Below are 72,089 nucleotides of genomic sequence, written 5' to 3' on the forward strand. Positions count from 1 at the left end.
TTCTTGTAAGAAAAATTACTTGTTTGGGAGAAAATCTCTATACCTGCCAGACCAGCGATGTCTAACGTACGGCCTGCAGGCCAGGACTGGCCAGCCAGGGACTCCAGTCCAGCCTCCAAGAGGAAATATGCCCGCTGTGAGAACTTGAACTGCAATATATTCATTTGACCACCAGGGGTGCATACGGGTTTAACTTATTAGGACTGTACGGAAAAAAATGGCAATACAACAAATACAATTTGATATAATATACTCAACTTTCCAGCTTGTGTACAAGAACCACCTCTGAGAGTTCATGTAGCTTTTACATGTTACCTGGACTCTTCTAAACAATATTCTCCTCTGTAATGAAAAGTCTCGATCACTGTAAACAAAATGAACCCAAGTAATTTCATTGACTAGGTTCTTTTAGCTTGTCACAGTGGTTACAATATAAATCTTACTGTTGTGATAGTTTTGTAATTATTTTTTATTTATTTTTTATTATCTCTGTTTAACCCTTCACAGGGTAAATGTAGTAACTTCTGCATTTGTTCTTGTAACGTCAAAATGTTTAAACTGGTCCTGGACATTAAGATAAGTTTAACTTGAACGTGATTTGTAGAACGTGTGAGAATAATGTTTTATACTGTACATAGTAACATGATGTGTTTGCCTTTTTTGGCATCATAATTAATTATAGAGACGTACTTTGTTCAGAAAACTAATAATCGTTCCAGTATTTGCAGATTTGATCAATACAAAAAGCTATAATTAGGTCTATTTTTCGTGCAAACACCTCATGATATCAGTTTGGAAGCTTAATTAATGTAGAGAGAGAAAAAAGAAGTCGATATGCTTTTTTTTTTTAAGAGAGCGTTTTAAGTATAAGACATATATTATGTGCGATTTTGCTCAAGTTTTCATCAGACGCCATATTCTGTAACAGAGTTCAGTCTTCCAGAAGTGGCCTATAAAGAGTTAACGGTGTTTCCTGGTATATTTTCATGTTCCTCTCACAGTGCAAGATGGTTTGATGCGCTTAAAAGCCCTTCTTTTTTTTTTCTCGCATGTAATAGAAAACACTGAATATGAATGACTGGAGCTTCTTTTGCTTTACCATCAGATTGAACTCTTAAGTTGACACTATCGTGACGAAGGACCCTTTGGATGATGCGAAACGGACGTTCCTGACCTCTAATGATTTTTCATTGAGGTGAAAATGTTTGAATCCTCCTGCTCGTACTGCCGCCGTCTGTCACAGCGTGGCATTTATGCTCATGTGACATTATCAAAATGCTCATATGACAGCGCAGCAATTATGAATCCTGACGAGGCGACACCCGGAAACACGGTGCACTTTCACTCTCCCCGACATGACCTTTTACTGTCATCCTACGTCCTTCTCCTCCCCCACCCACCCACCCCCGCCTCTCTGCATCCATCTCCAGGTAGAACCCATCGGGTGGATGTTTTCGTCGTGGAAGCTTGTGAATATTTCCCCCACGCTGTTGTTATTTATTAGCCGCTGACAGGCCCATGAATTCAGGGCCAAAGTGAAACTCATATTGTTATCAAAAGCATAAAATTCCTATCACTTTAGATGTCAGAGCAGAGACAAGAAAATGAAACAGGTACTCATAAAGGCAGCGGGCGCAGTAAATCAGCCGGAGGGCCGCCGTGCGAGGAGACGCTTGATTAAATAAGGAGAATTAGGTATTTTTGCAAAAGCGGGAAATAACATTGATCTATGCCCCTGTCAGTGACGACGCTTGACGCTATTGTGCATTGTTTATTCTGTTGCGTATTTATAGTGTATCAATCTCCCAGAGAAAACCCTGCCTCCTTTGGCTGCCATGTTTCCCCGCTGAAATCCGAGGAAATCCAGGATATCTCCAGTTTGCTTCCCTCCGCAATTGGATCACTGATCATATCCTGTAGCTTTGTTTACCAGGACATATGTGAAATGAACCAATAGGACGCTGTGTTGTTTTTTTTTTTTGTTGTTGTTTTTTTTTTCTTGCAGCGCCATAGGCGTTGAGAGGCAATTTAAGGTCAGTCAGGGGTGAGACTCTTCACTAGTTTATACCGGGGTGCAATCACATTTCATTGCATTTTATGGGAAATAACATTGGGCAAATCATTGCAATTTTTTTTTTTTAGTAGTGGTGCTTGGATATCCATTTAATGAGAAGAAGAGCCTCAGTTTAGGGAGAATGCAATAAATTTTCACACTTTAGCAAACATAAACAATCTGTAAGTTGTGAAAGCTGTTTAATTTCCTCTTTATATACTCTAGTGTTGCACACAGTGGAAGCAGGCTGTAGGACTATGAGGGCGTCAAGGCCTGGTTTTCCGATATCCTGTATAACGAGTGTTAAAACACACTGTTATGTAATATCATGCGCAAACGGAAGTATTCAAGTGAGGATGTTGCATGCGTTAGGCCTTGTATACATGAGAACGAACTGCTGGAGATGGTGCTGTATCTTGTTTATGTTGGCTTACGTTCACCATGGAGAGTATTTGCTCGTCTTCCACATGTGTTTGGACTCTTTATACATGCAAACCTCAGAAGAGCAGGCCCTTAAGGCCTCTTCATACTCCATAAGAACAAGACGAAAGTTCGGCAGTGCGGGGTCCTGTCGAACAAAATGACGTCATTTCCTTCGGCCAGCTCCTTCTGGCCGAACAAATTTGTTTCGGCTGTGCCAACCACCCTGGCCGAACTATGTAGGAGCCGCACTGCCGAAACTTCTGCACTGCCGTGTGCTGCGCATGCGTGTTCTAGTTCGCTCATGACCATCGATAATATTTTCATCATATTTAGCTTGTAACAGCGCTACTGTACGAGCGCCGCAGCTCGTTAAAATGTCGGAGTGTAGGCTGACGTGATGCACCTGAGCGCATCACGAACAGCTGTCAGCTCCTGGAGTTAAAACTGGACTAACATCGCGCTCGGACAAAAACTTTTTTATAACTGAAAAAGTTCAGAGAAATGTATTTCTGAAAGCACTGGAGGCCAGAAATAAACTGTGCAGTTGAAAAGTTTAAACGCCGCTTCACAGACTTGTGCCTGCTGCGAGGGGGCGTGGCCTGCGAGTTCGGCAGCTTCTTATCGGAGTATGAACAGTCCTGCCGAAAAAGCTTTTTTTTTCTGCTGCTGGCTGACGTCACTGCCGAATTTTCTTCTTGTTCTTATGGGTTCAAAAGGGAGTATGCAGGGGCCTTAAGTCTCAAATCAGCAAGACACCGTAAGATTACTGAAGTCCTCCAGCAGTAAACAGGAGTTTTGTGACTCGGAAACAGCTTTTTTGAAATGCTGCTTCTGCGCACTGCTGCCGGAGTGAATAGTTCATTTGCAACAAAGTTGGAAGTTTTATAGTTGACGGTCACCCTGAATAGCAATCCAACTTCATCGTCTGTCCACATGAATATCTGTGCACTTTGTCAGTATTAATAGCGTATTGTTCTCTGCAGGCATGTGTGTGTGTGTGTGTGTGTGTGTGTGTGTGTGTGTGTGTGTGTGTGTGTGGTTTCATTCGAAAAACAACTAACAGCACTCATGGGAATGCGAACTTCACCGTTTTTCAGGTTTTCAGCTAAAACATTGTCGTGGAAACACGGTCTTATTTTACAGTGAACCTAGTGGCAATTAGTGGCATTACATTAGCCACGTCATATGGAATTAAAGGCTTGGGAATGCTAAGTTATGTAACATTCCAAAAAGTAAAAAAACAGAGAAATGTGAGATTTTTCAAACCTCGTGCACAGTAGTTGGAAAAATGACTTTTTCTTTAGTTGGAAAACAACTCCAAGTTTAACTTTATATAAACAGAAATGAAGATTATAATATAAATCATCCTCTGTGAACCGTTGAAGTTATTATAAGCTATCCATAAAATGTATTTCATTGAGAACTTCAATACCTCTATTATGTAAGTACTGTATATGTTATTGTGTATAATTTTCTGTACTTGATTTGATGATACATGTGCCCTATATAATAAGAATTATTATTCTTATTATTAGCCTGTTATCTTCACATATTCTTGTTTATCCTATAAAATCCTTGTAAACCTAATGAATATCCCGCGATGATCTCAACATTGTCTATAATTATTAACTTTTATGAGTGCAGTGCGGGCTGTCTTCTCTGAAGACCTCAGATTAGCCCGTCAAACGTTTCGTACGAAGTTTTCCTTTAGAATCTTCTCGAAGCGTGCATGACAGCCGTTGAAAATCAGGAGTGCGACCCTCTCGGCGTTGACACGTCTCTCTCCGAGGCGCTCGCTGCATGTCGCCTCCTCTGGACGCACGATTTCTGCGAAGTCCCCCCACCGCCACTATGATTTGGAGGTGTCTGCATGGCTGATGGGATCAGTGAACTCTGCAGAGTAGGGTGACGACCTTCCACCTCATCCATCACCCGCTGATGGACATGGGAAGCCAGTCCCTGACAGGTTGGGGAAGGACAGGCGGGGGTTGGAGGCTACAAATGGGGTTAAGCACGGGGCCGTGGAAGGAGCGCGGTTCCCCCCAGCATGGTGGCTGGAGGAACAAGCTGGGAGGTGGTGGTGGTGGTGGTGGTGGGGCGCAGGAGAAGTGTGACCAGGATTGAGGTCAGGGATGTATGACTGGAGCATCAGAGGAGCCTGGTTAAATGTTTGTGCTGGAAGATGAATTATGAACACCCAAACTTGTAGATCATTTTTGTCATTCTCATCGCAAAGGATGGAAGTTGCAGAGCGACTTCTGGTACAGTTCTGGAGCCGACGTCAGCGAGAGAGCGACCCGGCCCCGATACAAATGATGAATCTGGTAATCAGGAGCAGTGTCACTCCATTTTCCAAATCTCGCCGAGGTGTAATGAGTCTCCGAGGGCTACTTGTTCCTTACACCCACTGGAACCGGGACCGACGTCATCAATCTTCACAAGCTGCAGAAGTGAAGTCGACTCCTGTCTGAAGGTGCCTCGCCTCCGTTGGTTTCTGGAGCGAGCGTGGAGGAGAGTTCCCCGTCACATATGTGAGGGGGAGAGCGCGGGGTGCGGCCTCACGCTGGGCCCGACAAATCAGGGGGGAAAAACCTCCAACGGACTCACGCAGAATTGAGTGACACCACGTCGGCACACGGAGAAACGTCAGTGTGGAACCAGTTCAGTGACCTTTGACCCTCCGATGCGCCGTATATTTGTGGATGACTGTGCGATCATATGTTTCCCTCCGCCTGACCTCGATGTCTAGACGCTTCTGCTGCCTCGCATATTGTGCATCTCATGTCAAAAGTTGGCTGCTGCGTGTTTTGGGGAAGTTGAAGGAGACTCCTTCCCGTTCGCCGGTCAGACGGCAGATGGGAGCGTGGCGTAGTGAAACAAGGAACAGGCGACGCCGGTTCACTCTCACTCTCAAATCTTCAGAGTTTCACTGTGGGTTGCTGCGTTTTGAACACACGTGTTGTTGTTGTTGTTGTTTTTCCTTCGGGGCTGATCTCTTTGTGTTCGAAGCAAAACAAGGAGCCTATCATGTCTTAGAGCCCAGATTAGATTAGATCTTACGATGTAAATAACGTGAAAAACAGCAGGGATTGACACAGATACTGTGTAATATAATCTTCAGGAAGATTTACTCTCATTCTTCTTGGAGTTCATCAAAATATTTTTTTGCCCACATATGCCTCTGGATTAACTTCGCGACACACGTGTAAGTGTTGTCGAGTGTGTGTGTGTGTGTGTGTGTGTGTGTGTGAAACAACACGCTGCCCTTGCTTGTCTTCCGGCCGGCCTCAGTGGGACGGACAGTTTGTGAAAATGACAGGACATGCCAACAAATTGCATCACTTCTGCCTCTGTGGCCGAGGACAATGGGCCACCATATGCCGAAGTGGGGGAAATGAATGGAGCTCATTTGTGCTGGCACCCCCGCTCCCCAAACTCCCCCCACCCCTCCACAGATCCCCCCCCCCCCCGCCCCCCCCACGACCCTGCTGGGGCCTCCGTGGCACCGAGGCCGACACAGACAGACGAGCCCGCCCTACGCCACGCCGCTGCTGCTCCCGCTGCTGATCACATGAAGCAAGTGCCAGGAGAGAGGCTGGGTGTGTTTTCTCTTTAGATGAAGTTCAATATGAATCCAGTTAATAGACGTCGGAGAGCGTTTTACATTGCACTGCTGTGACCTGTGAGGAAAGGGAATCTATTGCAGGAAATGTATTTAATGTCAATCATATATTTCGAATACATAAATACATACAGCTGCATTAAAAACACATCAGACTATAACCAGAAAGTACATTTTACCCATAATTTAAATAATTAAACTTCTATATATCTTTCATTTATGACATTCAAAGTGTAATATTTAACAATTATCACTTATAATTCATGAAAATTTGAAGAAAAAAACAATATATTAGATTGTTTCACAAGATTTAACCAGAGGCCAAAACAAATAATCCCTATAAAAATATACCAAATGTATCAAACGTTACATTATGAATGCGTAAATAAGTGACCCCCCCAAAAAATGTTTTTCAATGATATTTGAATTATTTGAGAGGCGCCCATAACTGTGTAAGTTTATATTTATCTGTGTCTTCGTGTGTGTGTGTGTGTGTGTGTGTGTGTGTGTGTGTGTGTGTGTGTGTGTGTGTGTGTGTGTGTGTGTAGTCCTGGGATGATAGCAGATGATTAAGGAGTGGCTGCTCTGTTGACATGAGATACTAATGAGGATGAAATGAGAAGGTCAGGACTCGTCCCCAGAAGTGGGGGGCACACACACACACACACACACACACACACACACACACACACACACACACACACACACACACACACACACACACCCTCCTCCCCCGGCAGCCACCAACAACAACAACCCCTCCCTCCCCCCTTCTTTTCTCCTCGTACCCCCAGTTGCCTCCCTCCTCAGGACGGAAGGATAATCCTCATCTTAATCGACACACACACACACACACACACACACACACACACACACACACACACACACACACACACACACACACACACACACACACACACACACAGAGACAAGCCTCTGATCAGGCCCCTGCATCTTCATAATGGAGGTAATTAGCAGCTCAACAAGGCCAGCTCAGCATTATGATTAGCACCTCTTTCTTTTTGAAAGCACTCAAAATGTGACCGGCTGTCAGTCCCACTGTTCTCCACCGCACACATCAAGAACATCAAGACACAACAGTTTACTGCTGGAGGTAGTACAATATGAGGACACTGAATATTCAAAGCGGGGTTCATTTTAAAACCCAGACTGACGGGAAAGTGGTTTTTAACACATTTTGAATGCTTTGAGTCAAATAATACACTTGAAATCTTTGCTTTTACATATATTTGATGTAATGAGTGTGTTATTTAAAGTGCATGTCGTGTTTACAAAAAGGCACGTTGGTACTGTATGTACTTTTAACTTTAAACTGCAAAAAGAAAGTTTAGTCTTTTTTACCTTTTCATAAAGTAAGTAGCATGATTTATTTAATCACAGTTATTTATTCCAATTTCAGGTGCTCGATTAATTAATTCTGTGATCTTTTTAATAGAATTTCATGTAATTTCAAGTTACTTTAAAGAAGCAGGTCAAAATTTATGACTACAATAGACGTGGTACAAATCCTCTATTAACAGACTGAAAAACATTGCACACAATTATAATTCAGTAGATTTTCAGGATTAGGGGAAAAATACGCACAGCAGAGAGATTACCTCAGTGAATTTTGGTGTGAAAATATACAAAGATAAAACAATTCTGGCTAATAGTGAATACATATAATCACAGTTTATTTCCCTATTCTGTATAACTCGTGTATATATGTATTAGATAATTTTACAACTAGTTCTAAAAAATAATGTTGACATGATTATTATTAAATATGATTTGTTTGAGACTTACAATTTGATTTGTGTTCATCTATTTGGAGTTTTAAATGGATGGAAACAATAGTGAGTTTTCTTTCTTTAACAACATCATAGTATTAGTTTTCAGCTCTGAAGTGAAATACAAGCTGTTAACATCTGAACTGGACTTTCACAAACAGAATATTGGCACATTTTTATTTATTATTTTGACTGTTAATATCATATATAACACATTCTTCCTTGTTTACATTTTGCTGAGTGGTTCGCCTTCATGGAATACATAATCTCTTGAATTTCTCACACAATTTATTTGCAAACTTTATTTTTCCTTCTTTATTCAAAGGACACATTAATAAACATTTAACAACTAGCTGGGATACTTACGGGTTAAAGAGTTTACAGAGTTTATTCTTGAAGAATTTATTCCAAAAGCATAATAATAAGGAGCAGTTTGCGGTCGTTTCAGGCAAAAAGAGGAAAGAAAACCATAATTTTTTCCCCCAAAAGATGACGATTAATCTGGTTTTGCAACGTTTTTAAGAGAAAGAGACGATGACAGGAGCACGAATGGAGCGACGTGACAGGTGAAGTGACGGCTGCAACCTGTGTGAGTGTGTGTGTGTGTGTGTGTGTGGGGGGGGGGGTCCTCATATTAAAGACAGTGTGGGGGTCTCTATCAGCACGGTGAACTGTTGACCCCGGGCAAGAGGAAGGAAGTGCTTGGCCAGCTGCACGCCATTTTTCATCTCTCCGATAGGCCTCAAAAAGAGGTAGCGGTGGGGAGGAGGGAGGGAAAACAGGGCGAGGGTCCAATGATAAAAGACAACAAAAAAAAATTGTTGATCCTGTGAAGTGTGGCGAAGTGTTGGATGGAGGCCTCTTAAGCCGTGACCTCAGTGATTTTTAAAGAGCTTTCAGCTCAACTCGTTAATCAAAGGCTGATGTGTATCACGGTGACCCCTTCCACACACCACCGGCCCACCACCGGCCCACCACCGGCCCACCACTGGCCAGGTGTCATTTGTCATTTTTCACAGTGGGCTCCAGATAAGAATCCTCAGGTTGTCTCAGCTTCTGTCAGGAATGTGCTGGATCTTTTTTAAGCCAACTCAGGGAGGACAGAAGGAAAGATTACACTCTATAGAAACATATTTTTTTTTACAGTACGTCTCCTTAATGGACACCACTCATTATCCACGTTCAAATCCGAGTGATGCTAAATCATTTCCAACAGAAATAGTTTGATTCCGTACAGCCGCCATGATATGAGGCTTACAATCAAGTCTCATGGGGCGGGAATATCACACAGAAATCACACATAGACCTAAAAGCACGTTGTTGGCTTGGCACTTGCATAGTGAGTAATGGCTTTTTCACGACAAATGAACAAAGAAACAAAACAATGCCCGGTTCCATTACCGTGATTTCAAGCATTTACTTTATTTGAAGATATTGTCGGGTTTAGCTCTTGCAATCTTTCCTCAATCTCTTCTCTTGCTCTTTCTTTTTCAGATTCTCTCCTAGAGTGTTCATATTTATTTGCTGTATTGCTCTCACACATTTGATCATTTTCTCCTGTGGATCTTTTCCAATCACTTACATCACGAACTCACGCACCAATGCAAAACTCTCAGTTGAACACTCTTATCATGCAACGTCAGTCATAATGCTATTCTGAGCTGATCTCCTATCAAATGCATGTAAACAGTCTATTTTGGCATGTTTTATAGAGGATCTCAGTGGATGTCTAAAGTAGTCCACGACATGTAGATAAGATGGCTTTGTGGGGTTTTGATTGAATACTGGACTGTGTGACCCAGTCAACTTTCATATATGGGTAAAACATCAATTCTAATGACAGAACTCACATCAATATTGGACTTCAGAAGTCAAAGATTCAAGCTTTTCGTCTCTGGTTGGGGCCTCCGAATTCTTTTCCCCCTGCAAGAAGAAAAAGAAATGGTTGAAAAGGTTGTTTTTTTTTCAGTCTGTAAACATTGTTTGATTTAATCTCGAAATGATAAATGATTTTAGCGACATTCCCCCCCCCCCCCAAAAAAGCAACTTTTTTTGATCCAGCTGTGAAAGAAAAGGTGTTCAGACCCTATAAACATTAAGTCTTCATTCAGTCCAGGGTGATTTGCTCAGAGAGAGAGAGAGAGAGAGAGAGAGAGAGAGAGAGAGAGAGAGAGAGAGGGAGAGGGAGAGGAAAAATGAGCCTGCCAGTGGTTAATTGAGCATACAGATTCCTAATGTGTCAGGCGGTGGCCTCGCAGATGAGGGATGGCACTTTTTCACGATGCATCTTCCTTTGTTTCCTCTTTAAGGCTAATGAAGTCGGCCTTCCAGTCGCCACCTGGGCCGGACGCTCAGCCACCAGAGACACTCTCACATCCCCATTCACAAAGTCGAACAGGCGAGTCATCATCTTCAGCCAGCTTCAAGACACACACACGCACACACACACACACTCACACACACACACGCACGACACACTGACACACAAACCGTCATACGGTGGACGCCAGCGCGTGCAGATAATAACCGGTGGGGTTACTCGCCGGACGTTTTGGGATCAACTCGCACTCCGGCGTCGACGTTCACAGCAAATTCATTATGGAAGCCACAGACCTGTTTATTTTTACTGTCTCAAAACAGCAAGCATCCATTACCCAATGATTTTGTCTTTTTTTTTTTTTTTTTCTCCTACATGCCTTTAGGTCACCCACTAATGAGCTTAACACTGAGGAAAACGTGGAAGCGATTAGACGAGGCTTGGCTGTTTGAACAACGCGGCAATGATATTCTACCTTATGATTACGGGCATTTATATCAACAGAAACAGGAGAAATAAAAAGGCCACAGAGTCTTCACACGGATTTCAACGTGTGCGAGCAACTCGTCACTGCCGGTCGCCGCCTTCTTCTGCCCTTCTTCTCCCCCATTCGCCAGGCTGGGCCCGGACCTCCTTTTAGCACCATTTTTTGCTCTTTTGCAACTCGGGGCCGAGTAGTTCTGGTCACCCCAACATGTTCAAGGTGCTCCGCCACCATATGTCTGCTCGCTGGGGAGCGGAGCAGGGGAAGGTCTGGACTCTATGACCTTCACCCAGGTCGAGCAATGAATACTCCAGGCTTGCCTGACTTGGGTTCATGCCAGGTGAACACGTCCCAGACAAGCAACCGGCGAGGGGGTGGGAAAGGGGTGGGGGTGGGGGGACTAAAGAGGGAAACTCTTTTGTTTTTGTTTATTTGAACCAGGAAGTTGCTTTCTGATCTCTGGAGGACCAAGTTGAACCCATAAAACAGGTATGACAGAACAGCAGCAAAATAATTTGCTGATGACACCTTCTAATTTATTGAAATGTATTAATGTTTTCAGTCAGAGAAGACTCACATTTTACTCTAAATTCAAGAACAATAAGTCAATATATGTCACAATAGAGCTTTTAATTAGAAACAAGTGTCATTCCTTATTCATTTCAACTGTTATACTTACAGGGAGGCACAATCATCACAAAAAGTACCAAACAAATATCAGTAAAATTAGATACACAGTAAACTGGTATGTGCCATACATATATTTATTGTCGTACCAAACATCACAGTCATATATAAGAACAAAACAAACGAATTTGTGCCTCGCCTCAGATTTTAAGATCCCATACAACGTGCCATAGTTTCCTTTATCACAACTTGGAAACACTTTGATTATAACTCACCAATTTCCACTGGAATAGTCCTGTATTTCATTTACGATATTTAGTAAAAATAGGAAGTGAGACGGTCAGTACCCCTGGTTCACTGTAGGAGGCAGTGCTGAGCACACAGATTTCGCTGCTTGTCTTCTTCACAGGGACCTAATTTGTTCTTTTATTAACGGCACGATACAAAATCATAAAGTTCATAAAAATATTGCGAAAGGAAAATATTGTTAGAATATGTGTATCAATTGACTCTTGTATATAATCAAAGAGATAAAATGAATGAACTTTTAGCTGAATGTTGCACATTTAAGTTAAGTATAAGTTAATGAACATTGGAGAAAATGAATGGTTATCTTAGAAATATGACAAAAATGAAGTAGAGACAGCTGGTGTTTCTTAGAGTTGACACAAATTTCGTCGGCTGGATTTGTACCTCGCTCACGTGTGTGGAGAATTCATATTATAAATATGAAACACGATCAGGAGTTAGAGAGCATGCAGGCATTTATTTCTTCATATATTTGTAGATCTGCCTTAATACTCACTACTCACATGGTTAGATATCGGGGCACATTTGTTATCGCCCGTGTATTTATGATATTAATTTGACTTTAACACTCCAAAAAGGCACTTTATACTTTGTCACCATGTTTGTTTTTACTGTAAATGTGACATGGAAGAAGTCCTACTGGGACTCTTTTACATCGACTCCCAATCATCTCTCGCACTGATTTAACTCACACATCTTCAATTAATATTTTACCAGCAGTAGATGACTTTTGCAAGAGAATAAACTCGCCTTAAATACAGAAAACTGGCTGTGATTAGTATCATAATAAACACATTAGATATGGATGTGCTCACTGCTGGATTATAAACGGATGGAAAGCACCTCAGCAGTTTATAAGTATACCTTTTAACAAACGTTTGGTTGTTTAGCGTGAAAAAGTATCTTAAACTTAAAGTTTTTCATGTCAATAAAGAGATAAATTCTAGTTACAGGATGAGAAGTTACTACAATAATCACACGCTCATATATGTGTCATTCCAGAGTTCGACTATTTTAGAGAATCACCTGATGTCTGATGAGTTTCTGAAGGAAATGTAGAACGCCGACTGCAGTAAATGTCATGCAAAGTACACACTGTCTGCTCTGTTTCCTCTCCATCTGAATCCAACTTCCATTTTTTTGTTGTTTCATTATATGATATCAATTCCTTATTTTAAGAAATAACCAACTGATGCAATTTCCAAAAGCCTTGCAGCAGAAATAACAGTTCCCTTTTTGGTTCTGCTGGTTGTAGGTAAAAGTGTTGTGGGTTTATACGCATCGCAATGAAATTAGAAAAAAATATTTATTTTTAGATTTAGAAGAAAACATTTTTAAAAACAAAGTAGATTCACTTTTAAAAGGACCAATATTTGGTTCTTTTGTGGGAAGATTCAGTATTCTCATGACAGAATCACGCTTAATTCAACTGAAGTTTAAATTTTAGTGCAATTTATGTCAAAATGATTAATGTAATAATTCAATAATTCATGAATAAATGACAATGCAGGAAACTTATTTTAGCCACAAGTTCACAGATCAGACACACACACACACACACACACACACACACACACACACACACACTGGCCAACATGTTTGTGTGTACACATAACTGGTGACTGACAGACAGATTGTGAAGATATGTGAAAAAAAGTACTGAAACTTTTTGTAAAATTAAAAGAGCAAAATAACAAATAACAAAATAAAGTCAGAGCAATTAAAAAAACAAACCCACAGAGCCAGTGATGAAATAGTTATCAACACGTCATACATATTATTATTATTGGTGTTATTATTATTATTATTATTATTATTATTATTATTAATAATAATAATAATAATAATAATAATCTGTGTGTTACTTTCAGTGATTTATTCCTTCATCTGTGACTTCAAATATCAAACCACGTGATCATAACTTTAACATGTTGGTTTTTTTTTTATTTCCTTCCATCATTTGAAACAATTCAAAACTGTGTCTTTATCACACTTTGAAATGAAAACTATGTCATAACTTTGTGTTCTCGTCGACATGATTTCTGAGCTCTGTGAGGCCGCGAGGATAAAAAACAGACAAACTGTTCAAATGTCTCAAAGATTAGAGTGGATGATGAAATATCTGGACATGACAAGGCTGCGTGGCACTGAAGTGGTTAACATTCTCAATTTACAGCAAGATTGTAACTTGTACCAAGTCTGCATAAGAGGTGACTCTAAATTACCCGTGTGTGTGTGTGTGTGTGTGTGTGTGTGTGTGTGTGTGTGTGTGTGTGTGTGTGTGTGTGTGTGTGTGTGTGTGTGAGAGCGATGTGTCCCTCACCTGTTTCCACCCTGCTATGACCCAAAAATAGATAAATAAAGACTGATGATGGATTTAATTGGTAGAAAGTTCTGCATTTGTGTGGATTTATTCAAGATGCCCAGGAACATTTAAATATTTACGCTGAAGTGAACATTTATAGAAAAGGTTAACCTTTAATTGGAAAATCTCAGAAGTACATAAATTGAAGAATTTTATTTTTATTTTTGAATTATGTATATCAGGACTTTTTAACTTAAGTGGCTTTGTAAGGTCAGGGGGGGAAATGGATTAAAGTTCTATAAAATGTATATTTGATAAAGAGTCAAGAAGTTATGAAAAATGAATTTTTATGTCATTTAAAGCCGTGTTAATGTACTGTTAACTAAAGTTCGAACAACAAGTTACACTAAACATATAGTAACAATACATATGATCCAAAAGAGTGTCACTGAGGCAAAACTGGATTTTAAGTTTATGTTATTATGAAAAATGTGAAGCGGACGACTACTTAAAGCTTCATCTCAGTTTCCAGTACTACTTACAAATAATCTACATACCAGAGAAAAAGACGTAATCACACTTCTTCATCATCGGCGTATGATCTCAGTTATGTTACAGACGTATTTAAAGGCACATGGTGTAAATGTCCCACCTGCACCTCCGTGTTTAGCTTTAACCTCTTTCAACACCTCCGTCCGCCTGAATTATTCCACCTGCAACAGATCAAACTAAAGATGTCGGCGTGTCCAAGTCAAGGCGGGATCTTTACCGGGGGTGAAGAAGGAAAAGGGGCTGCGGGTATAAAAAAATGCCATTACTCTCCAGATATTTCAAACATGTGTTGGCATTTATCTTGGTGGTCCATGTCCGAACGCTATAATGACAAACTCTTGTTATTAGTGGACTGAACCGCAGCCAAAGGCATGCCCACCCAAAACTTTAATCCCTTAATGTTCCCAACTCTTTAATTTAGTGTTAAGAGGGGGGGGGGGGGGGGGGGGGTTCTTCCAGATTCATTGGTAGTTGATGGAAGACGCCTAACAGAATTAACAAACCAAACAAATATTTCACACATTTATTTTTCTAACTTTCATGAACTCTTTTGTCTTCTACTCACTTTACTTTTAAATTTAAAAAACACAACGGAGCGACGACTGTCACACACACATGAAAAGAGGTATATATGTACACACACACACACACACACACACACACACACACACACACACACACACACACACACACACACACACACACACACACACACACACACACATCATGCTCCCCTGATTTCGGATGGATAGATGGTTAGAGAGAGGGGGAGGAGTTGGGGGGGGGGAAATATATAATCTCCTGAAAAGAATGAGGCCCTCTGGGATTTTGTCAAAGTAGCCCCTCTGTGCACCGGGGGGCTCGGGGAGAGTAGCTGGAAAGAGGCAGGCCCAAAAAAACATGGCCACTCCACTCACTGTAACCTGAGCCAGAAGGAGGAGGGTATGGGTGGGTGTGGGGTGGGGGTGGGTGGGGGGGTTTGTGGGGGGAAAGGGGGCGGGGGGGGTGCAATCTGTCAAATGATTAGCTGTTGCCCGGCACAAAGGTTTTATTTGCAGGAATTTCATCGAGGCAGGATTGAATAATATGTCGGCGCATTGTGCGGGGGTCATGGGAACATCATCTCTTGCTGGTGGGCCGTAAAAGACGGCTAAATGATAATGAGAAAAGGCTCCGGTAATTCAATTCCTCGAGCGTTGGTTTCCATCTTTCTCCTCCTCCTCCTCCTCCTCCTCCTCCTCCTCCTCCTCCTCCTCCTCCCCCCTCTGTCCTTTCTCTGTGCTCAGCTAATTGCGGAACTTCATGTTGATGTTGAAGTGGCCTCATTCAGCGTGCATGAAAACACACACTGTAGTATTTGCTTCTAACGGCCCAAAAAGAACATGTTTATGCACCATTACTGCTTTTTTTTTTTTTTTTTTTTAAACCTATTATTTACCCAGAGAAGTAAGAAAAACGGATCCTATGACAGATTGGATGTGAACGTACTTGATATTTTTGCCCGTGTATTGATTGCCAGAATACAGATGAATAGACCGTCAGCAGTGTGAGCTTCCGACTGTCAAACTCCGCCCTTTTTTTTTGCACGTTGACCTCTGGCCTTTGAGCGCAGCCGAGCAGGAAGTGGATGGTGTTAAAAGGCATTGATTGGTTTGTGGTCTATAGATGATTGTTTATATCATTCCATACCGGAGGTTTGACCTCTGGCGACCCCGCCTCCCACCCCGCCCGCCCCCACCCACAGGCCCACCCACCACCCCACTCCCGTTCGCGGACCAATCCGCTGAGAGCCGCGACCTGCGTCCATTTGCGGCAGCGCTAATTAGCTCTGACGGGTCTGGGTTCGCTGTAAAACGAAGCCCCCGCGGTTCCCTGATTGAAGAAAGACGCGGCGCGGCCACTCCGCTCCTCGCCCCGCACCGTGCCCTCCGCCTACCCCCCCCACCCCCCCGCCGCCGAATGTCAAACACATTAAACTTAATGTACCAGCAAATCTTACTCAATTATTTGTATGTTGTTGAGGTGTGCGCACGTGTGTGTTTATGGCGGGCCTAAATGGCGTTCATATGTCAGTGTATGTTCAGCTGTCTGAGCACACTCAAGCATGCTGGTGTTTACATGTAGTCGAGGGAAGGCGGGAGAGGCGGGCGAGCGAGGCTCGCCTCGCTCTTTTTTTATTTTTTCCGACGAGGCCGCGCTTCCTGCCGCACGGCGTTGCGGAGGGACGAGGGAACTTGCTTTTAAGTAAAATAATTGGATTATTGCATCCTGTGATCTCGCTAATTATAATGAAAGCAAGCTTACAATTTTCCAATTATTATTCTATGCCGATTCTGTTCCTCTCTAATAAAGAGGAGCACTGATGCAAAACAAAATGCCAGGACTCCATTTCCTGCTCGTGCCTTAGAGCTATTCGGAGATGAGGGACATACACACCCTCCAAATATCAAGCCCCGATATCCCACATAAAGCGTCGGACTGCAGAGCTCCAGAGCTCTCAGGCCTGTCAACATCATTACCATGTACAGATAGCATGTGAGGGAGGAAAGATAAATATGTTTTACCGTGTTTTAAATAGTACAATAGTGCACATTTGTTCTGTTTGTGGTAGTATTAGATGGAAACTAATGTCTGATAAAGGCTGATAAATGTGTCCCACTACTATCCCTGAACCTGAGCTGTCTGTTAGCAGTTAGCATGTCTGCTAGCACTGCTCTCACCCTGAAGGCCGAAGGTGTTTGAATCTCTTATTGATAGTAGATTTAGATAAAGTCAAACATTGGCACAATCTGTGGAGGTTCCTCATCCTCAGAGATTTAGTAACTGTAAATACCGATATGAGTGACGTGTGTCTTTGCCCTCGCAATGAGAAACAGTAAATACCTTCTTAAAAATGCAAAAACATAGCTTTTTAGATGTATATATGTGTAACATTATCCAGTTTACCTTAAATATGCCCCAATCTGCCTTTTTAGTGTTTATATCTGTACTTTTGCTTCATACTTGTTCTAACTTTTATTCACCATTTAACAGATTTTTACTGCTCAGGCTAAAATGATACATGTTCTATGTTATATGAGGGGATGTCAGCAGTTAAATCTAACATGAACTATTTACTTCTAGCAGCTGTATGCAACCTTCAAATATTACCCAACTTTTGTTATTCACACTTGTGAAACAAGAGAGTATTAATCACTTTGTTTGTTCATCACAGACGTCGATCTGTGCAATAATGCAAAAACCGGTGTTATGATCTAAATGACGTATTGGAAAGTTAAACAAGGTTGTTGTTTTTTTTCTGTTGTGGTGCAAAGTTTTTTTTTCTTAAAAAGTATGATTTCACAAACCAAACAATGACTACAATCTCATCATAAAGCCATTTTTAATGAAACCTTCCGGTGCAAAAAACAGTGAAATGTCCAAAACGCTTCCATAGCTGTTATGTTAAGGGTGTTTTTACAAACTGACCCTGACTGCATGGCTTTGAGGCCGTGACTACGTCAACTGCAATGATCTCATGGTCTCAGTCTTTTGTTGTGTCAGCTACTCTTAAGAAATTACATGAAAAAAAAATCAATGTTTTCTCTGAAAATGTCACAATTTGCTTAAATGTGTTGTTTGTTTCCAGTATAAATGACGGTCACAGCTGTTTATTTTTATGAGTTTTATCATCTTTATTTAAAAAAAAAAAAAAAAAAGGAATTAATGTCTTTTTAAAAACATTTGATCTCCAAAACTTTTTTCTCCAAACTTAAGTTAGATAAAAGTCTTATAATTAAGTTTCATTTTAAGTGCTTTTTTTCCCTCTATCTGCCGCTTTAGTAGTAGAAATGATAAAAAGTTTAAATACAGTGAGTGCAGCTGAATGTCGGGTCAAGTCAGCAGCGGCAGAAAGACAAGAATTATCAGTGAAAATCAAAGAATTATGCAGATTTATGTTTTATTAGTGTAGTTTAGCTTGTTACAAACACCACATGTGTGTTTTTTTTGTTTTGTTTATACAAGATACCAAAATAGTCGATCGGTAGATGGGAATTTTTAGTTCCTGCGAGATGAATAAGAGCACAGCAATGGACATCATGTGTTTGGTATCACCTCAATGTTAAAAATCTAGCTGTTATTCCTGCTGTGTTATTCAAATAACAGCCTGAAGAGCAGAGGGCAGAACAGAATGGCACTTATGTAGGATCCAACATATAACACCCACCGTTTTGAACCACCAGGCTTTAAACTGATTTGTATTTATTAATTTATTCTATTTATTAACCTCTTTTCCAAATATTTACCTATTCATCTGACCTACTCTCAGTACTTTTTACAGTTATTGTATCATTACTACATTTTCTTTGTCTTTATTCTTTCATGCATGTTCAATTTTGATTTTAAATGTATTCCGTGTGAGTGTGTGTGTGTGTGTGTGTGTGTGTGTGTGTGTGTGTGTGTGTGTGTGTGTGTGTGTGTGTGTGTGTGTTTAGGACAGAAGGTACTATGTTTGTTTTCATAGTGTAAAGCACTTTGTGCTGCATTATTTTTGTATGTAAAGTGCCATAGAAATAAAGAAGGATGGAGCACACAATAAAAAACAACTGCATAAAATAAACATGTTTTTTTTTTCAGTTAAGTAAGTCTATATATTGATTTATTCATAAACTAAAATCAGTTTGAAGTGAAAAATGTTGCTAATGAAAAAGCTATGGACTACAACTATAGAAACGCCACTGGAACCAAAACATTCATTCAAACTGGAAGAAATATTAGACAGAGGAAAGATCACTATAATCATAACCATGATTAGAATAATTTAAAACGCCAAAGTATGGAGCAGCCGCTCAGCGTTTGATTGTCTGGTACACTGGATTTATTAATATTAGAGATATTTTCAACAAATATTCACTTGAACTTTGTTTTTAAGTGTTTGTGCATAATGATTAATCATTTAAAAGGTAAAAAAAAAGTGATGATTTTATATTCAAGATGATTCAAGATGACTGGCTAAATAAACAGTTGAGTCCAGTTCGCCGCTGTTGTTTCCTCTGTGTCCTTGACTACAGGGCATCAAACTGACGTGAGTCACTCACTCTTCCTCTGACAAATCATTGTATAAAACCTCCTCCTCCTCCTCCTCCTCCTCCTCCTCCTCCTCCCCTCACAGTCTCCTCCTCCTCCTCCTCACACACTTATCCCCACACGCTTGTGCCTCTCACCATCAGTCACTCATACATCTCTCCGCTCGGCCCGTCACTCTCCCAGCAGGTTTCCTCCGGATCGCACTGCATCTGACAGTATTTCATCTTGGATTTGAGGATAAGTGAGAGGATTTCAGTTCAAGCTCGGAGCTTAGCATGAAAATGTCGCTGCTGTGTGAGAAAAAGCCCCCCCCTCCTCCCCATCCATCCCCTCCTCTCCTCCCTTCTTTGCAGGGTGGTTGTTGATTTAGCTGTGAGCGGCTGCCTGACACAACATTGGCTAACTCCTCAAGGAGCTAAATACAGCTAACCCCGTTGCATAGTTATTCTATCACCGGACTCCGAGGGGAACACAAAAAGGATGTATTTTAATTAAGCAAAACCCACGGGCTTCAGTATTACTGCGACCACATGGAGAGGGGGGGGGGGTGGGTGGGGGTGGGGGTGGGGGGGGGTGAGGTGGGGGGGGGATTAGTGTGAAAAGAGAGAAAGTGCAGCGTGTGTGCTCGGTAATCACGGAGGGGAAATTTACTCCGTAATAATATCAGGTCTGATCCGACACATTCGGGACTCCTCGTTGTTGTTGGATAGTTTGTAGTATGCTTAAACCACCATTATGTCCATATCACTGCTGTCAAACATGCGTTAACTAGAACTGTGTTGTTTAATTGTGTTTTCCTTCCATTAAAAAAAAAGCACAATTCTGACAAAACTAAACATTGCCACCTTGCAGTGGAAAATTTTGTTTATGTGGGACAACAGCTTTAACTCTGTGGTTTTTCTGCTTTTAAGGCTGTGAATCAGACTTTCTTTGACCAAACCCTCAGTTCAGTTTAGATTTTACTGGCTGCGGGATGTCAGTTTTCCATTGTACCATTTGGCTTGTTAAGCTTCCCCTGCACACTTTCAGCAGCGTATTAGCATTTAGGCTTGTATTCCTGGTCGACGTGCAACCTGCAATGTAAAACATCCCCGCCAAAATACACCAGACAACTCTCAATTAAAATATAAAAAAATAAAAAAAATTTAATTTCAAAGCTTATGTACACTGCCAGTCGTCTTGGTTATAATCTCATTTACATATAATTACGGTAATTATACTAATGCCTTCAAATTTCTCTGGCATGATTTAGTTAGCATGCTAGGACTGATGGTGAATTGGCACTGTGTGTGTGTGTGTGTGTGTGTGTGTGTGTGTGTGTGTGTGTGTGTGTGTGTGTGTGTGTGTGTGTGTGTGTGTGTGTGTGTGTTTGGTGCACTTTGCAGCGGCATACATGTCTAAAGGACTCTAATAACAGGTGAAGGAACAGCACGGAGGCCCCCACCCTACACACACACACAGAAACACACACACACACCTGCAGCCTAGGTTAACCCTGAAAATAAAGAAATAAAGGCAATACATGGAGAACCTGAGGAGAATCTGGAATGCCAGTTGCTGGTAGGGAAAGATGGATTGCCTGAATTCTCCACCAATCACCAAACAACACATTGGCTGCAGCATTGATTGATGAAGTATTTAAGTCGTCAATCTCACATCACCTGCTTTTCTTTGCTCTCTTTTGCCCAAACGGCGGCAGAAAAGCTATGCTGCGTCTGCAGATCGGACAAACCCTGACCAGTGGGGAAACTTTGCAGATTTTCAGGTTCAGAATTTAGCAAAAGACGATTCATGAAGTTGAGGTTCAGGCCCGACTTACTGAAATCCTGAGATTTTTGGTTTGCATGTGTTTTGCGGGGGATGAGTGGTATCAAACAGAAGCAACTAAATGAAGGTTTTTGCGTGCGTTAGACTGTTTTACAAAAGAACAACAGATGAAAAAAATGAAAAGAAGCGAGACCCGAGAAGAGATGCGACTTATAAAATAGATAATAAGTCTGGGGATAAAAAAAAAATCATGGTGGGCCAGCTGAGGAAAGTTTGAGGAACAATACATCTATGTTAAAGGGCATTTTCCAATGCACAATGTAGAAACTTGGACATTAATCTATTAGCGAGGGTCGTAGTACTCAAGGCCACAGTCTTGGTCTTGGTCTTAGGATAATCTGGTGAGATTTAGGCGGTCTTGACTACAACGTTTATGCATGAACTCTTCCTAGTGTTTTTGGGATCCACTTGACATCCCATATCAACGAACGTCATTCGGATGCAATCCTGAGTTTTACCCTGTCAGTACATCCGCTTCAGTGTGTGCAACATCGGGATTGTCCCCATTAATATAAGAACAAGACCTTTAGTAGACACGGTTCTTAGCAACCTATGAGCAGGTTGCGCCCACCTTCAACAAGCCAGCTGCCATTTCATTTTTATCCGGAGTGCAAATCTTGCGCACTCCACCGCGCTCCCAGCATTGGGTAATAGGCGTCCGTGTGCATAACTCAGTCCAATATTATTGATTAGAAATCATGATTAACAATAATAATATTGATAAAAATGGAACATTAGCCCTCACCTCTGACCCTATTTGCAGACCTCTTTGTACTCTATGATGTATTCAATATCATAATCATGCTTGAGTACACTTGGTTTTAAGAGGAGAGCGGAGCGGGGGGGGGGATCGATAGGACTGCGTTTGAAAGCCGAGGGGAAACATCGCACCTGCAGATATTGTGTTGACAGTGCGCCGCAGTGAGCAAACATTGTGCCCGCGTTTTCTTTGAGTTCTCCTGAAGGGGACATTGATCCGCCGGTTAACCTATTCTCCTGCATCGGCTCAGCTGCAAACCCTCGGAGGACAGCGGCCCCACCACCACCACCACCACCTCCAAACACCCGCCAGCCCCACCACCCTCACCCCCCCCACCCAGGCCATTGTTTCCCTCCACTAATATGATACCCCCTGAAGGTTCTCCACAGACCTCATTTCTAATCAATGCATGTGGTTGGTGGGATCATCCTGTCTCTGCAAATTAATGACTTCACTTTTTTCTGTGGTTTCATTCAATCGATTTGTTTTATTAGCCCATTGATCTCCATCCCCCACCCCCACCCCCACCATCACCACCACTGACACCTCGCCTAGGACCCCCCCCCCCCCCCCCCCCCCCCCCCCCCGACTTCCTCTTTGCTTATCAATATGAGAGCTGATGGCATCAATTCTGAAATGGAAGAAGAAAAAAAAAAAATCAGCTATCTTCATCAACTGATGGCTCTGCAGATAAAGAGTATGACAAAGATTTATGTGGTCCGCCGACTGTAAAATATGCCAGATTTACTATGTTTTATAAGCCCGGAAGAAGGTGCAAAAAAAATATGAGCATCCAGGTTAAACCAAGGCGTTTTCATTAGTTTAATACAACTGTCATGGTCTAAATCACTTTGACGTTGATCTGGTCAGGGCTCGCTGCTCTTATTAACAGCCATATCTGACTCTCTCCTCTATAATTCCCTTTGAGATCTGAACAAAAGGATAGGAAGTGCTTTACTCCGACAAGTCAGACTTCACTTCACAGGAGGAATTACAGCTTTTCATTTTCTGTCACTGGAGCGTTTTAGTGAGGTGCCCCACCAGCATAACGATGTTCTTTCTCTTCTGTTTTATGACTTGAGCCATGCACAAAGAGTTGATTCACAGTAATCACATATGAGGGCGCGGATGCCGACGTGTACGCGTGAAATTTAAGGCGCCCTCGCTGAGAGACAGAAGCAGAATATTCCAGTGCTGAAAGAATTATAAAGCTGGGGTGTGTTTGAAGCACACAAACAACCGGCCACCCCCCCACCCCCCCCACCCCCCCCACCACCACCACCCCCCGAAGGAAACTAAATTCCAATGTGTGGTCAGTCCATCAGTGCTTGTGTCTGAATCCATTAGGATGAACAGAGTTTGCATTAAACTGCAGACTTGTAATATTTCTGTCATTCTTGAGCAATCACAGAGTGACAAATGCCATCTACGAAAACAAGCTGAGGTAACGCTGAAGGCAGTAAAATGTCCCGACTCCACCCATCCTCGCATATCACTCATCAGCCTTCACTGGGAAATATACATTGAGATCAAAAATATATACAGTGAAAGCACAACAGTCAGCCTGAAAAATGAGTCGGACAATCCTTTCACCCACCGGTTGGGCTGGACGATTGTGTAAGATATAAGAAAATCTGGAGAATGTCCCCGATCAAAGACGGGAGAGAGAAGCCCATCAGACAACCCGCTCCCCTCCTACCACACTGCATGTTTATCCAGCTTGTGGGAATTCCTGTTCCTCAGGATGGATCTGAAGTCGTCACCATTGGCGATGTTCCCGCCCTGCCCTGTTCAGGGACATCACATCCCACGCAGATAGACACTTTTCCTCTACTGAGACACTGACCAGACAGACGGAGAGATGGCGTTTACATTTCAAAAATAACACAAGAAGTACACATGCAGTCTTTTAAAGGATCCAATAAGGCAACCTACATGGATCATTTCGGCACACGGGCATGATTAGATTAACCCTGTTTTTGCTTTCTCCTTAAGTCAACTCCCCAAATGAAACTTAACAAACCTGGAGGCTTGCTGGTTATAATTGTTGACTCCGATCAGTGGCTGAGCTAGTTAGCTCGGAAACATTTTCTCGAATTGTATCGGAGCTGTGTGGTCTAACTCGGACTAGAATTAAAAGTGTCACAACAAGCTAATTGAGAAGAATTGAGCCATTTGAGCTCGTTTCCATGAACTTTAGCATCGGCTACTTAATCATCAAGTTAATGTTTGTCTAGCATCAGTCATCACTTTGCTTACTACTTTTTCGTAGCTTTAACTCAATGATGCAGTGAGTTTTTGCAGTTTTTTTGTAATTGAAAGCATGACAAGCAGACTGGGTTGAACTCATTAGATAAGTCCATTGCTTGGTCCCTTTCAGACCAGCACCAGCTTACTAAGGCTGCGTTTACATGAACAATTGGTAGCATAGCAGTCCCAAAGCGATTTGCATTGTTAATCACAGTTACCCATTCACACACCGATGGAAGCGGCTGCCATGCGAAGCACTCAGTCCATCTACTGGGAGCGATTTGGGGTGTCCTGTGTCCTCAAGGACCTTTCAACATGTGGACAGCTCAAGAATCGAACCTGCAACGTTTTGATTGAGAGACGACCAACCGCACCACGGCATTTTCAAGAGGAAACGGGAAACTTTCGTTGCCCGTTTCCATGTCACAGATGCTTTGAGTGTCTGAAAACTCAACTTTTGGAAAACGACTCCCAAGGTGGAACTTTTCAAAGATGTTCAGAAACCGTCTCCATGGAAACAGGGAAAATGCAACATTTCTTCTGCACTTGGACAAGGGGCAAAAACAACAATGGCGGCCTCCATAATGTCATGACTGCCAGTCCATATTCTCCTTGGACTTGGTGGTTTTATAGTTGACAGTCACCTGTTATAGCAATCCAACGTCATCATTTATGCACACGAATGTCCGTGCATGAATGTCACCACAGTTAATCTTTACACCATATAGTTGTCTGTGCACAAGTGTATGTGGTTTCACTACAAAAACAACCAAAAGCACCATATCATGGCTTGGCACATAAACTACATTGTTTTGAAGGGTGACATATCTTTACCACACTTTCACATGGGTCTCGTTGGTCCAAAAACCTTAAATACAGCATTTTCTTGATTTTCAGCCATTTGAATATTGGGTCATGGGAGCTGCATTCAGAATCCGCTGTGTCTCTGTGAGCTGGACTGGCTCCGCCCACACATGCCCATCTTGGGAAGAGGAGGAAGTATTTCCTCTGGTTGTGCCATGTGCCAGAGCAGAGCTGCCTAATAGTGGTAAGGTCAAAGGCCAATCAAGGTCAAACCTTGATTGGGGTTGGCTAAACCCCCAATGACACTATATAGGGTTTGAGTTCTGATTCCCTGGTTGGAGCAACACACTTTTTAAAAAAAAAGAAACAAGCCAGGAAGAGAGATGACAGACTTTCTTCACTTCTGGGGGCATCATTCCCAGGTAAGGGGACACACATTATTGTAGGAAAACTATTAGAAAGTGAATTCTGCATAATATGACCGATTTAAATGGTTCTGCCATTTCCATGTAAATGGACATTGGTTTTCAAAATGTTGCTGTGTAAATGCAAAACTATGTCTTTTCACTCGAAAAGTGTAAACGGGGCCTCGGTTAGCTTATTTGGTTTATTTCCAACCAAGTAATTTTACTTGTCGAGTAAAACACACAGACAAGAGAGCTTCCATGTTTGTATGCTTATTTCATTTCTGGCCGTATAGACGTCCCACCCACCAACATACAATTGTTAAAAGTTTTTACATGAACGTTTTACTGTCAGAAATGTTTTGCCCATACTGCATTAATTATTAACTATGTACACAGGTGATAGTTTAGTTTCTAATTACATGATAGTATCTACCAAGCGGGGCTGCGAGATATTAATTAAACGTGTGGTATGACTTGTGATAAAAATGTAAGTCTTATGGTGTTGTCTTGATTTATACTTCTAAATAACAGTCCTCTTTCTCCACCTGGACCCATTTTTAATCAGGTTCTCCTTCCTTTCCCCTTGATTTTTATACTTTTGTACACAAGATTTGCTATACTGTTGAAGTTATGACATGGAATAATATTCCTCATCAGCACAATCCAGTGCAGTCGGTCTTCATCCGATAGTCCAAACATGATAGAAACATCCCCAATTGCAATATTTATATTGCGCATGTTGATATTGCGACAACAGTCCATTTGCAATCCATTGTGCAGCCCAACCACCAACCTACATAAAGTACAGATATGGGAATAGGTAAGATTATGAGGTATTTATATTTCACACTGGCTCGGTTGGAATGTGCTCGTATGAGAACAGGTAGATAAGTTGAGGCGGAGTTAGCCTCTCTCACATGCCCGGATCTCTCTTCTGTCTTTACATAAGTCCTTTCAGGGCTTCTGGCAGCAGTTTCCTGCTCTTTCATCTGGCTCCCTTGTGGTAAGGACTATTAGGCCGGCCTGTATACCTGCAAGTGTTTGGGAGGCAGCTGGCTCTGGACGCTCAGTGCCTGCACTGGCCCAGGGGCTGCTGGGACCTGGGAACGCTGGCACCAAATACCGATGGGTAATTAGACCTTCATACAAGAGCGAATGTGGCAAGCATTAGACACAAGGCTCTTTCCGGTTCAATTCATATCTCCATCCTGCCTCCCTTCCCCTTTCTAACAACCACGCTCCATCCTCATTGCTTTTCGCTTTTTTTTTTTTTTTTCAATACCCCCTTTTAGAATGATTTTGTTTGTGCAACATTGGAAAAGCATAATTTTTTTCCCCCCAATTATCAAACAAACATACATAGAAAGTTGATGTTATTTACATTTTGAAATCAAAAGGACATTTTGGACTCATGCCAGCAGTTTTAATACACTTGCTTTCTGAGTTTTTAATTTGTTAACTATCCAATTAATATAGATAATGGGAGCATCCCCACAAAAATGTTCATTGTATCGTGCTTGAAAATGAGCCCTCGTGTCAATCAATGCGTGTGTTAATATAAGCTGAAGTGCAGCTGAAGCACCAACCAACTTAAAACATTTGCGATAATGTGATAAAATTCAATTTTCACCACAGACGTTCACTCATGATTTCAGCGTCATATCTGCTGCGTGGCGGTCGGTCCCTCGCCTGTGAGAAAAGCGGCAGCAGCCGTTTCTCATGTACAAGGAAAACTGTGCAGAGGCCCCGTCTAGTTTTGTGGTGAAAGGTGACATAACCCATAATTCCACTCAGACCACAATGTTCTTTTATCAGATGTTCGTCTCTGATGCTGCGAGGGCCGTTCACATGACGCAACGCATCAGAGAGGAGTCACAGCGAGGGCTGAGCGTGCACAACCAATCAGAGAGCGGCATCAAATTGTAAAATAAGCTACTCTACACTGTTTTCAACTTTTATCACCAAAAAAAACATGTTTTTGATGACTTTCAATTTAATAATTTTGCCTGGTATAAATGTATTTGTAAGAAAATTGTAAGAAAATAAATGTATTTAAAATGAGACTAATGGCAACCAGTCGAGGTTGCTGCACATGCCATCCACTACCCCTATTCACTTAAAGCAAACTGTATGTAAAATGCAAAAACACATTTTTTTTCCAAGAAATGCATTTATGTATTTTTACAATATTGGCTGCAGTTATTACATTTTAATATACTACTTTAGTGATGTACTGACCAGCCAGCCAGTAATGTGATAACCTATTAAAGTATTGGCAAAATGTTATTCTGATATTGGCTCGAATGTTTTATTACACTCTTGGCAAGTTATAAGGTACATGCTTTTTAATTCATGGTATTATTCTTAGATGATCACCCATCAGCACCCACTAGTGGACCAACATTAAAAAAAAAATACATCGGCTTTAACGTTTCTGACCGCAGCAGTTAGTGTCAATAAGGGTGATAATATGAACTCAACAGTAATAAGTTATTCAAATCCAACTTTACTTCTTTGTTTTAGTTGCTTAGTGTAGCTGTACTGGTTTATTACCAACATAGGGGAAACAGTCGTTGGTTAGGAGAAATTGAGCGCTCAGCTTAACGTCACAGGAAGCGTCAACATCGAAAAACACTCAAAATGAAGTGTTTCTTAGATAGTTAGTGAGCCTGCTTAATGAAATATAAAGACTAATAGAAAAGAAAAAAACATTTACAAAAAAGGTAAATCCAAAATTGATATATAAGAAAGTTGAATTATTTTGAAATAAAAAGAAAGAAATCCTGACATTATATATACATATTAGTAAATACAGGGTAGTTATTCATGCGTTACAGATTTTTTCATACTTTTTTATACTACATGGGGCCTGCATAGATAGGAAAAACACATACAAATTAAAAATAAATAAATAAATAAATAAATAGGCCAGCCCATAAGAAAAGATGGGTGAATTTCCTCGTGAAATCACAGGTAGCAGTCGGCTGATGGGCTCATTCACCCACTCTGCTGTGAATCCACTCACAGGGGCTGAGGAGGAAGCTGCTTTTAGCGGTCAGGGAGGAAAAAAAAAAAAAAGACAAAAAAACAAAACACTGGGTCCAAATTAGCATAAACAGGAACACAAAAGAAAAAAGTGGGGGGAGAGGAAAGTGAACAGAAAATAACGTTGTCAACAGGACCCCCTAGTGAGGAATTTCAATTTCATATATCTAATTATCCCTGTCAGATGGAAAAAAGTGACAGAAAGCCGCCTTTGTTCTCTGTCTTTATCTCCCGCATCTCTCTCAATTAATTTCAGCATACGAATATGACTAATTGTCTCTCAGCGGCTCCGCGGCCACACAAATAATAATTTCCGCTCATGTTTGAAGGGAGGGCCGGGACGTCCACGCATCAATTTTATGATATTTGGACACAATGGTCTTGTGCATAATTTCAGGTGAGCGCGTTAGCGGGATGAGGACACCTCTCCGTAGGCATCGCCCTCTGCCCCACTGTCTTGTAAGCCCGCATAATACCTCGCTGCTTTCCCTCTTTTGTAACACGAGAGCGTTATGGCTCTCGTTTCTGTCACTGGGATTGTTTCTTTGTTTAGAGTGGCGATATTAGCATCATAATCAGACAGAAAGAGAGCGAGAGGCGGCAGCGGCGGCTGATTTATGCATGTTTGCGTGCAGAGACCGGCACAACCAGCCGCTCTCATCAAGTTCAGCTCAGACAATCCAGCCAACTTGGAGAAATCAGACTCCCCAAACGTACAGTGGCTCAGCAATAAAGCTTCGGTCTCCTGTTGGGCGCTTTAAATAAAAAGGCTCTTTCTATTTCTATTTTCTATTTGAACCAGAGTGGCGAGAAGCACTCAAACTACTTTTAATCACAACTAAGTGTTTTTTATTTACCCTCCTAATAAATCGCTATACCCGGAAAGTATTCCACTCTGCTTTACATTTAACTCACATCGCAAGGTTTGTGACTCTGGCAACGACTGCATAATTAATTGATGTCCTATTCACTCCAGGAGACCTTGTCATCTCTCGAGTCTCCAGACTAAAAATATCAAGTGAGGGAGAAGGACAAAAATATACACTTGTGAAAAGATGTTTTATCACTTATTGACACCGGCATAAAAAGCCCTTGGAGGATCGCTCTTAAAGTGATGACATTTGCTTGTTCAATCAAATCTGTCTTCAAAAAACAAAAGCAGAACCTAAACATAATGAGCCAAACATCTGCAACCCGACTGAACAAAGCTAGAAAGTTGAGCCTTGGCACTCCAGCCATAAAACTCACTCGCAGAAGGGGTGTGTGTGTGTGTGTGTGTGTGTGTGTGTGTGTGTGTGTGTGTGTGTGTGTGTGTGTGTGTGTGTGTGTGTCTGTGCGTCTGGTATTGTTACATTTCATTAGACGCATTCCTTCCCCGTGGACTCCTGACCAGTTGCCATGGCGTCTCAGCTGACCACATTTCATATCAAACTCCGTCCCTTCATTTCTGTCACTTTCCCACTTTGTTCGCTGCGACAAACAAACTTTCAACAAGGCTTCGACATCCATTTCACACTGTTTATGCCCTTTAATTGTTATGGCATCCTAAGGCATGGTTGAGATTAAGTAACTGAAACACTTGGTTAAGCTTCAGGAAAGACTGCGGTTACTCTTAATATGAAGGAAGACGTTAATTGCAGGCCTGTGAGGATTCAAACTCATGAGTGGTGCGGAACAAATACCACCTCACGTCACCTTAAAGTCTACATCCTTACGTTCAGACCACGTAAAGGCCACGCTTGGTTTCTGACACTGAGGGGTCACGTTGAGTCACACTGGGACAACAGGCTCAGTTTAGATCTGCAGTGGGGTTTTTTTTTTTACCATTTTCCACCAAATAAGATCCGTGTGGAGCCACAAAACATATTTAAAGGTGGTCGACAGCCAGTTTTAGGAGGAACGTTTGGGCAAAAGAATGTAATACCTGGTCTACTGAAGAGTTATGTTTCTAAAAACTGGACAGTAGCTGATCTGAACAAAGGGTCTAACAAGCTTGTACATAACATTAGCTAGGCTGACGTTATGTTAATAGACAGAGTTTTAATACTCGAGAGTGGTCGTCGAAGCACATTTTTGAAGTCTTGCAGTACATCCACATCAAGAAAAACGATCTTTTTTCTCCCTGGCCTTCTTCCCAAAAAAACTTCCGTCCACACCTCACTATGAACACAGCTCAACACGAGGCTCCAGGGCATGTAGTACACATGCCAGGCCTTCAGGGGCGCTGTGACTCACCAAACACAACAAAAACGCAGAAGAAGACAGACCACATAGAAATTTAGACGTAGACTTCTGCCCATAAACACATAAACCACTATATATAACTCTAGTTTTATAGGTCTATGGCCCCGCTCCGCCTGCTCCTAGCTTCTGCAGCTCGACCGGAGCTTCTAGTCCGTGATTGTTGTGGTTATTAGGTGACGTTGCGGACCACGGTGGGGGGAGGAGGGGGGCGATTACATAATTTTTTGTCCACGGAGGATCGTCTTTGCCGACGAGCTGGGGTTTTAGAATTTACCCACTCTGGGACACGTGTTCAAAAAACCCCGTCTTCAGGCTCCTGAAACACCGCCTCATGTGGCTGATGGGGCAAAAACAGCTTGTTTAGGTTAACCTGGTGTGGACGGCTCCTTGGTCTTGAGTCAGTCTTGGCCCTTTAGGAACTTGGTTTTATCTTGGTCTTTGGGTGCTCTTGTCTTGGTCTTGACTCAGTCTAGGTCCCTTAAAGTTTTGGTCTTGTCTTAGTCTTCGTCTTCATCTTGTCTTGGTCGTGGGATGGTGTAGCGTTGGTATTTGCTTGATCTCTGCCCCTTAAAGTCTTGGCCTTGCCTAGGTCTTGGCCATTTAAGGTTTTGGTCTTGCCTTGGGTTTGAGATGCTCTGGTCTTGGTCTTAGGTAGAAGACAAAACTACGACCATGCAGAGTTAAAAACAAACAAACAAACAAACAAAACAAGCTCATTTGTTTTGTGTCACCACACACAAGACAAATTAATATTAGAATATACGTGTGAACATTTCCATGACATTATTAGTTCATGTGCTGAGCCAAAAGATAAAGTGAAACGATTAACGAGCTCGGCTACCTTTTGAAAGCTTTGATTCTCAATGGTGGTTCAACACCGTGGATTACTTGGCCCACGTAGGAGAGTCAATGTTGTCCTCATAAACTTGCGAATAACATACAAACGTACCAACAGAGAAGACTTTTCTGAAAAATAAATAAATAAAATAAGAAAAGGGCAGGGTAAACTCATTAACTGACACCTGTTGTAACCAAAGTGTAACTCAAAAATCATTTCAGCAAAATGTCGGCGTGATCCTGCCTGCAAACTTTCCACGCACACAATAATTAGCATTTTTCCATCAACAGTCAAGTGTCTGAAAGAAGCGGAAAAAAGAGCCATGACAAAAGGAGAAGAAATTGATTTGCATTCAGTGTATAAATAGTTCCAGGACAAGGGCTGTTAAGTTTAAAATTAACATGTAAACAGTTGGAAAGTCTGCCTCCGTCACACCCCCCCCCCCGTCCCCCCCACCACCCAACCCGCTATCCCCTTCTCCTCAACCCCCACCCCTAGATCCCTTTTAGCGCCTTGATAAATATACATAAAGCCTCGCACAAAGGCCGCCTTGTTCCTTTTAAATGGGCTACTTTTTAATGGAGACATATATTTCCAGGATTATATCAGCATTCAGTTGCAAATTGTGAGTTTTAATACTCCGGCCGGGGCAGTCTATGAATAAGAGTATCATTTGAATGCAGGGGGAACACCTGGTGCTGAGGGCTGGGCTGTGAGGGGGCTTCAAGCTGACCTGGTGACAGTGCCAAGGCTTCACTTGTTCCCAGAATTCCCTTTCGGATTCTCCCAGCCTTCATCCTGACACTGTAGACCGAGAGGCTCATGTAAACTGCCAGAAGTCGCGTGAGGATTCTTTTCTTTTAAATCAGATGAAATGTGTTGAAAATTTCCATCAGCCAAGTCGAAGCCAAAAACACAATTTAATTGTGAAATCTTGAAAAACCTTCTAAAATGGGTAGAAATGATCATCTGATTTGCATCTGGCCTCAACGACGAGCTTGAAACCAAGACGACCAGAGCCGAAACCAACCAGAAAACTTTTTTTTATTTTTTTTTAGGTACATTACTTGGCCCTGCATGAGAAGAGAGAGAGGAGGAGGAGGAGGAGGAGGAAGAGGAGGGAATGAGTGCTACTATTTGGAGGAGGAGGAGGAGGAGGAGGAGAGAGAGAGAGAGGAAGGGGTCTATTCGTATGCGCCCCACATCCACTCAACACACAATCAGGCCTGTATTGCGTTTTGCAAATTTATACCCAGGATGTTGGTTTAGAGTGTTTCCCTGAAAAAAAAAAAAAAAAAAAAAAAAAAGAAGAGAGAGAGAGAGAGAAGGATTTTTTTTTTTTCAAGTAAGTGTCTGCTTTCATGAGCAAGAGTGATTGAGGCACACAAACAAACCTTTGTTTCCTAGCTCACAGATGCAAGGCCCGAGCTCTAATACAAGCCCCACCCCGGGACACAGTTCAGCTTTTTTTTTTTTTAATACTCAGAGATTTAAAAAAAAAAAAAAAGAAAGAAAAAAGGAAAAGGAAATGTTATTTACAATTCATTGTACTCTATACATATGCTTTAAACTAGCTCCTCTTAGTGCTGCCTGGTGTTTGCAGTAACTCGGGAGACACAAACTGCAGAGAAATCAAAGATAAAGTCGTGTAATCAGGTGAAATATGTGACAAAACCGGTGAGGAGCTCGATCGCGGGGAAACAGAAATGAATATAGTATTCATTTGCAACCACAAACAAATCGGAACTGATTGAGCAGAACAGTTGAAAGGCTTCATAGGAACGCATCAACTTCTTTTTGTATGATGTTTCAATTCTACACGGCACATTTTAATGCGCCAAAGTAACTAAGTAACAGTATTATCTGCCATTTACATTTTAAAAGTATAAACTGGTCCAATATTGCACATATTTTGTGGTTTATATCTTAAAGTGTCTCTAAATGGAAACAATTTCTTCATGTGTTTCAGCGTGACTCTTTAAACGTGATGAGTTATAGAAAAGATAAAGGTTGATGGTGTACCCACAGTGTTTCTATTGTCACTGTGATTAAACATATTCAGTTTTCATATTTGATCACATTTTTAAAAAAGAAAGCATCACTAACTAGAGGTAAGAGGGGATTTTGTTCCAGAAACTCATCGCTCTTGATATAAATACATTTTTCTAAAGCAGAAAAGTTGTGTTTTGTCATTATTTACACACATCTTACAAACCTCACACGCTCAGCAGCCGTTTTAAAGTGTTGCACTTGTTTATCTTGTAAGTTATAATCTAAATACAGCACGGACCACAGGACCGCCTCTCTTTATTGGCAGATCATTCTGTAGGTATAGCCTTATGTCATGTGAGAGCTTCGTTTGATCAATAGTGACGTACGTGTGATATATATACGTACTCCCTGCCACAGATCGTTCCAGGATGGACACCCGTGCAGCAGTGGAGAAAGAAAAAAGCACCGAACAAAGAAAATTGGAGCCCGACTCAGAACTGTAACGTTAAAAATAAAAGCTCTGCTTCCTGCAGCCTGTTTACGCTGCTGAAGGTCCTGTCGAGAAAAGCGACTGTTGGAATTACATCGTCTCGGTGATACTCTGAACAATGCCTGATTAATTTAATCCATCCACCTTCTTTGCACTGATTTACCCAATTCCTACTTCAAATTTAGGATCCCAGCCAAAAGTTACTTCACCAACTAACTGATTACGTTTCATCCTATAAGGATGATGTCGGGCGAGGGAGCATCATAATTTATTTTCACTTCAGACCTGAGGTCCAATCAGTGCAGGGATGAGCCGACAAATGCTCTAAAAAAGGCTGATAAATATTGTGAGCGTTTACTATTGAATTTGAGATTTGAACTGCTGCTGTGTGAAGCGAACTGTGCTGTTTAAAAGTATATTGTATACTGTCCCACTTGTTGTTGGGAGAAACAAATTGTACTTCACTTACTCTTTAATACATTTAAAATAAAAATGAACGAGACAGAACTATTGAATTCATTAATGCCATGTACATGCAACACGACGATTTATCACCGAAACTTATAATTGCAAAAAAAGCATTAGAATCGTGGTTCAGCACTAATGTAGACATCGATAGACTTTCTATTGCAGATTCAAGAAACTGGTCACAATATCTTTCATTGAAGGGAAAAAAAAAAAAAAAAAACCCTGGAAGTTCAGAATTCAAAGTTTTTAAAAATCTAATTATTTTGTCTGTTGTGCTGGTGATGAAAGTTTATGGGATTTTTATTCTACAAATATCCACCTTCTCCCTCCATAGCAAATTATTTATACAGAAATGTATGATCGGAACATCGTTTTAGACTGTGTGCAGCCCCATCATCAGCAAAACGGTTTTAATTCCACGCTTGCAACTTTCACTCTGAACATGTGAGCAATCCCTGCCATGGATTTGCATCGAGAGGAAAAGTGCTCGTTTTGATGTCCGAGCTTCAGATCAATGCGTTATATTTGCTGAGCTGAGAACACCGCGGAGGCCGGCAGGCTGCTGACAACTTGTTTACGTCGGTCCCAATTAATAATTAGTTTAATGATTTGAGCGCCTGACATGTGCCCCGGACAAATGCGGGCAGGAAAATGCACACTCAGTGCTGTTTGCATAAATCTACCATTTGAGCTCAGGGTTGATGGGGAACAGAGAGAGAGAGAGAGAGAGAGAGAGAGGTGGGGGAATTATGGGACTCAGATGTGTGTGATTGGCGGTTCCCTTGGCTCCCGGGGTTAGAGAGTTCAGAGAAAAGCCGATTATTGCTCTCCCTCAGGTCAAGCCTTCATAAATAAACACGGGGAGAGCCCGAGGCTCCGTGTTTTAGTATGATTAGCATATCATACAGCCTATCGACATGGTACTTATCATATTACAGCGCCGGCGTCCTCCGAGCACACGGAGGTTACATGTACGGGGCTGCTGAGCATACATCTCTGTTCATTAGGGGGCTCCTCGGGGAGAGAATAAATCATATCAGCACGTGGTTATGGCAGCCCGGGCCGTTTGACTCCTGTCATACGGCCAACGTTAAGCGGGACCTTCAATAAGCCTGAGAGGAGCTGACAGTTCGCTGAGAGCAGGAACAGCAGGGAGAAGAAATGATGGGCAGGATTGATAGCAGGGGGAGAGTATATTAGGCGGCAGAGCGGTGGCACTTGAAACTAATCTCTGGACCACTTTTCTGACACCTTAGATTTGTCTTGGTCCTCTCGTGCATCTGGAGCCCAGTTCGTCTCGGGCCACTTCTGGATCCCCGAAACAGCTGCTCGAACACACTGGGCGTCATTGTATCATGGTTGTTTGAACTCCCGCGATACGATCACGCGTAGACGTGACCACGCGCACTAACAAATCAGTCAATAAAGAGAACGTTTAAAGGGATAAAACTCAAAAGTGTACGTCGTAAAATGAAATCTAAAGTGGAACTTGTAGCTGTCGTGGTACTACCATAAAGCATGATTTCAGTGTAAACCGCCGTTGTTGGCCTTGGTCTTGATGGTCTTGATGTGCATGGTTTTAATGTGTCTCGACTTCTTTCAAATGAAGTTTATCTGAGTCAAAAAACTGCAAGTAAAATAAAAACTGCTGTAAAAGCTGTGTCGTCACAGGTTAACAAGATTTAATTACATAAGCAGCAACATGAGGATAGCAGTAAGAAAATATCTATAGCCTCACTATCTGTCCGTCCATCCAACAACTTTGAGGTACATTGCTTTACAAAATGTTCAGGTCCATGAATGACAGCCTGAAGATTCGGTAACATAAGAAGTATTTATTCAACTAAAAACCAAATAGGCAGCCAAAAATACTACTCTGAGTTTCCAGCTATTCATCCACAGCAGGCCCACGGTGGTCAGAACATTAACGGTGAACTACATGGCACTCGGTGGTCACCATCATCATCTTCGGTGTTATGTCAGACATGGCTGAAGTGGAGTCAAACCCAATATTTTGAAAATGCTCAGTCGATTTGATCTTCACTAGAAGTTAAGACTCGCGGATTTGAAACTTGATGACAGAGGTTTCCTGCAAGGACGAGCCAACCACTGGACAAATGCAATAAAACAGAAGACATGACGGGAAGAACACCAGATATTAGTGCAGCCATCAGAAGAAGAAGAAAAATGTTTGTTTTTTTTTAATTTCTCTGGATGATAAAATTAGCCCTGAAGGATTTATGAGCGTGTCTTAAAACCGCAACGGAGTGGAAGCGACTCTCAGACACGCTGCTCAGATTTCAATTTGGGCAAGCCTTTTTCTCCTCAGCTACACAAGCTCAACTCACAGACCAGGGGCCACAATTAGCAGCTAGCCATTCTGACCAGGGAGAAAGAGTAAATGACATCCGCACCTAAGCCCCACCTAAGCCTGGGGAGCCGGGGCACCGAGCAGCCTCAGTGCCTCGCCTCCTTCTAGTCAAGCGTGGCGTCTTTTCGGTGGTCCCAGACGCTCCTGCGATTCAAATATCCGCCGGGAGGCCGTGGGAGTAGCAGTCAGGTGGATTTACAGTGGAAGAGGTTACAGTGGGAAAACTACAACATTGGAGAGGTGGTGGGGGGGGGGGGGGGGGGGGGGGTTCTTTCTCCTGTCTTGGCTTCATGGCGGTGGCACAAAGCTGGGATCAGTGTGGATGCCATGTCCCCTGGATAATCACATCCACCACTGGCATGGATCTTATGGCCAGAGAGGGGAACAAGAAGCGTACTTTGAGTCGCAAACATTCGAAAACTGATTTAAAAGTCCTTTAAAAAAAAAGAAAAAGAAAAAGTAGAGGAATATCTTTCACACTGACCAGCATTTCTCAAACCATCCCCTCCACACGTCTGTGCACCTTACGTCATGCCTGTGTGTGCTCCTAAGTGATGCCATCCACAACGTGCCCAACCCCCCACACACCCAACCCCACCCCACCCCCACCCCCACCCCCCCCCACTCCACCCACCCTTCGACACACACCCATGCAAATTAGAACTTCACACACGTCGCGGCAAGCTGCCGGGTGCTCTGTGATTTCACACGACCAATTAAGGCCCTCTTGGCAGTTGTGTGAACAGTTTCATTAGAGGAGATAATATTGCAAAGTGAAATGATAAGCAATCATTATGATTAATGCCCAGACATTACATTGCTCGTTAATGAGGTGTAAATGATCTCATTATTTTTTGAAAGAGTACAGATTAGATTAAAGTGGAGTGGACAGCGCTCCTCGGTGTTCAGACAAGTTAGTGTTAATTAGGCCCAATCTCCAGGAGCAAATGAGCCGCAACCCTTTGGTAAACAATTAGGCTTCCATAGCCCCGGGCTAGATGGACAGGGATAGGCAACTGAATGGATAGATCGCTGGAGAGATGGATGTTGAGGGAGTGTTAAAATCAGACTCGTTGTTATGTACCCGTGCAGAATGAGACAAATTATGACTCTCATTGTACTCGCAGGCAGAGCATATATTAGGGGTTAACATTAGGATCTCGGTTTTATTTATCGGAGATCAGGTTGATAGTCATGCTTGATGATATACAGTATATAAAGATGGAATTTTCTATTGTTACAGAGGCCGTATAACGACAGGAAGTCTGTTATCCATGTTATCTATCTATCTATCTATCTATCTATCTATCTATCTATCTATCTATCTATCTGCACATAATGGAGTATAAACTACAGTCGTTTGTGTTTTAGAGTTGAGTACATGTCTTTCATTCATGTCTTGGCTCTGATCTTTTATTAAATTTCTCTCACACACACACACACAACACCACCGATAAGCATGTTTTTAAGTGATTTCCATTTTGGTAATATTTGTCAAATCAAATTTTCTTCATTTACGTCATTGCAATCTGTTTGGTCTTGTTCTTCTTCCTCAGAATGTTCAGTCTATCCATAAGAAAACACTGAAAAACACATTTGTTCTTCGCAGCTTTTAAAAGAGTATCACTCAAAGTCTACTCAAGTCATGCCAGAAGTGTGTTTCCATCATAATGTAGTAACAGTGCCGAGTTCACGGGTATTGGTATGGACAGACGACCAAGTTGGGTTGTTATTACGGGTAACTATAAAACTACCAGGAGATTATGGACCTGCCATCGTTGTTATTTTCCATCGACAGGCACACGTGCAAAAGAACTATTCACTATGGTTATGTTTGTGTTTTCAGAGGCTCTGAGCACCGTTGCCATGTAAACACGCCTCAAAGGTTTTCCGTTTTCACTTGAAAGTGTGTAAACGGGACCTTTCTGCACTTGCACGTGCCTAAAAGAAAGTTCCTAGACACGTTTTTGGCATAGGGCATCACCAAAATGTCATATTATCTGTTCAAACGGTTAGAAAACTCATCAAACGTAAGCTTGCGTCATAAGAAATGGGGAGGCATGAAGTTAACTCAATCAACATCATTCTTTCATTCGTTAGAAATCAAATCAAATAGTCGTTTCTATGTTTATCAAATCATCATACGTCAAGTGTTTCCCTGTCACTTCTCTAAATTCAGGAAAAGTTTTCCTGGTATGGACAATTAAGTCAAATAAAAAAGAGTAATAAAACACATCCATTGAAGAAGCAACGTATTACTCTGCTTTACCCAAACACATTTGTTGTTGCATCACTGTTGAGGTATTGTAATAATCAGTAAAACAAGGACGTAAATTCACTCTCAAGTTAATTGGTGGGAAATTTTTTTAGGAGGAATGAAAAAAAAAAAAAGCGGCACGTTTTTAAATGTCATTAATTCAAATAGTTTTCTTTAAAACGGTAACTGTGGGGCTTTTTTTTTTTTTTTTTTTTTATTGGGACCGATCTCCACGTCTGAAAAGGTTGGAAGAGCGAGTTCCTGTATCTCATCTAAAGACCGACCGGCCCCGGCCGCAGTGGGAAATGTCTGCCTCTGACAACATTGATTTTCCCATCCGCTGCCTTTGTCTGCACAGATATGCTTAGATTATGACAAGAAAAGCGATGCTGTAATCCCTCCGCCATAGGAGTTATGTTTTAGAGACATCAGGCCCTTATCGGTGATTGATAACGCTTAACTAAAAAACATATAGAAGCATTAGGAAAGTCAATATTTTGCCAGCGACTGAAGGTGACCCCTGGTTCCCGTGTTTGCAGTGTGTGCGCGCGCGCGCCTTGCCGGAGCTTTGATGGCAAATTTGTAAGGGTGGTTATGTGGGGAGGCTATTATGGATTTGCTATCTTGGCCTGAAGTGTTTGCGGCTGATTATGTGATTAAATCAATAATAATTTCTGTTTGGGCTCCTTTGCTCCTCTGCTTCATCTTCTTTTTCCTGTGTAGTTGAGTAGAACGGGAGGGTGGGGGGTATATGAGTACGAATGCAAGAAAACACACACACACACACACACACACACACACACACACACACACACACACACACACACACACACACACACACACACACACACACACACACACACAAGCAGCCATGTAATACACGCTGGAGAACAACTGCATGGCAGATGGCACGATGGGCACATTCCAAGGCCCAAAACAAGTTTCCATGAAGGAATTAATCAATGACGAGAGATTATCCAAAAGAAAAAGAAGAAAAAAAAAGAAGAAGAAAAAAAGTCAAGTTGTTTTTTCCATAAAGTGAAAACACACTTGCATCTTTAATGCAACGAGGTAATTAAAAGCACCCAGGAGGAGTTGTCTTGCAGAAGCTTCCCCGGGAACCCGGGACTTGAACTGACCTGACAGACGCCCGTCAGCTCTTCGACTGCCTCGCGCCAGCCACTCCTTCACAACCGCAGTCGCTCCCCTCGCCGGTTCTGCCGGGTTTGTTGTTATGTCTAGACTGCAGGAAATGCAACATTACGTTTGTTTACAACCAACAGGAACTAGAACCAGAAGCTGTTGCGTGATTAAAGAGTGCTTCCCAGAGCGAGAGTGTGTGTGTGGCTCAACCCCCTGGGTTTGGCAACAATCGACTCGATACCGGCGAACCAAAATGGAGTAAAAGGGAGAACTACTGTCCGTATCAGTTAGATGAACAGATTGCATTGAACAGAACACTCGCTTTACCATCCCGAGCCTCCAGAGTGAGTTAGCGCCGGCGAAAGTTGTGAGTTTTTTTTGTTTGTTTGTTTGTTTGTTTTTTCTTTTCCTTTTCCTTCGTACTGTATCCGTGCTGTTGTTTGTTGGCTCGTGCGGCTATTTACAATATGCGCCCAGTGTGTCTGTGGCTGCGTGTGTGCGATCGTGTGCGGCTGAGTTAACTCACAATCCCTCAGCACCCTCTTAAATCTATACCCAATAAAAATCAGCGCCGTCTCGAAAAACAAAACCCAGGGAAACATCTGTAAAACATCGATTTTGCAGATTGCGGACCAACTGCATGGCTAATGAGAAAAGAAATCATTTTTGATTAATTAACCTAAAAATTGGAGAATCTAAGCTGCCACCAGGGAGATGACAAGTGCTGCGAGGCCTGATCACACAGGACGGGAGGACATACAGTGGAGCTGCCTCCTTGCTCGGGGAAGGGGGGGGGGGGGGGGGGGGGGGAGGAGGAGACGAGGCCTGGGGAGCGCCTGGAGTTGAGGTATGGCTCCCATTATTGAGCTAAAATCACCAAGCAAAGAGTCTGTGGTGATCACATGGAGGGGTGAAAATATTTTCCACTCAATGATCGTGCCCATTTTATTCATGAGGGGAAAAGTGCTGGTGAGCTATCAGCATAGGTGGCATTTACTGCTTTTACTATATCTCAGTGTTGTTTGATGAGGCTGCGCTGCACGCACACACACACACACACACACACACACACACACACACACACACACACACACACACACACACACACACACACACACACACACACACTCACACAGTATTTAGTTGCATTTACAGATACGGGTCGTTTTATTGAACTCAGTCCTGTGGTGATGATGGAAACATCCATGTTTAGAAAAAGTAAGAAAGAAAGCTTAATAATGTCAATGAACAGAGGGGGGATGAAGAAAAATACATTATTATTAACTTTTCTTGTAAAAACGACAATTAAAAGCGACCGGTTTGATTATTTTAAAGATTACTTTCACACTCCTAAAGTGTCGCAACTTTGTAAAAAATCACCCCATTGTCAATTTTTACATCGCATGAAAGAAACTTTTAGTAGTCATCAGTTTTGGTACAGTCATGATTAAATCTTAATATAATAACACAAACAAGACGACAACAGTTTCTCCAATAAAAAGTTGAATAGGACAGATGTAGTAAACTATTACAATTGCTGGTGCAATATAAAATAATTGGAATGTAAAGACTTTCACTGCCACAAAAAAACTTATCAGAGGTGGAGAGAGAACTGGGAATAATGTTGTGCTTCTTATTTCTCTGTGTTAACACAGCCTTGCCTAAACTTTACTCAATTACAAGTAAAAGTAACATTGGTAAATAAATATTCCTGGTAAAGATCCTTATTCTGACCCACATTTCCAATAGCGGGTATTTAATTCAGTGTATTCACCTGCATGAACCGTGGCACATTTCTCAAATAAAGTAATTGAAATTACACTATTGCACCTCGTTTTGGAGATAAATGTGGATATTAATGAGTAATTTTCTCAGTTAAAAGAATAAACGTATTAAAAACAACTATGCAGATCAAAAGGTTTGAATATTTTTCCAACATGGGAGCACCAACTTGTGACCTGTGGTTTTAAAAGTAGAAAACGTAGATTGATTTGGTCAAACGATGAACTCCAATAATAATCCTGAAAGTAGATCTACACACATAGATGACTTAATAACACTTTTAGAAGTATTTGTTACTTCAACCACCTTTAAAAAAAAAGGTGATGTGCAAATATTCATGGAATCAAAGCAGTACTCTGTTTGTGTATTGTACAGTTCTTATAAATGTAGTGTTAATGTAACGTATTATTACTTAATAGCGGTACGTCTTATAAGGTTTGTATGAATAAAATTTGAAAAGTAATATACGTTCGGGGATAAATCTGGAAAAGAATACACACTGTGTGTGTGTGAGTGTGTGTGTGTGTGTGTGTGTGTGTGTGTGTGTGTGTGTGTGTGTGTGTGTGTGTGTGTGTGTGTGTGTGTGTGTGTGTGTGTGTGTGTGTGTGTGCGTGTGCGTGTGTGTGACATCTGTAGCTCCTCGACATTTGAAGATTTACAGAAATTCCAATTTCGAAATAATGAACGTTGTTCGTCGAAGGCAGAGCGAGAACCAACTGCAAGTCGCTTTTTAGCTTGTTTTCATCGAACCGATTGCCAGAAGTGGCCGCCACTCATCGTCCGCTGCAGTTTGCACAAAGACCAACACTCGAGGGCTCCTTCTCCGCTCGTACACGCCGCAGACAGACGCACACACCGGCAGCACAATGGAGGGGAGGCAGCGGAGGAGAGCCGAGTGGAGCTGCACTCACAACACAGCTGGTTTTCCAAGGTCAACAAGGAAACTTGGAGTGTTTATTTGTCCAGGCGTTTTTTTTTTGTTTTTGTTTGTTTGTTTGTTTGTTTCTATTTGCTTCATAATGCAGCAGAGGCTCTGATTTGACGGATCTACTTGAAAAGAATCATAGCGTCTGAAGAGTGTGGGAAACTTTTTTTTTCCCTCCACCCCGCCACTGTCCTCTTTTTCTTTTTTTTTTTTATTATTCTATTAGTTTTTCATAACTCATTAACCATCCTGGCTTTTTTTTTTTTTTTTTCCCCCCCTGGTGTCTTCATTTCACCCCTCTTTTCGCCCCTCAGGGGAGCATAATGGCCGTACCCTAGCAGCTCACTAGGGTGTTGCAGTAACAACCTCCTACCCCTCTCATGGCCAGACAGTAGGCCATTGTAAAGCTGAATCGCCATGGATTTATAGCCATAGTACCCGGTTCCCAGAATGCAATGTCACTCTGTCACGCCGTCATCAATCTGCTGTCTGCGACCGGAGACAAAGACGGGAGAAAGATCGCCGCTCAAAAAAGTAGCACAACAAGCCAGAGCGCCGCTCCTCCGCGCATGATCTCGTTTTCATCGGCCGCCTGTCCGTCATAGGCGCAAGCGCGTCCCGCACAAAGAGCCCCTATTCACGCCGCACAAGTCCGGGCGCAGCCACGTCAGGCATCATCTACTACTTCCAGATTGCACAATTAAGAAGGGGCTGGTCGGGTGCCAAATGCGGCCATTGTGGCAAATGAATACACCTTTTGACGCCAAAGCCTTTCCAAGACATTTAATCTTCATTAAGCTCCAAAAACCTGCGGCGCTGCGAGCCGTTTTCACACGTTAACATCCTCTCGTGACACAGCATTAGCCCGAAATGGACAGTAACCCCGAAACGTTTTTTTCTCCCCGCCGTTTCCTGATTGCAGATAAAAAATCATTTCCCGTCTGAAAACCTTCCTGAACTCTGCCCACTAATCGCCTTCATTGCTTATGTACTGTCACCTCTCCAAGTGATTCCCCATGATCTACACGCGGAGGTATTAAACATCATAAATCAGCTTCATAAAGGAAGTCTAAGAGATTCTGTGGCTTTTTTTTTTCTTTTTTTTTTTAGGAATAAAAGAAGAAGAAAAAAAAAACCCAACCTAAATCCTCATGATTAATGTGCTCTCAAACCCCTCTCATAGCCATGGTAACTGGGGCAGTTTGCCACGCCATTTAGAGGATCCAGGCACTGACATAAAAGTAACATTTCCCCCCCCCCCCCCTCCTTCCTCTCTCACTAAACCCTACTCCCCCCCCACCCAAACAGTCCCTCACTGCTATCTCCTCAGCTTCAAACGGCTGGAGAGTTTTCCGCCTCGGCTTCAAGGGAACGAGACAATATTAATCCAAACGCCGTTACGTAACACTGCAACACCGTTTCTACAGTAAGTCCACGTTTCGCGCTCAGTCGAGAGACTCTGTTCCTTCTTTGTGAGAAAGATGTGGAATCGGAGAAACCCGTGTTTCACATAAATCAGAATCTTTTATAGGAGACAGGACATGGCGATTGGATTAAACACAGGTAATTACTCCTAATAATCACAGAGAGAAACAGACGGGGCTGAAACAGATGTCTTCATGTGGCATTCCTGAGCTCAAGTTTTAAGGGGATTTTTAAAGACTAACAGGTTTTTTTTTGTTGGTTTTTTTCACAGCAGAAGAAAAGATCTGCAAAATCTTGACTATTACAAACTGACATCTTCAATAAAAATATTTTTTGTCGGCTTATAACCTGAATAAAAACTGAAATAGTTCCAAAGTCTTGAGAACCCCCCCCCCCCCGCCTCCCCCCCACAAAAAAAAAGAAAAATCACTTTCTGTACGCAGCCACTAAAAGTGAATAGTTACACCTAACAAATGCACGCTTTCAGGGAAATGGGACGGCTTTTTATACGCCGCCAATAAAGCGGAGCATACTTTTTTAGGTGTGCATAAAACAAAATGCTGAGGGGACTTACAGAGTGCGCAGAGGCAAGAGTAAACGAGAAGTATGGACGTTATAAAAATACGAGGAGGGGAAGAGAAGTGTGACAGAGCCGAGATTATAAGTTGGCTGTTGACGCCTTGAATCCGTCAGCCGTCTGATGGGAGCCTCCTTTAATTTACTGTGTCAATAACGCGGCTGTGGAGACGAAGCCGGCATGATGGATGGACACGTTTTGCATGGACTTCCCTCCAAAGTGCCAATTGTTGAACGTAAAAGGAAAGACAGAGGGGGCGGGGGGGGGGGGGGGGGTAAAATAAATAAAAAGTGCCATTATCTAAATCAACCTATATGCCTTTGATGCAACATGTTGCGTTTCCTTCTCTCTGTCTTTGGGGAGCTGGAGTTCTCTTCGAGCCCTTTTCCATTTATGAAGCATCAATACCCTCTTCAGACGATTAGCCCCCGACGGTTAGCGCTGGATGTTAATGCTGTTTGTCTTCTGCCGTTGCGAGTCGGAGGCAGATCGGGGGGGGGGGGGGGGGCGACGCAGGAAATGTCCAATTTTGCCGGGGAAACATAACAATAGACAAAGTAGTCTTGAAAAAAACAAAACAACAAAAAAAAAGGTGGATTTACCTTCATTACAGCTGAGGACTTGACTGCTTCCTCAGACAAAAGTTCTGAACAGGAGGCCGCAAAGTTCAATTAAAGGAAGAGTGGAGAGGTGAGCATTGATTTTAAAGACAGTATTTCAAACTGCACCCCAGAGTCCAGGGAAGGGCTCTCACACTGATGACACTAATTCTTGAGGGAAATTCATGTTAGTTGGTGTCTAGACGTTTTATTACTTGGGGTAAAACACCAAAGAATGACTGACTCTCTCTCTCTCTCTCTCTCTCTCTCTCTCTCTCTCTCTCTCTCTCTCTCTCTCTCTCTCTCTCTCTCTCTCTCTCTCTCTCTCTCTCCGTCTCTCTTTCCATTTACAAGACTCCGCTAAATACTTGGAGACATAAAAGTTCTGCTTGGTTGACGTCCCTCAATCACACTCAAAAGAAGATTTGCAAAAACTTATTGGTTCAAAACCTCTGTATGATAGTGACCTGCAGGTCGATACTGAAATATCGATAGTTCCGATACCACATGTTTTTGATATTAACATTGTCGTTAATATTAAGTTAATATTTAACGTCGTCTGCCTTAAAGCACATCTTGCGCTCTGTCCCATTTATGTTCACGCCTTCACCACATTGGATAGATAACCATTTACCTTTATCGTAGCAGTTGGGGATGTGTACAGCTTTTAATTATTTTGAATTAGACGTATTTTTTTTATCAAAGGTATTAAAGTCCTATTTCATGGTCGTTGGTAAAACAACTCCTTCAATGTGTGACTAGTTACACTGTGGCTGTATAACCTCCAATACCACTAACACAGTCATGCAGTCCTGTGTGGCGCTCAGAAAAAAGTTTTAATAGCGATCTTTCGAAACAAAATACTTTTTTACTCTTTATTTTACTGCTTTCTCTCACCACATAAAGTTAGGATTACCCTCACACTTCAGGCTTTTTGTACAAAGTATCGGTAGTGGATTCGTATGGTTTCAATCCCAATTTCTTTATCACTGATATCGACTATGGTTTTTTACCTGGTATCAGATCCGGTTGGGGAAAACAAAAAAAAACTGTCGTAATAATACACATACTGTAACTGATTTACAATTCTGAGCTGTGAAACAGGAATACAAACTTTGTGCTTTTGATTATTCCGTCAGTGTTTTGAAGCACCCTCAGTTGACACAGCGAGCAAGTTAAGAGTTTCATTGAGGCTATTTTTTTGACTCTGGTGCGATCCCAGCAGCATCGTCTGGTTAAAAGCCATTGAATCAATCTCTCGGTGACATGATCTGCTTCAGATCCCACACATGTCTGATTTTGGATCGATTCTCACATTATATTATCAATATTTACACCAAAGATACTATTTTCCGTTTCTGGTTCTTATTTAAGTCCTATTTGTCTGGTTGGTTAAACTACTTCTTCTTCCACATGTAAATAGTGATGCTACTATGGCTGTAAAAAGTGAAGAAACATTTTTAATTCAGATCATGAGAAGTGCTGAGATACTAAGTAAATGATGTTTGCTGTCATTTCAATAGCTACAGTTGGAATAAAAACACCTTTAACTACTTTCTTTGATCACATGTTGTGGCGAATGCAACTATCTTATTGCATTCAAGAGACAGAAACTTCAGAGCCTCAAAACATCTCAACGTACTCTGCGCCAGAAGGAATCGTTAAAATAGCATTTTGTTAATATCAACCTTAATTTTCATTCAAAAGTGTCAGACTGTTAGATATTTTCAACACGACTATGACTGTGTTAGATTAAATATAGATTTTCCTCATTGAGTTATACTTAGGCTAGTTACGTAGCATACTATGTTAGTATTTTACTCATCTGAGATTTTTTTGGTCAAGCTGTATGTGACCCCTGAAATAAAAAGACATTGATACCACTGAAAAAACAATAATGAGGATTTTAAATTGACATGACAAACGGCTATGTTATAGTTTCAGGATCTACGTGCCGTACATCACGAAGACGGCCAACAGATAAATACACCAGCCAGCTTTGTTCATCGTCACCATTAGAAATGAGTCCGTTTGACCTGTTGGATAATGTGAGATCATTTTAATCATTTCTACAGAAACGTGCCACACATAAAACAGCTTCAAACACTTTTTCACGTGTTGTTTCTTTGTTGCATTTTTAGATCAATGCATAAAACTCTTTTTTTTTTCTTTTTTTTTTTAAGTCTTACGACAACGAGAAAAATAATCCAAGTTACAGCTAAAGGCTGGGATGAAGGCTAAAGTCTCAAATATTCTCATAACCTTTCACATTTGTAGCCTATACCACTAAATCTGTCTTATTTCATTTGTATACAAAGTGCAAAGATTCAGACTTTAAAGAAGACACACAGACACTGACACACACACACAGAAAAACACACACACACACACACACACACACAAACTGAAGTTGATTAGCAGGGCTCCTGTGAGTGTGTGTCACGTTTTAGTGGAAAATTACAGCTCTTTCAACAATTCCTCAGTCGGGATCCCATTCTAAAGTGGATTTTATCTGCAAATCACAATTATTTTGTTCATGCTCTGTTTTAATGGGCACACCCGCTGGGCTGAAGAAGACACTTCTCTATTCATAAATGTATTACTGCTGGGGAATCATTAACTTATTGTTAGCGGCGCGACTGATGGCTTATTGACATGACAACATTCAGCCGACACTTTTGTCTTTAAGCCGTACATCCATATCACTGAAAACAATGTCATCTACCCCATTTTCACCACTCCCCCTCGTGTGTTTGAGCTTAGTGGAAGGCTTTTCAGTGTCCCGGGGGGGGGGGAAGAGGAAGAGGAGGAGGAGAGAGAGTAGCAGAGAGATAAGTGTAGGCTGGGTTTGTGAAGAGGTTTTTTTTTTTTCCTTTATGATGAGGAATAAGAAAGACAAAAGCAGCAGTGAATGGGACAGGAGGGGTGTGAGATGATGTTCAAATCACAGTTGGCTGGAAATGATATACTGCCCCTGTTTGCGTCGGCTGAAGAAAAGCGGCGATAAAAAAAAATAATATATATATATATATATATTAAAAAAAAACGTCTAAATAGTAGCAAAACAGAGCACGGAAGCCATAAATTGCCATGTGTGGATCATCTGAGGAGCGCCTGGAAGATGCGGCCGGGCCGTCGGGACAGTTTGCACAGATGGTGGCCATCCTCGGTCAACACTCAGAAAAAAAAAAAAAAAAAACTCTCCTTCTCTGTGTCCAGCTACCCTACTCTCCATGAATGCAGATAAAAGGACCGTGGGGGTGTAAAAGTGTTTAAGCAGGCAGAAGTTGTAAAGGAGGAGGAAGAGGGGAAAAGAAGGGTGGGTTGGGGGGGGGGGGGGGGGGGGGGGTGGAGAAAGGAAAAGGCAGAATCTCTATTCACTGCTTGTGCAATCCTTTCTGCCTTGTTGAACTTTATTAAATTCTGTCGTTCTCTCCTTCCTGTCTGGCTCCCTTTGTCAGCTCCTCCTCATGCGTAACTCTCGAGGTGTTGGGGGGGGTTGGGGGGGGGGTTCCAGGCTGGAGGAATGTGTTGGTGATAATCATACCACAATGTACCAATAAGAATCCCATTGAGATGAATCAACAATCTGGAGCACTGACTGTGTGTTGGCAGCTTTTTTTCTTTTTTTTCCCTCCTGAGCTGTAATAGATTTCATTGATTGGTCGAATGATGGAAGCCCAAAAAAAAAAAAAAAAAAAAAAAAAAAAAAAGCTTATTTTTTTTACCACATCTTAATCTGCTATTAAATTTTGACTAAATTGAGGTATTATGTACAACATTTTTCCAACAGTTCTGAAGCAACAGCTGCTTCTAACGCCTCATCACCATCCACGCAAAGTGACTGTTTTACTCATCGGATCATTAAAATATAATCAATTTGAAGAAATTAGTGGGGGAAAAAAAAAACACTTTTTTTTTTTTTTTTTTTCATCGAGATTTTCCAGGTGACCCTTGCTGCACAGCCGAGCTTCCTGCAGCCACGTTTTACCTGTTATCTCCCCGTGAACGCCTCTCTGCAGCACGATCTGCTCACATACTGAGCACATGGGGGGGGATTAGTGCAAAAATGTTGCATGTCTGGGAGCAAATGTGTTTACTTGGACGTTATACCCAAGACACTAATAAAGGGATTTAAGACGACCATGGACAAAATTACATTAATTTATTTTATTTTTTAGAAATTTTAACGGATTAACTGTTAAAAAACCAAGTCCTCTAGTCTGCCAGCATGTAAATCGACCCTCAGTGTGTCTTTTTGATGCTGATGACGCTTGACAAGGAAGTAGCTGATCTCTCAACTCAGGCCTCGGCATAACGTAGTCCGTTGTCCGCTAAGGTCAAATTTACACGACAAAGTGAAAACGGAAAACTTTGGTTGAGTATCGTGTGTCCGTTGACGCGACAACTGCTGCTCAGAGAAACTGAAAACTTTTTGAAAACGGCTCCCAAGGTGGAACGTTTTTAAAACGCCCTGATTCCATCTCCGTGTAGACAGCAGAAAATACAACTTTTCAGAAAACGCTGGACCCCGACCGTAGTAAATACTTCTTCTGCACTTGCATGAGTGGATGGACCATAACAACAATGGCGGACTCCAGTGTCAATACTCATATTATCCCAGGACTTGGTAGTTTTACAGTCGACAGTTGCAGTAATAACAATCCAACTTGGTCGTCTGTCCATACGAATGCGCCATTTTTAAGGTTTATAGAGTATTGTTGTCCGCGCATCTCTGTGCGCCCACTAGTGGCCCGACAATAAAACAACATCCTTTTCTGCGTTGTTGCCGTTTCCGTGAAAACGTATATCGTTTTCAAAACGTTGCCATGTAAACGTTGAACTTTTCTGAAATGAAACCGAAAAACGATGCATTTCCACTTGAAACGTTGTCGTGTTGACGAGGACTAATACAACAAAATCTCTACATATTTAAAAATGTGAATGTTATGAAAAATGTTCCAGTAAAGTCATTTTTACACATTTTAAAAGTCTGGATTGGACTCTCTCGTCAGCCTATATTGACCCACTAGTCATATGTTTGCCACCTAGAGGAGGGAAATAATCGGACAAAAAGTTTCAGTGATCAACATATTTCTTCTTTTTTAATGATTCTGATTCAAAAAGGGAGAAACGATCATTTCAGCAGCTTTACCAATATATCCTGAAAGATACTTCTATTTATATTTGCATAGATGTGTTTTTTTTTGTTTTTTTTTTATTATCTCAGCTTTATTTCAAAGATTGTGAACCATATTGTAATTAGCAAGCATGAACATTTCTTTTTTTTTTAAATATTACTGTCAATAACGTATAAAATAGTTTGATATAAGATGAAAATGTTTCATTTTGCAAACACACTTAGATGTTTTAAATCGTTTAAAATGTAAAACTATATGTGTGAAACACTTCCACTGATCCACAAGCAGTGACATTGACCAAAGTATTCAGAGGTAGTTATGGGGGTGGGGGGCGGGGGCATTTTGTGTTTGTTCCTCCACAAATTGAACATTGAACTCACATGACTATGGGGGGGGGGGGGGGGGGGGGGGGGGGGATTTGTTTTTAATAAGAAAGTTGGGGTCAAAGCTTTTCTGCCCTTTCATATAATTTTATCCTCAACAGTTTGAGAGTTAACTCCTACATGACATTTTTACGCCATGGAACATGTTTTGTTATTAAATATATGATACACTAGAAGTTGCAAACAATAAAAAACAAGCAAACAACGACGCATATTACAACATGTATTTTCCAGTTCACTGTATTTTGTTCTGGATTGAATCAGAGGTGTGATCTCTATGTTAAAGTTGCTACAGTTTCCCACCAAAAAAATGATAAATCAAGCGAAAAGCATCATGCATGTAGATGTTACATGTCTGAGTGACACGTTTTCTTACGGCTGATGCAATCTGATGGAATATTTAGTCAGTTAATCTTGGATTAGCAGAAGTACCTGTTGACAGGAGAAGTTTTTCTTCCCCTTTCTCCGTCTGTCTGAGAGACGAGTTTGGTCTGGAAGTATGTCTGTAGCGCGGCCATTCATTACAGCAGCTATGAAAGCCGAGGCTAATGGATATGAAAGTCTGATCAATTGTCCAGGAAAGAGAGATTAGAGACGGATGAGTCACCATATTCCTCCTTCTTGACAACCATGTCGTGCCCTGCAGCCTCTCCGGAGACGTCGCAGATTGATGCCTATCTTTCATCAACCCCCCGCTCTAATCTGACATGTGCTTCATAATCATATATGAAAAGAAAACACAATAAAAAAAAAAATCACATTCTCTCTCCCACCTGTGGAGGGGAATATATATATATATATATATATATATACATTTAAGAAAGCTTGACAGTCGCGAGTGTCTTTATCTATTGATCACGTAGCGGAGGAGACAAAAACAAGCGAGACGGGGAAAAAAAAGATGGAGAGGAGATGAAGAGAGAAGAATAAAAGGGGGGCCGCTTGCGTTAAAAACAAACAGTGATTGTGAAGTGACATTCTGGGAGGAAGTGGCAGACTCTCTCCTGGTGCCGGCCAAACAAACAAACACAGGGGCGAGACAAAGTGCAATCACTGACCTTTGTTCAAAGAAGCCATCTAATCTGTTTCCACTTTACTTAATTAGAAAAAGCAGAGGGATTTTTAATGTGCACAGTGTTAATGGGAAACAGCTCACAGGTGCTAATTAAAAAGAGGGAGGAGAAAGAAAAGAGGAGGGAAAAAAGAAAAAAAAAGAACTGATCTCTTTGGTAACTTTGAGTCCATCAATCTATATATTCATCCATTAGAAACTTGGAGAACTTACCTCTGATTAGACGCTCGCTGGGTTTTTCTAAAAGTCGAATAATGAGGCGAGTGTTAGGAAGTGTTAGTATTTATACTGGAAATGAATCCTCAGACATGAATTACAGGCTGGTGGAAGCTTAGTAATTTAACTTCACCACCACCGCCGCCGCCCCCACCCCATCCGATTACCCACAATGCACGCGTGCCCTTGAGGTTGCGACTCCATTCATTTAAATGAAGACAGCTCTCAGCTCCTATTACAAAACATCTCACTGGAAGGTAATGGAGGTGGACAAGTTAGCTGTCCACAAAAAAAGAAAGAAAGATATTTACAGTTTATGTGAGATTATCTGTCAACTTCTGCAGAAATTAGCCTAATTTAACCGCGTTTTAAAACCCAAATAGTTATCTGTAACCGATTCTCCCTACTATAAATAAAGTTAATGCTTACAGAGCTGTGTAATAAATGTTTTCTAGTCAAATACGAACAAATCTTTTTATTAAAAATCATAGTTGTACCATTTTTTTCCACATATGTGTGACTGGAATTGTTGTCTTGAATCAAAATCATTAACTATGAAAACATCTAAACATTTTGGAAGTATATGATATTTGTTAATGACATTGAACTGATCTGTCTTTGATGTATTCCAGGTATTCTAACCGTTTATGATGGTACAGTTCAGAGATCGGGTGACTTCGATCATCATGAAGGGCAGAAAAAAATGTATCTTCACTATCTGTGCGACGCATTTTGATCTCCAACAAGTATTCATGAGACTCATGGCAGCTACTTCAATCACAATGATGGAATTTAATCAACAAGCATGCGTATTGTAGTTGCATCTTAGAATAAACCAGTATAGAGTCATTTTAAAATAATTTCTAATAACAATAAGAATACATCAAACTTATACAGAACTTTTTATACACTCAAAGAGGCTTTAATTAGCAAAAAAGTATTGATTCCAGAACACGGTTTTAAGCTGAATTTGGTGTTTCGGGTGTCCATCTAAAAAATCTGGGTTGGAGGGGTGACTTAACGGTTTTTTTTGTTTGTTTTTTAAATAGACCTTAAACGGAATGGTGCATTCTAATGCATTCTGGACTACTAAATACATTTTTGCCGATGCACCCTATATCCTGTCTCGCTCTGTTAAAAAGTTGTCTGTTTTACTTTTTAAGGTAATGGCTTATTTTCATTGGAGATGGTTTCCCCCTGTACTTGTCCCTTTACCTGTACCTTCTCTTCTACTTGTACCCGACTCACCTCACTCCAAACTTCACTACATATACTTGTTTATGCCCCTTGTAGTTGCTTTTATCTGCACGCCTAAACCGTGCACCTGTAGACTCTGAACTGTGACGTAAACATTAGATAGGTCCACAGAATTAGTACCACCTGTGTGGATCCTGTCTATATAATTCCACAGCATCTTGGAAAGGAAATTCCTCCTCTCTGCTTCAGCATTTGAACGCATCATTGTGAGTCAGACAATTACAAACCAATCAGAGGCCGCCTTTCAAAAGGCATATATAACGTGCTATCATTTGACCAATCAAGTTGCTCGTTACTGAGCGTAATACAAAAACCGGAAGTCAGTTGCGAGTTGTGTGCTCGAGGCAATAATTCACTATATTTCAGTGAAGAAACGATGGATTTAGACAAAATTAGACGGTGATAAGCAGTGATGGCCGCTATATACATATATTAGACAGCTTTGAGCAACATGTCTTTTCTGATAATTGACCGTCCAAATGACGGATGGACGGCTCGCTGTGTTCCTGAATCAAATGTGCTTAAAATGGACATCATCCGACCATCACTCGTTGATTTATTATTGAATTAAAGTAGCTTGTGAATGTAAATGAGGTCTAAATACCATCACCACTAACAAAGAATGGAAAACACGTGGTAATGTATTAAAATGAATATGTAGTATGGCATATTTGATGCTTTATAAACTGTAAAACCAGAGTGAAACTTAAACTCAGGACACAGTTTCAAGCTACATCCTTGGTAAACTTAATGTTTTGGTGTTTTTTTTACTTTCTACCTCAATTTTTTAATTATATTTTAAGAAAGTTCAGCATTTTAGATCAAGAGTCAGGTTTGTTGAGCATACGTTTCCTACACATAAGTCTAAACATTAAGCAATTTGTTAAAAACAAAGCAGAATATTAATTTCTAGTACTGATAATGTTATATTTTGTGATTTATTCCCAATCAGATGTGATCAAATTGGACAAAATGTGGTCGAAACAGAAACATTTGGAGAGTTTGGGCAAGTTGAATCTAATACATAAAGTAGTTTTAGTTTAATTTTACTTCAGATGTAATTTGAAAGCATTAAACTTTGCAGATTCAAACTGGGCTGGTTAAAAACAGACAGGCAGGTACAGTAACACACACAATGAGTTATATATGCATACACAGATATAAAGGAATGTGAATAGAAATGTTTTTTCATCCAAATTTGTGGCACACCCAAACTGTATGTAGTATGTAGTATGTACTTAATACTGTTTTAAATGATTTGTACTTTCATGTTCAATGCCTAAATAACATTTTCTTAGTTACATAGTTATTACATAGTTTTTATTGTCTGTGTTTTATTGTCCTTCACCCTGTTTTATGGATCTATACAGATATATATATATATATATATATTAATTTAGGTTATTAATATATGATAAAATCAGTTTTAAATGTAAAAAATGACCAGAAGAAAACCTATTCTTGTAATTAAAGCAGACAACTACAGATTCCAAAGAGCCTAATGTCTTATGCTCATGTTCATAAAACCTCTACTGATTTGTCACTGATCTCTATGTAAACCACAACTCTGAGCTATGAGTATGATGTAGTCCGTGTTTGGAAGAAATGCATTGCCTCATTAAGAGTTAGAAGTCTCTTTACAAACATGGGTCCTCCTCATACGTCCCACCCAGCGACAGAGAAAAGCCCAGATTCCCCCAGTAGCAGATGAGCTCAGCCTCATGTTATGTACCCGTTGCCACATTAAAGCCCCCCGTGCTCGGGCAGTGTGTGGTCTGCCTCTCAGGGACGGCAGGGGACGCAGGAAACAAATTAGCTTTCTTGACCTTGGCCCAAGTTTCCCTTCCTCCTCCTCCTCCTCCTCCTCCTCCTCCACCTCCTCCTCCTCCTCCTCCCCTCTGCCCTTCATCTGGCCACTTCAAGGGTCAGCTGGATGACAACGAGTCTCTCTTGTCCTCCACAGTGGGGATATATTCAGATGAGAGGCTCACGCCAGTGACGTGCATCGTGGGAAACGAGGTCTATGAGTTGAGTTTTATACGTGAGGTCAGCTGGATGTGGTCGGGATGATTGCCGGGCAAAAATGTCATATTTATGGGTGCAAGGGTGAGTGAGTAATTTTGAGTTGAAAATGTGCAAAGGGAGGAGAAAAAGAAAGGGACTCAAGTCTTTGAAGCGTCAAACAAGGTCAAAGGGGAGCATGAAAGGGTTAACATGAGGATGCATGGAGGCAGATTAGTCTCAGTTTGGGATTAAGATTTCCAGACGTGAACAACTTTAAATGTTATGGATTTCTACTGTTGTGTGGCTTTTACTGTCTTTTTACTGTATCTAAACTTCCACTGCAACTTTTTTTTTTTTACAGTAATGTATTTTTAGATGATTTTTAACATTAGTGTTTGCTGTCATTTCTCACAGCATTCAAACTTTACAGTAAGTTTTACAGTAGCAACTTTACTTTTTGTTATTTGCCACAGTATGGTAGCAATTATTTTTGCAATACAAAAACCAAACAAGGATTTACTCCAAACTGTGAAAATTCCATCAAGATTTATTCCATTATCATTTTCTAAAATACAATTTTAGCTAAAAAAAATTTAAAAAAAAATCTTTACAAAATCCAGTATTCCACAAGATTTTATTTATTTATTTATTTTTTTATGTAAATTGATGGAAGCAGTTTAGTTGACATAGTATGAGTATTTTACAAAATTATTCCAAATTCAAAACTTTTCAATTGAATTTATAGATGCACAGGCATAATATGGTTGTTTACCAATGCAGTGTGATGTCTACTGTGATTTTTTTTTTTTTACATTCTCAAAATCTTTACCTAAAAAACATGTAACTATGATTTTCCACAGTCATCTAGTGGGATTTTCTAAAGTATCAAAAACTGTAATTTTATTTTTTAATGCAGTTATAAAAACATGATTGTGATATTCTACAGTCTTTACTGTTCTTTATTGTGTATTTCCACAGTATCACATTTACAGTAAAAAAAAGTATGTGTGCTACAGTGTTTTTTGCGTACAGAAATAATTGAGATTTGACAGTATTGTCATAGATTGTGATTTACTAAAAACTTTGTAACTACTTTGTTCTAGTTATACACACCCAAAATTGAGATTTTTTCACAGTATTAAACTTTTAAAAAAGTCATATTATATATAAAACTATAGTTCTACAAACTGAAGTGCTGGTAACTGTTATTTCTTGTACATAATTTCTTGTTTTGTGAATATTTCCAATAGTAAAATGCATACATAGATCACACTACAGTTGAAAATCACACTGATAGCTATATTTTACGAGTACTAAAACATCATGTATACTGCAATGTTATTGCATCGTTGTGAGTTTTCCACAGCACTGTCATTTATTGTGATTTTTCTGCAGTATTAAAATCTTTAATGTAGTTTTTTGGGGGGCTAATAACGAACACATCGCTGTTATTTTCCACTGAATTGTAATGTCGTTATTCTAACCAGTTTTATACAGTATCAACAACTTAACCGGATTATTGAGAGTATTGTATCTAATGTTTCCAGTTTGCTTTGTTGGTCATTTGCTCGTGTTTTTTTGGGGTTTTTTTAATGTTGCGAAACTGACTTTTTTAAATCTTTTTGTAAATTGTTATTAATGTGAAAAAAAAAGTTATTTAATAATTTTTTATGTTTTACCATGTATTCTTATTTAATATTCTTAATTTCACACATTTTGTGCCATGTGGAGTTGCTGTGATGACTAAATGTGATGAATAAAGGTTTATCTTAATGTTGTCGTTTGACTTTTTACATTATAAATCATAGATTAAACCACTGTTGAAATAGTGAAGCTATATTTAAAGCACAAATGCAATATTTTACAGTTTTTTAGGTCACATCAAAGACATTTTTGAGCATTGGAAATGTAAGCATTAGTGTTCACGGACAACAATGGCTTTTCTAATTCCTTTTTACCTGCTGCCTAGTTGTGTATAGTTTACTGTTTTTAATGTAGAACTTTTAGAACTGTAGGTTGAGGTGATTTTAGGCCAACTTTACTGTAAAATCTTGTTGAAAAAACAATAATTACCTGCACTGAAAGACGGTAAATGACTGTGAACCCCCCCCCCCCCCCCACAAACATCCCCAACATGTTTATTGTCTCCAGATCTCGTGAAGAAGTTTGGATTCTCTTCTAATGAGCGGCCTTCGGCTGGAGCGCTGAAAAAAAAACCTTTCAAATGACAGTTATCGGACTGTAATGCCAACCAGCAAAAAAAAAAAAATCAAATTCTCCCAGTTGGCGCAGAGGCACGTCTGTGTGCACGAGTGTTCGTCCTCGGAGAAAGAATAACCCGGGGAGTCCAGGGGAGGCGAGCGGCAGCAGCACTATATTAATGCTCATACTCGCCATTGATCTACCAGGACGCCTTAATCTGGCGGGCAGCTTCCTCCCTACGTATATTTCATAATGTGATACGCGGTGCATCGATAACACCGGTAAGGGCCTGTACTCCCTCATGCTGGCTCACAGCGCTTATTGATCCCGCCGTGAAGTAAACATGTCTTTAACACATGGGACTGTCACTCCTGGCAGAAATAACAAAAAAATCCTAGAGCGGCGAGGCCTTCGTTAGCGAACGCGCTTAACGACGGCGGGAATCGATAGTTAACATGACAAGATATCATCTGGGGAAGTTAATAACCGTCTGGATGGAAAATGAGGAGGTTAAGAAAGAGAAGAAAAAGCGGCGGGTCTGTGTGGTTTGAGAGAGAAAAACACATGTTTATTGCTCACCACTTTTAAAAGTCCGCTGCAGCGGGGATTATTTATTCGCTGTATGATTCAACTGGTGTTCTGGGAATGGATGAGGGGAAAAAAAAAAAAAAATGACATACAGTAAAGTGACTCAGGGGCTTTGGCTGTGCACCAAATTGACCATATCCTTATGACTAAACGGTAGCTGGAGCTGGAGCAATTTCCTCGACATTTCCGGCAGGCAGCCAAGTAAAAATGATTATAGGTGTGAGCTTTGAGTAACGCTTTTTTTTTTTTTTTTTTATGCAATATTTAAGAATGCTGGAATAGTTGGGGTTTTTTTTACACCGGAGCTGCCAACTGCTGCTTTGTTTTCTACTTTTTTTCATAGAAAATCCATGAAAAGTGATTCGATCCCTAGTTTATGAAGCACTCGTTGAAATACGTATCAACTGAATGTTTTTTGTCTTAAAGGTTTTCTTTGGTTTTTACATTTTAATGAATTAAAAACTCAGAAATGCCATTGCTATTTTTTAAAAGTCTTATGGAAAGTACAAGACTGACCAAAATGAGGACGTATATCACAACTCACAGTTAGAAAATCTTCACTGGGTGTTCTTAAAAAAAACGTTCACAATCTGGTTGTGTCATCCTGTACACTCCAAAGCACTAATATCCTGTAAAAACAAAGAAAAAAACCATAGACATTAGTCATTTTCAGGATTCTGGTGTGTTTTGTAACCGTTATTAACGTTTAACTGACAAGAACAAGAACTTTTAACTAAACAAGAAAAAAAAAACAGCTTTATATGGTCACTTGAATGATAAAGAGTTAATGTATTTTGAAGTTTTACCAATCAAGTTTTACTGAATGCATTTACCATTTTCAGGCTTGGCTTTAACTTGTGCTGCACAAAAATGTGCAAATTTATCATTATAGCAACATCAACATGCACATTACACAGGTTGCAAAGGACTGACTGAACAGCAACAAATGACGCTGAGATGAACTGTGCGTTCATGCTCTGCAAATAAAAGAATGTAATAACTTTAAATACTAAAGAAAAGTGCATTTAATTGTGATTAAATGACAAAAATATTGACATTGTTTCATTGAAGAAAGAAACTGACTGACACAGGAGAAGCGCACATTAACATTAACTACTTAAGTGATGGTATTTATATTAAATCATCTGAAATCTGGATCTGAAACTCGTTATTAGAGTGACATATGCTACATATGTTCAAAAACTCAATTAGTAACATTCACACATGCAAATGAGACTTTGTGTATTAGTCAAATTAAAAAAAATAATAATTGAAAAGCATTGGGAAATGAGGAATATCAGATATTCCACGCATTACTTTACTTTGTATAGTCTAAAACTGAGATCAACCCAAAACTACACAGGGAATAGGTTTGATGGTATTTCTCCTTCTCTTCATTTGCCACAAAATTCTGAAAACCAAAAACTATTCAGTTCAGACATGTAAAAAAAACAACGTTTTTTTTAAACAAAAATGTCTTAAAACTTCAGTTTATATAGTAGTTTAGAATCTATTTTGTGTCTTCTTAATTGCTTATTCCACATATGTTGACTAGAAATACAGAGAGAAACGATTGTGTTGATTCAAGATTAGAAGTGAAGGAACTTTAATTCAACAGTTAGTTTAAATGGTTAGTTTGTCAACGTGAAACTCACATTTAGAGTGATATATTATGCGATGAACTGAAGTCCGTGTAGGTACATATACATATACATAAACTAATACATATACACAGACATAGACATAGGGAATATCATTATCATTCTTCTCTTTGTCATTTAAAGTTTAAAAATGACTTGTTGGCATATATATTTATTGAGTGTTGAGCTTTGACCAAAAATAAGCCATTCATTCATTCATTCATTCATTCATTCATTCATTCATTCATTCATTCATTCGCATATGCACACATATATTTACAGATGAATTCAACCAAGTCAGTTAAATTGCTTTCATATGTTAAATAATATACATAAAAAGCCAAAGCTTCCAATGTATAGTCACGAAAGGAGCCGAGTTAAATGTGCAAAATTGCATTAAGAAAAAAATTACAATTACAGAAAAGCGTGGGAGAAAAAAGATTTAACGAAAAAAATGTGACTTTTTAACTCTAAATACTATCTGGTGTCATATAGTTACAATAACATGAACTGATATTCATGTGACCTGTGTGTGTGTGTGTGTGTGTGTGTGTGTGTGTGTGTGTGTGTGTGTGTGTGTGTGTGTGTGTGTGTGTGTGTGTGTGTGTGTGTGTGTGTGTGTGTGTGTGTGTGTGTGTGTGTGTGTGTGTTTCTCTGAAGTGAGCTCACATGGCGGGCAGTCAAGAGTCCAGACAGTAGGAAGTGAAAGTGCTTCAGCAGCCACCACACAGGTCAAATCTCAAACAGGCTTTTTCCGCTGTACAGTGCAGTCGCTCTTCTCGTTTTACTGCGGGAGACGTTCAAAGAGCGAGCAGACGGGCCCGGCCTCAGGTTCGAGTGATGTAACGAGAGGACGACGGCAGGATTTAGAAAGTGCAAACGCAGCAGCAGCAGCGACAGCGACAGTGAATTGACTCAATTTCTGCAACTAAATGAATCATGCCAGCTTCATAAAATGGCAATAATAAGACGTTACCAGGGTCAAGATTAAAAAAAGAAAAAGCATGAAGCTCAGCTCATTCATGAGCTGACTTTCTTTATCGAAAGACACAAAAAAAACTTCATGTTGAGGTTTCACAGTTTCCATGAAAAGCTGTTTTTTTTTTTCTTTTTTCTTTTTTCACTCCGTTTAATGGGCTGAACCTTGAAAAAGTGACACACTCTGGGTACTTCAGTTTGATTTTGATTTTGTCATTCCACTTGACATCAAGGGAGGTAGAGGAGGGCAGACTTGTGAGGTTTGACAAAGGCAGCGGCAGACGTGAAACGTGCGAAAAATAAAAGGAACGGGTAGGACGGCTATTTGTGTGCAATGAAGAAAGACATTAAAAAAAAAAAAAAAAAAAAAAAAAAAACAGCCTCGCACTGAGATAGTTGCTCTAAATGAAATACCTGCAGATTGCATGTTGCTTTGCATTTGCAGGGGTATTCAATTTTAATTAGGGTTTTAGAGACATCTTTTATCAGACTGTCACTAATCTCTCTCTCCCTCCCTCCCTCCCTCCCTCCCTCTTTCTCGCTCTCTCTCTCGCACACACACACTTCACACCCCAACATTCAAAAAATGCAAAAACAGCCGTGAGAAAGGAACGACGGAAGAAAAATACAAGATTTCATGCATCGTGATTGTCTGACATTATCACAAAAATAAAGACGAAGAGCAATAAATTGGGGACGGAACTATTGTCCCATTTCATTTTGGAGGAAAGAAAAAAAAAAACCATTACCTCTACTTTTTAATTGCATTTTCTTTGGGGCAAAGGTGATAATTAATTTTGCTCAGGGAGGCTCGCATGAACCAATAGAAGGAATATACAAAAAAAAAAAAAAAAAGTTAAATAGTATTCTTGCCTTTAGTCCTGGAATTTTAATTCAAACATGGTTGCTCTATGAAAACAGTGCGGGATGGAGACAAAACACAACGGAAAGGAGGGAAAATCACTTTTTCTTTAAAAAAAAGTTGTGACGGAAACCATATAAAAGAGAAATAAGCAGGAAAAGATTATTAGATTTAAATACACGAGGCCTGATTTATTAAGATTCTGCATCACAATCTGCATGAACTGTATGCTTTAAAAAAAAAAGATGTTGTGTGCACTTTGCAATTAGAATAGCACTCTGCGTGACATCACGCACAAACAGGACCATTCACGTGCATTTACAGTACACCTCTTTAAACTAGAACAATCTGGTACAAACTGGATTGTGTCGGTCTCTGTTCACTTGCATTCACCACGGAATGCCGTTTTGCTCTAACATTGAGGTACAGCAAATTTGAACTTGTCAAAAAGGGGGTAGAAAAAAAAAACGCAGTATGGGAAACGATCTTTCAGAAAACCAAAGCAAAGATAACAAATAAAAGTCATAGAGAGCCAGTCGAGGAAAAGCCTCTCATCACAACAGCTGAAGGCTGCGCCTCCTTTTCGAACACAGATGGACGATAACCAAGCCGTCATAGATAAATAAGTAGTAGCATCGTAGTAGTTGTATGATAATCTATACGTACAAACTCCTCCCAGTGTATGATATTCCCATATTCATGAGGCAAACACGCCAAATGCCTCTTCACGCATACTTTCTGCGTTTTCGTTTTTAAAAAGTTTCAGGTTTAGACGAACATGTTCTCGGAAACGATGTCCGTTTACAGAGAAATGGCAGAAACACTGAAAACGATGTAGTTAGCATGTCGGGCCACTAGTGGATGCTGTTGTTTGTTTTCATAATGAACACGCACACACACACATACATGCAGGCAATGCTGCGCTATAAACATTAACAATGGGAGTGCGTGAACATCAATATGGACAGACAACGAAGTTGGATTATTATGGGTGACAAACATCTAAGTCCCAGGAGAATACGAACTGGGAGGTATGACACCTCTTATTGTTATTGTCCATCTACTCACACATGTGCAGAAGAACTATTTATCACGGTCACGGTGTGTATATGCAGTATCAGCATTTTAGAAATGTCCACAGAGACCGAGTCAGGTGAATGGAAAACCAGGTGAATGGAAGAATTTTGTTCAAAACCTGTGAGATGGAAGCGTGGATAAGAGTACGGCCGTGTGCAAAGTATGCAACAACAGAAAAAAAAGTCTTTGGTTTCACCTTAATTTTAGTTAAGCACTTCTATATTCAAACAATAAAATTGGTTGAGTTTAAAATGTGCCTCTTGTATTATAGAGATGAGATTTAATGTATAAGCTCACCTCGTGACCAATAACAATCGATACTGTGAGCGACAGTACATGAGATATTGTCTGGGACATAAAGCCTGGCCAGGATGACTGAGAACAAAGTCTTATTCTGTTTATGTTTGTGTGTTTCCATCTAATACAAATTCAAATTCAAGGATATCTTTGACAAACTCAAGCACAGACCGGGTAATTTTATTTATTTTATTTTCTCAAATCCAGTCCCACCACTTGTATTGATGTGAAGCACACGACATAAGATGCAAGATCATGAAAAATGTTTCAGGTGGAGCGAGTACAGACACTTAGCGCTTTTAAATTCAATGGAAATTCCTTGAGCTGTCGCCCTTTAACAAATGTCTTTAATACATTATAAGTATTGAAAAGTCAAAAATTCAACCAAGATGTACTTCTTGCTTTATGCACCTTATGTACTTTACAACTGTTTTCTTCCGTGTCAAATCACTTTAAATTACTGTGCCTTGAAATGTGTATATACTTTTTTATAGATTTTAAAATTAGAAGTGTTTTGTTTATAGTGATATACATAATTTTTTTTTAAAGTATATATATTAACCTTTAATGTTATTGCTGTTACTGTTACTGTTTTGTCTTTTTGTTGTTGTATGTAACCTGCTATATACTTGACTTATATATATATATATACATATATATCCCTCTGAGCTATAAAAAAAAGCTTTAAAAAATGAGTGACGTTAGACTTTAACCAGTTCTCTGTATGTCAAAGGACTTCACATAATGATAAACTGAAAACAAACCCCCAAACCAGACATAAAACTAGGTTTGTTGGAGTTTGTCCCTTACAACTGTTTCAAAAATGGCAAAAAAAAAAAAAAAAAACACAATTATTTAGTTCAAACATGTTAAAAAAAAAAATAAAGGAAAAAAGGAAAAAGCTATAGCTTTAAAACAAAGGCGAATTCTGGCTATAAAATGTCCTCTTCCGCCCTTGTATTCTATCTGTGTGCGGCGTGGTGGTTTAGCCTGTCTCCCTCTCTTCATTCCTGGCCCTCTTCCATTGTTAGTCACCTTGTTTATTGGCTGGAGCAGCCGTGGCGTACTGGACATCATCTGAAACTACAAACGACAGGATGCAATAAGCTGGAGAATAGCAGCAATCTGAGGAAAGTTCTCCATTCACCAGGGCTCCCTAACTCTCTGTCTTCTTATCCTGGGCAGAAAATAAAAAAATCAATACGGGCTCACAGGGCTTGATAAAAGTGCTGGACAGGGGGAGAAGCAATGCTGGATATAGTAAATTAAAGTGATCAAAATTTTCCAGTCGACTCAGCCCGCAGCCTACATAAACTAACAACCCTGTCTCCACAACTGTCCATCATCCTCCTCCACCCACCATCTTCATCCCGTGCTTCGGCGCGATTTCAATCTCTCCATTTCACCGCTTTTTTATTGGTTTTCTCGTTGCTTTTAATCTTGATTTTTCAACTGGGCCTGACGCATAAGTAAAATAACATAAATGAACATAACAGAAGAGTTGTTGCATTGCGGTCTGATAAAGAGGCATGACGCGACAAAACAAATTGCATGTGGAAACACAATCATTAGCCAGACGTTCCTCTCGTTTGACCAGGATCCACCGGCTATTTCCATTACTCTTCGTTTTGGTTTTTTTCTTATCTCAGGTGACTCGCATAAATACAAATTCTTTGCATTCGCGTGTGAACCTGTAATGTTAGCGAGTCAGTTTTCTTTTTCAGAATATAGGATGCAAAACGGGATGATTTAGTCTTCGATTCTTTAAATAGACTTAAAAATAGGATCATCAGCCAGACAAGGTGTGTGTCGCGTTTTAAATATATAATTCACTTTATCTCTGCTCCTCAGATACATCTGACCTTTTTTGCATAGCTCGTCAAATTGAGGCTACCATTAGCATAGCGCATAACGACGTTTTCAACTAAATGGGAAACATTTGTTGAAACTTTCATGTTTTCTGTCCCTTTATATAGCAACGGTGCTCGGAGCCATTGAAAACGCAACTTTTTGAAAATGCCTGCTCAGGTGGAACTTTTCGAAAAATGATCCGACAGCCTGCGTTTAATGTTTATACTGTATTGTTCGGACATTGTTTTTTAAGCTGTTGTGTAAACGCAACACTTTTGTGAAACAAAAACACAACTGATGTGTTTTAATCTGAAATGTTATAAATGGGGCTTTAAAGATGTCAAATAAGCCCAGAAAAACACACAAAGAATGACTTCAGAGGAGATTAGCCCTCACTAATATTATAAATTGTACTGATGGCTATTCAACCACGAACAAAACATTAGCAGGCCTCGTAATCTTATACTAAACGTCTTCCGTCGTCATATTTCTCATATCGCATGACGTAAAATGGTGATAAATGGAGATCAGCTCGAATGTGTACACAATCTGGTTTAGTGGGTTTATTCTTTGACTTTAACAACTTTAACAAATTCTTCATTTGGCTACTTGAATTCTGTCTCGCAGGTCAGCTGATGTTGCTTTGGTTGGTTCCCTTTAACATAACGCTCACAGTTCTTCTTGAAGTAGATCCCTTACTGTATCTCGGGACCACGGCTCACTTTGGCAGAGCTGGTCTTCCTTCAGTTGCAAGGTTGGTGGTTTGTTTCCCCTTCGTGTCTTAAAGTGTCCTTGAGCAAGACACTGGAGGTGTCTTACTACTTACTATTCCCTCTAATCTTCAGACAGGCTTTCCAACATTTACAGGCCAGCGTAACATTTAATTCCCAAATAACTCTGGTATTCTTTCATACAGAAATAAAGTCAAATAGAATCAACAACAACAAAAGTATTATTTTGATCGTTGTGCAAAAGTTGCGAACAAACAAGACATAACCCAGTAGCGGGCCGTGCATTTCAGACCTCGGCCTTCAGCAGTGCTCGGTCTGAATCAATCCACCAGCTCAGTAACTTTATTATGTCCATAAAAACCACGTTATGATGCAGAGATGCAGCATAAAGAGCCGTTGCGTCACAGATATACACTCGTGTAGCCAGAATAAAAGCAGACAGACCATTTGAAATGATCTAATAAGCATTCATGGACAAAACATAACTAACATCAGTCTGTAATTCAGATAGTTTTCTCAGGCCTGCAGAGAAGGCCTTGCAGGCCCCGACGGCCCGCCACAGATACAACCTCTTTACCACCACAACAGATTCCTCCGCTGTTTGAACCAGAAGGGAGCAGTGACATTCAGCTGAATCTGTAAATCCACTGACTGTAAAATGCAACGCAGACATGAAGTAAACTGCACAGTTGGTGATCATTCTTTGCGGCTTCATGACTGCAAGTGACACCTCTCCCTTATTACAGTGTTAATATAAAATTATTCATTGGCACAGCTTTAATTAGACTATATTTAATCAAGGTAAATTACAGCCCGGTAGCCAAGACAAGTAGTGGCCTCACACCTCTTACAGCAGAGGTATTGCTAATGCTGGTGTTTCTCAAAATTAAGGCCATAAATTCTCAGGGAAATCAGTTTGCCGCTGCCTTTCCACCCTCATTTCACTTGTTTAGCAGCTGCCACTGCCTGGTCATGTGAAGCACACCATCCCTCAAGTGTTGCTGCGAGCATACAGTGCACCGACAACAGCACACAGGCTGTCAAAATCATCACGCCAATGCTGCTGGGATTTAATGATATCAAGCGATTTGCGAGTGATGCACGCCATCACCTACACATGCCACAAATGTGTACGGCCACACGTACTAATTCAATTACGGTAATTCCAGCAACAGCTGACTCACCGCGCTCGCGTACGCACCCCATGCCAGCCCTCACACAGGGCCCCTTTGGCACCTTGTCCACCCAACAAGTAAGCAGGGATTAATAGGGGATTGGCCAATCCAGGCCGGTCTCATGGTGTGTGAGCTTTATCACAGAGCTAAGCTGATATTTGTGTAGTCAGTTTGTGTAGGGACCTGGTGAACAGATTTCTCTGTGCCAGTGGAAGATGGGTCTCGGTTTCTGATGTGACTCAACAAAACACCGAGGCGGGGGGGGGGAGAAAAAAAAAAGTGTGTTTGGTCGCTTTCCACCTGTGTGAGAACTGTTTGTGTGTCAGGGGATCGGCTTAAAAAGAAACACCGGTGGCCTCCCGGGGGGCCGTCACTTTGGCCGTGGCCAGATATCCTGTTGACCCGGGTTAGACAGCAGACAGCCTTGAGACACTTAAATCCAGCCCTAACCCAGAGCAACACGCACATGCCCCGACGGTTCACATCAGGGCTCCACTTTCCATGCACCCGCCGCGGCCTTCGGCCAAAACAGCCTGCTCGCAGCCCTTCAGTCTGCTCTTCAAATGCAACATAATACTAATGTAGGAACCACATGAGAAAAGCCGCGGGCTCCGTACTTCCTGACCGGCCAAAAAATACTGTAAAGCTTCACTTCGCGTCATATAATTACTCGCTGATTCAAAACAATGCCGAATCAAAGTAACGCTTGTGATCTGTGAGCGTAGAAACAAGCAGGTCAACGGATTACAAGTCAAATGTTCAAAGGGGGATTAAGGCTGAATCCTATTTATCAATGTGTCTTATTAATCTTGTATTAGCCATGCAGCTCCTGACGGTCAGTCTCCGCCCGTCTGTTGCTATATTTATCGATTTTAATCTCTCGATCGAGCGTTCCAATTAGAAATGGCACAAGAGTCAATCCAATTGAAAAAAAAAAAGCGGTTGGCAGTCCTGTGTTTAACACTTAAAACCTGGAGGGGAGATTACAGGCAGGCCATCGCGTGCACAGTCAAGACGCAATGACTTGAATGCATCAATCTGAAACTATTTGCCTAAGTGTTCCTGTAAGAGGTGCACAACAGCCAATTAATTGCCGGGCTTCGACTGTACTCTGCAGAGGGGTTCACGGAAGCGGCTAATCAAGTGATTTCAGTCGCCATATGACGTAAATCTGATGCAGTGAGCTCATAGATTAGGATTACAGCGAGGGCTGCACAAATTCAGGTGATCATATAGATCCTTGTGATGACGGTATATTTGTGAATAATACAAGCAGCTGCTGTCGTCTTTCACTTTTGCCTCTAATTTGACCGGAGAGTTTCTTTACTTTCCTGTTTTTGATCATTTTTTCATACGTGTTTGTTTGATGGGACGACTTCTGACCAAGCTCTTTTCAAATCTAAGCTCAACAGTGACTTACTGAGGGTCTGCATTACGCACGCTCGTGAAAAAAGACTGCACTTCCTCTGTTGCGTGCCTTCCGAAGGTGATTCGATGAGTGACAACTCGCGGTGTTATTCTCAAATTAGGTTTGGGTGTGATTAAACTGTTGATAGGAGGCAGATCCGCTGGTAATCGTATCCCTTCTGTGTTCAATCGCAGTCTCCACAAACAGAATAAATATTTAATTGGACAAGTTGGTGAAGACAAGTCAGCCATAAAGTCAACGTTTCAAGTAGAACACAGAAACTCTTGAAATCAAAGATATCTCAAAATGAAGCCCACAAACAAAAGTGTCGTGTCGAGCCATCGGGAGGAAAAGACTCACTACACTCATTTTACTTCGGGGGCCACATAGAGCATCATTTAGCCTCAAAGGAGCCGGACCAGTGAATGATATCAATATAATCTATAAATAACTAGAAATCTAAATCTCTGTCTTTGTTTGAGTGCAGCAAAGTATCATTGAGATGTTCACATGTAATGAGCTATCCTTTCACGACACATGAGAAACCTAAACTTTGAATAAAAGAACAACAACAGCATCCCTCACTTCACCATTACAAATCAAAGTGGATGTTTTTTAATAACACCATTTACATCTTCAAAGGCTAAAAACATTTGGCCACATGTAGCTGGAACTAAACAAACAATATATGAGGCTAGTTTATATTATGACTACAATAACTTGTCAAATTGTAGGAATTATCTTTAACATGCGCACATCTCTACGTGTGTAATAATCCTGCTTCGCCGCATAACGTAAACTAAAGTGCACCCCTGGTGGTTGAATAAATACACTGCAGTTCATAATACTTTTTTTTGCAGACGGGTTTGAGACTCTCTGGCGGGCCGGACCTCCGTACATTGGACACCCCCGCAGTACACGACCATGAACTCACGCCTGTGATGTGCTTCTCAGTTCAGATCAGCTCCTACATTTGTATCAGGCAACCATTTTTATACGTGGAAATCTTTCGTAGATCAGTTCCTCAGTATTTGTGTATTTGTGTAGATCGTCAGTTCTCTGTGTATTTTTATGCCCTTGAGTGTTTATGCACTTGTAGCTTTTATGTATTTATATATTCTATCGTTCAATTTTGACACTGTTTGTTTGTTTTCATGGTAAACTGTATTTTGTTTAGTGGATGTAAAGGAGGGATGAATGACTTTAGGGGAACATGTGATAATATCCGGTATTGTGATCAAAATATGACTTGTCTTAAAATACAATTCTAATATATCATATAATTCCTTTACAGACACCTACATAGATGACGTTGATGACTTGAGATTTTATTTTACATATATTTTTTGCCTGATTTACACCGGTTTTGTGGCTTGTGTATAATTTTTGTTGATTTTTCTGCTCCTGACTTGACCACCAGGTGCAGTTTAAGCAGGGCTGTCGATCAATTGAAATGTTTTTGTGAGTTAATCGTCAGATTTATGTGAATCAATCGCAATAAATGTAAATTTTCTCATTTCATCAACATTCCGTCATTTTGGTTTTGCATTACATGGTTCAGAAACAAACAAAATCTGCACTGTGTGGTGCAGCCATGAGCACAAATCGCTACTGTTATTAGAAAATAAACCTTGGCCTGATTGAGTGTACTCTTCTTTAATGTGTAAAATTCCTTCGTTGCGAATATGGTGCACATGAGAGCCTGGAAACATAAAATCTTGAATAAACACTTGAATTCTGCATGTTGATATTGCGATAATTCCAAATACATCATGTAGCACTCATTAGGACACTTGGAGCTGGTGCACAGTCAAACGAAGTAAGACAAAACAATATAAGCAGCTCCTTCAAATGTGGATGTTGCGATCAATGCGAGCTTCCTTTGTGACGTGTGACGCCGTCTCACTTGTAATCCAACACATGATTGTGCGATCTTCTGTATGCACAGTTTGCAGCAGGTGCTTCTGAAGCTTAGCCCAGCCCTGCAGAGCATGATCGATGAGTATGTTGCCATGTAAACACACATCCATACCTCCCCTATGCAACACACACACACACACACACACACACACACACACACACACACACACACACACACACACACACACACACACACACACACACACACACACACACACACACACACACACACACACACACACACACACACACACACACACACACACACACACGAGAAGCTTGATTTTGAAGGCTCCTTAATCACCACTAAGCAATTGACTGATCAATGACAGATATGAGGAACAACTGCGGAATGCTAACAAGAAGGCGTTTTTATCACTTTCTTTATTTCGCTCCAATTTTTTTATTTTTTTTTTTATCACAGATTATATTTCTCTGAGCGTGAACGGGGCTCCGAGCCTCGCAGAGGTATTAATTAAAATCTAAATACTAAATATTGATTGATACGTTATCAGGGCACAGCAGTTGGTCTGCAGGCTATTGATCCAGCCGGTGATTTATTATCATATTTAGGAAAAATCATTTTGCGTGATTATACGAGGTAATGGATTTTTAGCAAAGGTGTAATTCTCTTTCTCTCTCGTTCTCTCTCTCTTTCTTTCTTTTTTTTTTTTTTTTTTGTGATGTGGAAGGTGGAGCAGATTTCTCAATTGCATTCGGAGATCACTGATATCCTTCCTCTTCACTTCCAAGCCCTTCCTGGCCTGTGAGGGACGAAAAGCTTGTGTAAGAGAACGACCCCCCCCCCCCCCCCCCCCCCCCACCCCCCCACCCCTCCTTTTGTCATTGGGAATAATGGGGTATTGGGATTACCTCTTTAATCACAACAAAGATTAACAGATGGTATGAGAACAGTTATTAGCAAACATCTTGCACTCATCAAATCAATAAGATGATTTGTAATCAGGCTGTCGGTGCGAGCGGGAAAAAAAGAAGAAGGGGGGGGAAAGGAAATAAATAAATAAAAGAGAGAATTGGGGGGGGGTGGGGTGGTGGGTGGTGGTGGTGGTGGAGGAGCCGTGGCCGCTCCCAGTGAAAGATCCTGGCAATCAGAGGCTACTGTGTAGCAATTACCTCTCCACAAAATAGGTGCTCTTCCTCCACTTGGCTGGCAGTGCTCCAAAACACACGGCAGACTGATAGCAACACAGGGCATTAACACGGCAAAACACAAAACACTGCATGGGTAACCTTGTATTTGATCAGGTGTTGGGTTGCTCCGTGATTTCATTTCACTTGGTGCCTTTTAATTTGGCTGATCTCGCCTTGTACTTGGGAGGAAGAGGGGGAGAGGGAGAGAGAGAGAGAGAGAGAGAGAGAGAGAGAGAGAGAGAGAGAGAGAGAGAGAGAGAGAGAGAGAGAGAGAGAGAGAGAGAGAGAGAGAAAAAAAATCTAAATGTTTACACATGCTGTCTCCCTCTACAAAAGACCGTATAGCTCATTAGCGGGTTACCATAAATAAGCCAGTGCGGGG

This window comes from Lipophrys pholis, assembly GCF_963383615.2.
Source record: "Lipophrys pholis genome assembly, chromosome: 9".
Classification (NCBI taxonomy): Eukaryota; Metazoa; Chordata; class Actinopteri; order Blenniiformes; family Blenniidae; genus Lipophrys; species Lipophrys pholis.